General features: G+C 39.1%; 5 protein-coding genes, 1 long non-coding RNA gene and 1 pseudogene across 7 annotated transcripts; 2 read left to right on the top strand and 5 right to left on the bottom strand.

Annotated features, from left to right (window-relative positions):
• Positions 1-33,385: 33,385 nt before the first annotated feature.
• LOC106398722 (F-box protein At4g00893-like) lies at positions 33,386-44,928 on the top strand. The gene is made up of 4 exons (XM_048749015.1): positions 33,386-33,619; positions 33,909-33,995; positions 34,083-34,156; positions 44,102-44,928. Exons 1-4 carry the CDS (start codon positions 33,386-33,388, stop codon positions 44,691-44,693), a joined length of 987 nt encoding a protein of 328 aa, XP_048604972.1. The 3' UTR covers positions 44,694-44,928.
• Positions 44,929-45,251: 323 nt separating this feature from the next.
• Positions 45,252-46,924, bottom strand: LOC125581885. Of its 2 annotated transcripts, none has more exons than XR_007319655.1 (2): positions 46,047-46,924; positions 45,252-45,925 (listed from the first exon to the last, which is right to left on the bottom strand). It is a non-coding gene; the product is annotated as an uncharacterized LOC125581885 (long non-coding RNA). The 2 variants fall into 2 exon arrangements; XR_007319656.1 differs by having other exon boundaries at positions 46,370-46,924.
• Positions 46,925-57,094: 10,170 nt separating this feature from the next.
• Positions 57,095-58,203, top strand: LOC106399303 (pectinesterase inhibitor 9-like). The gene has a single exon (XM_022696874.2). The coding sequence runs from the start codon at positions 57,369-57,371 to the stop codon at positions 57,987-57,989; it is 621 nt and encodes a 206-aa protein (XP_022552595.1). The 5' UTR covers positions 57,095-57,368; the 3' UTR covers positions 57,990-58,203.
• Positions 58,204-62,025: 3,822 nt separating this feature from the next.
• On the bottom strand, positions 62,026-62,925 carry LOC111203169. Its single transcript, XM_022696652.1, has one exon. The coding sequence runs from the start codon at positions 62,923-62,925 to the stop codon at positions 62,026-62,028; it is 900 nt and encodes a 299-aa protein (XP_022552373.1).
• A 35-nt stretch (positions 62,926-62,960) lies between these two features.
• LOC111203170 lies at positions 62,961-64,403 on the bottom strand. Its single transcript, XM_022696653.1, has 4 exons — positions 64,399-64,403; positions 63,562-64,314; positions 63,143-63,482; positions 62,961-63,011 (listed from the first exon to the last, which is right to left on the bottom strand). The coding sequence occupies exons 1-4, from the start codon at positions 64,401-64,403 to the stop codon at positions 62,961-62,963; spliced, it is 1,149 nt and encodes a 382-aa protein (XP_022552374.1).
• Positions 64,404-64,924: 521 nt separating this feature from the next.
• LOC106402021 (hsp70-Hsp90 organizing protein 3) lies at positions 64,925-67,727 on the bottom strand. Its single transcript, XM_013842653.3, has 6 exons — positions 66,755-67,727; positions 66,137-66,425; positions 65,972-66,057; positions 65,660-65,883; positions 65,448-65,574; positions 64,925-65,362 (listed from the first exon to the last, which is right to left on the bottom strand). The coding sequence occupies exons 1-6, from the start codon at positions 67,598-67,600 to the stop codon at positions 65,249-65,251; spliced, it is 1,686 nt and encodes a 561-aa protein (XP_013698107.1). The 5' UTR covers positions 67,601-67,727; the 3' UTR covers positions 64,925-65,248.
• Positions 67,728-68,592: 865 nt separating this feature from the next.
• Positions 68,593-69,335, bottom strand: LOC106400705 (annotated as a pseudogene).
• Positions 69,336-72,089: the final 2,754 nt, after the last annotated feature.

Below are 72,089 nucleotides of genomic sequence, written 5' to 3'. Positions count from 1 at the left end.
CGAGTGTCGATCGACAGACATCTCTTGTCGTCGATCGACAACGACGCGGAGTACACGTGCCAACTTGTTCAGGGCCGACTTGTTCAAGCCCGACTTAAGCCCAAAGATCCACATAATTACAAGACTGCCAGTGGCCGACTTTTACCTAATATTTATGTGCTCTGCAATTACATTAGGCAACACACGCTTTCTTATTTTCTACTATTTACAACAAACAGTTTTAGGGTTTTCAGTAGATTTGGAATGAAGATCCAAGACTCTTTTAGAGCTTGTATTAGAACTCTATTGATTTCTTAATCTTATTATATTCTATGCATTCTATTGAGATGTTTTCTATGTTCTGATTTGCTATGTATGAGTAGTTTCCTTTGTTAGATTTATGGTTACTTAGGGTTATGAAAGATTAGCTAAAACTATAGAATTGCTAAGGTGATAATGATATCAATCAATTGAATTGTTATTAATGCTTGTGTCTGGAGTAGCTAACTAGAACCTTGATCTTAGGATTGTAAACAACTACAACGGTAGGTTCTTCGTCTGAATTGATTATTTTGATCTAGGTTGCTAGATACATGCGACAACTGGCCTAGGAAGTTTAGTGAACCCATCAATAGTACTATAAAACTGATTTAAGGTATATTGATCGACGTTCATACCACAGGATCGATCGACACTTATTATGTGTTCACATGCGAAAGCTGGAACATTGGCCTTAGATCATTTATTAGACTTGCATGTGAAAACTGGACATTGTTATACATTATAATTCGAGTTCTAGAATATCACATACATATCTGATGCATTCTATATCTCTGTAATAATTCTGATTGCCTGAACCCTAGATCTAGCCATTTTTCGTATTGTTTACAAACCAACAAATCAATTTGCTTCGTTCTGATTTATTTACTGTTTTATAATTTATTGCCTAGCTCAATATTTAAATGCTTTAAATCTACTGTGTGCCCTCGCTCCTTGTAGATTCGATCCTTAAGTATTACAACTGAACCTCTTATTTGAGAGAGTAAAGTTGCTCTAGAGTAATTTGATCAAGTATCAATTTTCCACATACTCTTAAATGGTTTCACTTCAAACACAGAGTTTTAAAAAGCCATCTCGAAAAAGCTTAACAAAGTTATTGATGCAGCGCATCTATGCCTTCCCAATGGACACTAGCCGTTGGTTTTGCCTTGCGTAGCAAGCTTTTCGTATTTATCTTTTGTTTTGGGATTTATTAATGTAAAGGATAATGATAACCTTTTTAGATATCGTTTAGGAAGATTCTCTTTAGGATTATATAAACACAATCTAGGACATGTATATTTTTTACGTTGGATTTTAATAAACTGCTTTGGCAATTGAGCTTATCGCTTGAAGAGGAGAACTCTTAACCCTTTGATTTCGACGACTGCTTCATTGAACTCAAGATCCGAGTTTGAATTCGAATTCTCCTGGAGGATTTGAGTTTGATCTTGTTACTTTGCTTCCGCATCTCTATCAGTTGGTATCAGACTTGGAACGTTCTGGGTTTGTCTTCTATTGCAATCATGCCTCCAAAGAAAGTCGATTTACCCAAGGATGCAGCACCTGCTGATTGGACGGAGTTTCGTCAAGCTTTGTTAGCAATGCATGAAGACCTACAGCGAACACTCCAGCAATCTATAATGGAATTAGGCGAAACACTGGTGAATCGTTTACCTAATCATAATCCTCGATTGGCAGAACGCGCAGCAGATGGGGAACACAACCCTTTTGCAAATCGCAATCTTGGAGATCATGAAAACATGGACCACCGTGTTCATCGTTTTCCTCGTGGAGAGAACGTAGAATCTCGCTGGGAGTTTTCTTTTAAAGTGGAGATTCCGGAATTTCATGGAGGAGGTTGAGGCGATGAACTCTTCGACTGGATGGTCTCTGTCGAGGAGATCCTGGACTTTAAACAAGTACCTGAGGATCGAAGAGTACCATTGGTGGCTATGAGATTCAGAGGACATGCAGCTTCTTGGTAGAAACAACTCAAAACCACTAGGGCTCGCACAGGTCGCCAACCTATCCAGACATGGGAGAAACTAAAAAAACATCTGCGAGCAACCTTCCTGCCCCACAACTATGATCGCTTGACCTACAACAAGCTTCAGAATCTAAAACAGGGATCACGCTCTGTGGATGAATATGCTGAAGAGTTTGCTCTTTTACTGACACGAACAGAGATATTCGACAGTGAGGATCAACTTGTCTCACGGTTTATTGGTGGTCTGAGAACCCACCTTCAAAACTCCTTGGCTCAGTTCGATCCTACCACCATCGCTGAAGCTCACCGTCGTGCTGCTTCTTTTGAACAACAGACTCGATCTGCGGCGTCAAATTGGAATTCGCAGTCATCACGATCCCGTGTTTCAGAGTCTAGTTCGTCGGCCCCTACAACACAACAAAAAGACACTGACATTGGTACTGTGACTACGAAACCACATACAGCACCAGATGATCAACAGCTGCGACGTTCGAATCGTATCCCAGCAGTGAAGTGTTTCTCGTGTGGCGAGCAAGGTCATCGTCAAGCGGCGTGCCCTCACCAACAACGTCGTGGTTTGATCGCCGATGGAATTAAGGATGACGACGCCCCTGTGTACGATTCTTACGATGAAAACGACAAGGATGAAGATGATGCAGTCTTGCCACTTACTGGAGCTACCCACAAGCTGCTTGTCGTCAGACGTTCTTGTACGGCTCCTCGTCGTCAAGATACTATGTGGCTGCGCACGAATATCTTCTGGTCTACATGTATGATCAAGGGTCGGATTTGCACGTACGCCATTGACTCGGGTAGTTGCAGAAACGTGAGTGCTGATGATGCAGTGGAGAAGCTAGGTTTGGTGCGCGAACCACATCCAGCTCCTTATACACTTGGGTGGCTCGACGAGAGAGTTAACGTGCGCATCACTCATCGTGCATTGGTTCCCTTCTCCATCGGTGACCTTTATCGTGATCGCACCTACTGTGATATTGCTCCTATGGACATCAGCCACCTTTTGTTGGGACGTCCGTGGGAATTTGATAGAAGGATCATTCATGATGGGTTTCTAAACACATACACCTTCTTGTGGGAGACACATAAGATTGTTCTCGTTCCATCTCGTGATGAGGCTTTACAAGCGCCTCCGTCTCCTCCGCACCAACTCCCACAACAGGGCCAGCCCTCGACACTGCTTTGCTCTTACGCAACCTTTGTCTCGGAGCTTCAACAAGAGGGCGTCGCTTACGCCATTTTCCCGGCGTCTACGCCCCGACTCCTCTCCAGCAGCACGTCAACAACATTCAACCCTCTCCTGAATGAGTTCGCTGATGTGTTTCCGACTGAGTTGCCAACCGGGTTACCACCCCTGCGTGATATACAGCACCACATCGACCTCGTTCCAGGTGCCTCGCTTCCTAATCGACTCGACCGCATTACCGAATGAGTCCGAGCGAACATGAAGAACTGCGTCGACAAGTGGAGGAGCTACTACAGAAAGGATATGTGCGCGAAAGTCTTAGCCCTTGTGCTGTTCCTGCCCTTCTCATTCCAAAAAAAGATGGGACATGGCGCATGTGCGTCGACAGTCGCGCCATCAACAAAATCACCGTCAGGTATCGATTTCCCATTCCACGGCTGGATGATTTACTGGATCAGATTCGCACGGCGACGGTCTTCTCCAAAATCGATTTGAAAAGTGGTTATCACCAGATCAGGATACGTCCAGGTGATGAGTGGAAGACAGCGTTCAAAACCAGAGAAGGGTTGTTTGAATGGCTCGTCATGCCTTTTGGGTTATCGAACGCTCCGAGCACTTTTATGCGTATAATGAATCAGTCACTGCGACCATTCATTGGAAAATTTTTCGTCGTCTACTTCGATGACATTCTTATCTTTAGTGCCTCGATACAGGATCACATAGCGCATCTGCGCCAGGTCTTGCTTGTCCTGCGTCGCGAGAAGTTCTTCGCAGCACGCCAGAAGTGTGAATTCGGGGTCAGTGAAGTGCTCTTCTTGGGCTATGTAGTCTCTTCTCAGGGTCTGTCAGTTGATCCTTCGAAAGTTGAAGCAGTAAAATCTTGGCCAATCCCTAAGACTGTTTCTGAGGTACGTAGCTTCCATGGACTAGCTTCGTTCTATCGGCGCTTCGTGAGTCACTTCAGTACGATCATGACACCGATTACCAATTGTATGTGCGAGGGACAATTTCAATGGACATCTGAAGCGACTGCAGCCTTCGAGTTGATCAAAGAAAAATTAACCATGGCGCCAATCTTGATCTTACCAGATTTTGACACGACTTTTGAGCTACATTGTGATGCTTCTAAACTCGGAATTGGAGCAGTCTTGAGCCAAAAGGGGCGTCCAATTGCGTACTATAGCGAGAAGTTAGCTGGGGCTCGCGGACGTTATAGTACATATGATGTCGAGTTCTACGCCATAGTCCAATCTATTAAGCATTGGAGGCACTATTTGGTTCACAAAGAGTTTGTATTGTATACCGACCACGATGCATTGCGGCATTTGGACAGTCAGACAAAGGTTTCTTCGCGGCACGCCTCCTGGATTGCATACCTCCAGCAATTCACCTTTTCTATTTGCCATCAGCCACGGAAATTTAACCGTGTGGCTGATGCACTCAGTCGTCGTCACACACTCGTCACGACAATGCATACTACAGTTGCAGGATTTGAGACGTTTGCTGATCTATATGAGACTGACGCCTTCTTTGGCCGTATCCTCGCTGACGTTAAGTCCGGTATCTCGTCAACTTACTCCCTCGACGATGGGTTTCTTTTTAAGGACCTACGCATTTGCATCCCTGAGTGTAGCCTGCGTCTCCAGATCATTAGCGAACTGCATAATGAGGGTCATGTGGGCAGGGACCGGACGTTGCAGTTGGTCGTTCAGACATATTTTTGGCCGACTCTTAGGAGAGATGTTGAGCGCTTTGTTGCGCGTTGTCGCACTTGCCAGCAGGCTAAGGGGAAAGCAACGAATGCCGGGCTGTATCTCCCTTTACCGATCCCCACCCAGCCTTGGACGGACGTCAGTATGGACTTCGTTCTTGGATTACCGCGGACTCAACGAGGGTTTGATTCTATTTTGTGGTGGTCGATCGCTTTTCGAAGATGGCACATTTTATTCCATGTAAGAAGACTACGGATGCTGTCAACGTCGCCACCTTGTTCTTTCGCGAAGTATATCGGATTCACGGTCTGCCATCGTCTATTGTTTCTGATCGCGATACTCGTTTTCTAAGTCACTTTTGGCGTTCTCTTTGGAAGCTTCTGGGCACGAGCTTGGACATGAGTACTGCCTATCATCCTCAGACTGATGGCCAGACGGAAGTGACTAATCGAGCGTTGGGTGATCTTCTCAGGTGCCTCGTGGGCGACAATATCAAGAGTTGGGACACCAAGTTGTGTAAGGCAGAATTTGCTCATAATCATGCTGTTAACAGGACTTCTGGTTACTCGCCTTTTCAGATCGTATATGGTCTGCTTCCTCGCTGTCCCCTTGACTTGGCGATCGTCCCAGACAAAACACGCCTTCATGGAGAGGCAGTGGACTTTGTTGCTGAGCTTGAGACAGTACATCTTCGCGCTAGGGAGAAGCTTGAACAGTCTGTGGCCAAGTATAAAGCGGCGGCGGATGTTAAGCGACGTGAGGTACTTTTCAAAGTGGGTGATCAGGTGTGGGTCTATTTGACTAAAGAGCGGCTGCCATTACATGAGTACAATAAGTTGCGTTCCAGGAAGATTGGACCAGTCGAAGTTGTTGAAACTATCAACGCAAATGCTTATCGGGTGCGCCTTCCATCTCATATTCGCACCTCCGACGTCTTCAACGTGAAGCATTTGTCGAAGTTTCATGGAGACAATGACCCCTTAGCTTCAGGGACGAAGCTTTCCGCACCGGGGGGGGGGACCTGATGCAGCGCATCTATGCCTTCCCAATGGACACTAGCCGTTGGTTTTGCCTTGCGTAGCAAGCTTTTCGTATTTATCTTTTGTTTTGGGATTTATTAATGTAAAGGATAATGATAACCTTTTTAGATATCGTTTAGGAAGATTCTCTTTAGGATTATATAAACACAATCTAGGACATGTATATTTTTTACGTTGGATTTTAATAAACTGCTTTGGCAATTGAGCTTATCGCTTGAAGAGGAGAACTCTTAACCCTTTGATTTCGACGACTGATTCGTTGAACTCAAGATCCGAGTTTGAATTCGAATTCTCCTGGAGGATTTGAGTTTGATCTTGTTACTTTGCTTCCGCATCTCTATTAGTTATAGAAGAGTTTATGGTCAATGATGTTTGGTGATGATGGAATACCTAGGGTGACTACTTTATACATAGGCGGACGTTAGGGTCGTGCCTCTCTAAGTTATATATACTAATTGGTTTTCCGCGATTTCGCGGGTATAAACATTATATATTACATTTATAATCTTACAATTTTGAATAGGTCATAACTATTAAAAAAACATTTTAACTTTAAATAGTTTGAAAATCAAAAGTGTTGACATTGTATAATCTTAGAAATTTTTTGAGATATAGTGATAATTCTATAAGTTTTAGTATAAATTTCCATAAGTCTTCTAATGACGTAATTTGTGATTAATAAAAAAACCGAAAACTAATGAACAAAAAAAATATTTTAATGCACTTTCTATTTTTGCATTATTTTGTCTACTACTTTATTTCATTTTAAATTAAAATAGTTACAAAGTTTTCATAATTTTTGTCAAATCACAAATCATACTTTTTCACAAATTTTTGATTTAGCGTTTAATATAGCACTCACAATTTGTTAACCAAACAAATTCATCATTAAATTATGTCCAATCATCACACTATCTTATCAAACATTGAGTCATTTAAAAGTATTATTTCCATTAAAATATCATTTAAAATATTATTTTCATTTTAAAAATTACTTTAATACATACCTGTTTTAATTAAATATGATTAACTAGTTATATATCATAAAATAATATCTAGATTCTCAAAAACGTGATATCATTTAACCACGTGTTAGTGGTCCAGTGATTAAACTCAACCTGGGAAGTCATGGGTTCGAGTGCCGCTGGGAGGTGATTATCTTGAGGGACTTTCGGGCCCAATACGGAGAAGCCTGCTAACGTGTGGCTACTGGTGGGATTTACATGGGGTGATCATCAGCCCTCCTGGATGCCTCGGCGGGCTCCCCAGCTAAGCTCCAGTGGACGGTCATTGGCGCTAGTCGTATCCTCTCGAGGCTCCGGATACCAGGATCATCAAAAAAAAAACGTGATATCATTTATATATACTTAATATTAATTAATGGGAGATATAAACAATTTTATTACATCAAAATAACTTGATTCTATTTGTATTAATTTTTTAGAAACTTGCAGAACAAGAAACAAGAGCTATGATGAAGACGTTTCGGACGGATAGAGGTGATTAGTTTGTGTTGCATGAATTTAAAATCTACTGTGATGTAAATGGTATCAGTGGACACTTGACGGCTACATAGTCTCCTCAACATAATGGGGTCGTTTAACGACGTAATTAGACACTACGAGAGATGACTAGAAGTATCTTGAAGCACATGAGTGTGCCAAACTTCTTGTGGGTAGAAGCAGTAAGACATGCCACCTACTTGATTAATAGGATTGCAAGAAGATCACTACTCGGCAAAACACCATACGAAGATCTACGGAATAGAAAACTGAATCTGGAGCATCTTAGAGTATTCACATGTATTTCTTATGCGAGAACATAAGAAGAAGGTAGGAAGAAAATTGATGATCGTCAAGTGTGTTGGTGCACCTAGGAACAAAGCCTGGCTCGAAGGCTTATTGTTTACTTGAGCCTTCGAGTAAGAGAATCATAGTAAACCGCAATGTGATATTCAGTGAAGACAAAGGTTGGAGCTGGAACATGGTTAGTTTGGAAAAAGAAAAAGACTCCGGTGAAGAAGAGAATGATGATGACAATGAGGTCGAGGAAGAATAGTCACAGTTAAGAAGATCAACTAGAGTAAGCACAAAGCATGTGTACCTAGATAACTATATCCTTCTTGAAGAACCAGAGTGTGAACGACTGTTGATGATTATAAACGACGAACCATGGGACTTTAACGAAGAATTTGAAATTTTGGGTTGATGCGTGTAAAATAAAGAAGAATGCCGATGGGAGTATCAGAAAATACAAGGCGCGACTGGTAGCAAAAGGACATGTTCAAAGACAAGGTACTAATTATGAAGAAGTCTTTGCTCCTCTTGAAACAATCAGACTGGTTATCGCGCTAGCAGCTTCGAATGGGTGAGAGATACACCATCTCGATGTAAAGACAGTGTTCCTCCACAGAGAGTTAAAAAGAAAAAGTCTATGTTACCCAACCCGAAGGGTTTATAATCTCAGGAAAAGAAGACAAAGTTTATAAGTTAAGAAGGCTCTTTATGGCTCAAGACAAGCACCTAGAGCATGGAATGCAAAACTTAATTAGATTCTTAGAGAATTTGGTTTTAAAAGATGCTCACAGAAACAAGAGATAATTGCTTTTTCATCGTGTGAGGCCGAGTTCATGGCAGCTAAGCAAGCGATTTGGCTTTAGAAGCTTCTTAGTGAGGTCGCCAGGCAAGCCTGCAAGAAAGTGACCATACTAGTTGATAATAAGTCTGCGATTGCACTTGATAAAAACCATGTCTTTCACGGTCGGAGTAAACATATACATAGGAGATTCCATTTCACACGTGAATGCGTTGAGAATGAACAAGTAGAAGTCGACATTGTTCCGGGAAATGAACAGAGAGCTGATATACTAACAAAGTCACTTGGAAGAATCAAATTCAAGGAGATGAGAAGTCTTATTGGAGTCCAAGTAGTGGAAGAAGATGAATTCAAGCTGGGGGGGGGGGATGTTGGACTAAGCTTGAAGGAAACTTGAAGTGCAAGTTAAATACCTAATCCTACCGAGATATGGAAATTAAGAATTAGAATATATTTAGGAATTATCTAAATATGTTACCTAATAGGATTAGAAGTTTTAGGTCTCTATATAAGAAGGTGTCAAAGTGTTCACTAAACTCAATCTTCTATTCTATAATATATTGGCTAAATATATTAAGTTAAAGCTGAAAGGCAAATTAAAGATATAAGATCCTCACAAATATTTTATTGACTATGTAATTGGTTGAGGTAATTGGTAGGGAAAACTTGGGCAGAAAGCAATTGGTAAACACTTCTATTTCGGATATTGGTTGAGGTAAGTTTACAATATATATCAAGTTTACAATGTATATCAATAAAATAAAAACAATCGTATATGACATACTAGGGGATGTCCGCGCTACGCGCGGTATTTAATGGATCGGGTTTTAAAAAAGATAAAATTATGTGTAAATTTTTTTTTATGTTAAGTTGGGTGTGACTATGATTATGTTGCCTACACCAATTTTAACTATGTAACTAAAAATAATTGAATTCTTAGTATTTTTGCTGCATTAATTCTGATTTGTAAGCTTTTATAGTGTTTTCAGTTTTATAATATCATAAAATACATAAATCAATCGGATTCAATCAAAAGAGAATGAGATCAAGTTTTCTAATACCATTTTTCTGTGCGTGTTAATAAAATAGTGGAGAATAAAATTTTAATTTAGAAGAACCCTTTGTCAAAATTATTATAATTCTTTTGGAAAATATTAGTACTTGCTATTATAAACAATTATTGTTGTTTGTTTTGGTATTTACGTTATAATAAGGTCTTAAAAGGTTAGTTGAATTCTAGATGTGTGTCCGCACTACTTAGGTTTTTATTTAAATATAATAACTAGATCTCGATCCGCGCAACCGCGCGGGTTTTTGTTTTCATCTATTTTTATATAAATATTTTGTTTCAATTCTAAATTGGTATATATTATAATATATATGTGTCTATCAATTTTTAAAACATAATAAGTTTAAGATATAATTTTTTTCATTGAATAGATTGTTTCAAACTTCACATGTATTTGTATCTTCTTCAATATATATATTTTCGAATTATTATTTCATTATTAAAATCGTAACTATATATAAAGATTAGTAAAATATTGTTTTATTGTCATATTCAAAAATATTGTAACATTTTACAAATTTAGAAAGTTTTTAGAATATTAAACTTTTCGCTTTATAGATTTATATTATCGAGTAAATAATAAAATATTTAGTTTTTGTTTAATTTTTAAAATAAACTATATAGTATAAAATTTGTTTTCATTGATTTAAAGTAGTAAAGATTAATCATTGTTAGATAATATGATTTTTGTTATTTAAAAAAAAATTCTTTATAATTTTAAAAGTTAACATCGACAAATATTTAAATAATTAACATATAGCGGTATAGTATTACAACATTAAATTATATCTATTTAATTTATATTATCTATAAATCCAATTGATCATCTTTTGTTTAAATCCAATTATTGATAGCCCAATAAAAATTTTTCGTAGGCCCAAAATTTAAATGATAAGATTAGAGATTAAATGTAACATAGACTTTTTAGGAATATGTCCATTAGATCTATTTAAAAAAAAATATGAATCAAGGTTGTGGCTTCTATTTTAATATATAAAGATACGATATACATGAGATTTAGCTTATTTAGAACCATATTTCACAATATCTAATATACTAAGTTGGTGGTGGTTAAATGCATCATTTACTTACATGTTAGATGTCATGGTCATATGTTTTTGTTGTGTCTTTCCACATTGTTGAAGATTTATAACTTAAAATTGTGATAAAATTTTGTAACGAATACATCTCTGAGTGACCTATACATAAAATTATGAGTTATTCTTGGGTTCACCCCCTAGGGTGAACCTTTAGGTTCACCAACCAATAGAAAATTGTCATTTTAAATCTAGTATCTTTTAATTAAGGAAACCAAATAACTTGTAAATTATATTATTTTTTCAAAATAAAATTTAAAAATAAATAAAAATAATATATAAAAAACGAATTCAAAAAAAAAAATGTTGTCAACAAAACACTAAACCCTAAACTCTAATACTAAACCCTAAACTCAAATCCTAAACCCTAAATCCTTGGGTAAACCCTAAATCCTTGGGTAAACCCCTAAACCCTTGGAAAAAAACTAAACATATTGTCAACAAAACACTAAACCCTAAACTCTAATCCTAAACCCTAAACCCTTGGGAAAACCTTAAACCCTTGGGTAAACCCTAAACCCTTGGGTAAACCCTAAACCCTTAGGTAAACCATAAACCCTTGGAAAAACACTAAACATTTGGATAAATTCTAAATTATAAATCTTAAACACTAAACTCTAAATCTTAAAAATAAATATTTTTTTTAAATAATGTTTTTTTAGAACTATTGTTATTTTTATTTATTTAATTTTTTATTTTTTATTTTAAAAGCATAATATAATTTGGCAAGTTATTTTGTTTCCTTAATTAAAAGATACTAGATCTAAAATAACAACTTTCTATTGGTTGGTGAACCTAAAGGTTCACCCTAGGGGGTGAACCCAAGAAAAAGTCTAAAATTATTATAACTTTTATTTTAAGAAGTTTAAAAGTTTTGTGTTTATGAATTTTAAAGAGTTTCGCTTCTTCTATTATTTTATTGTTTTATCCCGCATAGTTACATCTCATTGTAGTTCTTTGGGCATGTTACGTTCGAACCAATATGATGGAAAATGCATATATAAGAATAATATGGATATTTCCCATTTCAAAATTATGCAAGCTATGCATTTGTTTTAGTACGTAGCCTTTTCAATACTACTTGATTAAGTAAAAGAAAATGACCAAAGCTATAATTCAGGTAACCTTTAAAGTCTATGTCTATCGGTCCATGCCTACTGAAATGCTGCAACTCTGCTTTCTATCCATTTTCCAATATTCATAACTCTTTCTGTTTGGAACTTTTTCAAGAAAAATTAAAACATTTTATCAACCCCAATACCATCCTATCCAACCTAACCCATTTATCAAAACCACCAAACAGTGAACAACCACCATATTTGTTCTTCTCAATCTATGAAATAACATTGATATTTCTTGTTGAATCTCAAACTATCAAGGCGTATACATGATGGTATAAAGATGAGGAAGCATGAATCTTAGTCCACGACTGCTAGTTTTCTTGGATGCATCAATTAAATAACATGCAAAACAGATGAATTAGCTCGATTTGCAGGCCATGGTCTCATTTTATATATTACATACAGCTGTTTAGTATTCGATAAAATTACAATATAATGTTTGACAAAGATTTCAAATCTTATATACAAACTGCAACAACATAACTTCTAATTACCATTTGAAAAATCAGTAATGAAATGGTTTCCTCACCAGTATAATTGTCTTCGGCCAAGTTGTTCACAGATGTTAGCTGCTCAGGATGGAAAAGCTGACGGTAAATTCCCCTACACTCTTCATTGATAACAGTGGGCTTGAGATCAATAAATAGAGCTCTAGGAACATGTTTCCGGCACCATTTTCTCAGACGAAGGTGTTTAAAGAATCAACCATTGTATCACTGCCAAGGAACCAAAACAAAGCTACGATCAAGTTCTTCGCTAAACCAAAAAAAGAACTTTCAAATCCACAGAAAATAGAGAAATTCTGTACGAAAGTGAATTAAACCAATGGATCCCATTGTGTATTTTTTTTCTTTTTCTTCACAAAAGGAAAACTCTTCAGGGGAAAGTGTATTCTCACCGAGTGTAGTTGGTGCAATGGGAGGCAGATGTTTCTACCCCAGCGTTCTTTCTACAAATTGAAGCTAGCTTTCAGCCTCAGTGTACTGTCAAGGTCTTCCATGTTCCGGGCAGAATTCCTATAAATCTGAAAAAATGCCAAAATAAGGTTTTACCTCAAGAAAATGCAGAGGTTGAAAGAAAACCAATAGGTTGGTTCAAGGAATCACAAAGGACCAAATTACACGTCATGTTTTCAATACCTTATACAAAGCTGTTCATGAAAACATAAACTTAAATATAAGATGCTCATGGAAAAACTCAATTCAGAATCATAAACCTTGTCTAGAGATTCCACTGCAAAAATCAAATTTATTGTTTTGTGTTAGACTTTAAGCTTCTTCACTAACCGGTCGGTTCTCTAATTTCTCAGGTACACCTAAAAAGGAGACTAACCCTCAATTCGTGATGCTGTTGTGTAGAGGAGTACTTGCAGAAAACCCATGGCCTAAAAATACAAAGCACATATCTTGACGGTCGAAGCGCTGCATGAGCTTTTGCTGCAGAAAGCATATGAATAAAAAGTGTAGAGACTCTCTTGACCTTGAAAGCAGTAACTAACTTAAAGATAAACTATTCAAACTAAAACAAATTTATTTACCGAGTGTCTCAATCATCAATCTGAAACAGAACTTATAAGATTAAAGTCACCAAAAGGAGATAATAAATAGAGTACACGTCTCTTGGAATGGAATAAATGATGCATATGCTTGTATTATGAACATAGATATGGGGTGAGATGACTTTTTTTCAAAAAAAAACTCTCGAATTTTAGAGGGAAAGATTGGCTTACGAACGTAGATATGGGGTGAGATGATTTTTTCAAAAAAAAAAAAAAACACTTTGAGAAATGCAAAACATCCGTTCTCCATCTGCTGTCTCCGATATAACTCGAGTCAAAACGCAAATACATGTTTTCTTGCTCCTTTCTACTAAGATGCAGAGGGATCAAATATCTTAGGCATACTACTTAGAGCTTCAGGGATATTTACCTTTGTTCCACCAAGTCAAACTCATGACTGATATCTAGAATGGCGTCTTCTGCTGCAGAACGCTGCCGGTACTGTAGAGAAACCAATCTAGTTATGAACTCCAGTGGAGTGTTTGTACGAGGTTCAGTTGATCGGAATGATGAACTTCGGGATGGGTGACTAAAGACGTTTTTATTAGAATCCGACAAAGGGTTACAAGATTGATGGGAAATAAGGAGACAAGATGTGAGGTCTAAGCAACAAGATCAGAATGATCGTTTAGAAACCCTAGATCTAGCCGCTTAGTGTGTAGGTTGTCCAAAAGTCCACTACTCGTTGCCTCCTCCTCCACTCTTATAGCGCCTCTGTTTGTGATGCCCTAATCGCACTTATCCTATGGGCCCTGTCACTAAAGGCCGAGTATGCGGGCCTTGGTATTATTTCGTCTAAGCCGAGTACGACTGATCATCGTCTTAGCCGATTGGCTTAAAGTACTCTAGGGTCGAGCCGACGTCTTTAGCCGCTAAGCCGACTAAACTCAACCGAAATTGTCGGGCTACGGCCTGTTATTTGATGGGCCTTGTGGAGGGATGCAATCCATCTCCTACAATAAGTCCCCCCCCAGTTCACTTGTGAGCGGCTTGTCGGTCTCAGTGAATTTGTGGGTCAGGTTCGTTCATATAACAGGACGTAATGCCAGCGACAACTCGCTTTGCCAGTGTATGATTTTAGTCGCCTGTTGCATCTAGTCGCTCCGAGCTGCGTCTTTTGATGATGCGTTGTGTTTTACTCGGGGGGTAAAATTCTCCGGTTTTAGAGCCCGGGCGGTCTTTGGATGGTTAGTTCTGTTGAGTCGGTTTAGACCAGAACCGGAGATTAATTTCAGCTCGAATTCCTGATTGAAAACCGGTTTGAGCGAGAAGCCGAACCGTCGCGAGTAAGTTTTTGGGCATTTAGGCGGCCTTCGAAGCCCATTTAGGCCTTTGTAGACCTAATGATGATGCTTCGAAGAATGCGCCTCGTTTTTGCTATAAATAGGCTTCTCCTCTTCACTTTCGTCATTCTTCTCTGCAGACTCAGGTATCCTACTTTCTCTCCCTTCTCTCTACTTTTGTTTTCTCTCTCTAGATAAGTCTCCCGTAGAATACGCTTAGAACTTTATCGGTTTAGTCGTTCCCCCCGAGTAGAAAGATGGCTTCGAAGGGTCGATTGTCGCGTGAAGAGAAGGGGAAAAGCACTGCTGCCCCATCAAGCCCCGCTAGGGACGCGGACGGCGGTCCGCCGGATGAGTTTGACGTAATTCATCGCGATGCCCTGAGAGACACGGAGAATATGAGCCTCTCTCAACGCCTTCTAGTCGCTGATGCTCATAGGCAATTTCGTGAAGAGGCCGAGGAGAACGTTGAGGATGAGGGTAGAGAAACAAGTGGCTCAGAAGCACCTAGTCAAGTCGCGAGATCTCGGAGGCGGACTCAGCGGAGAGGTCAGTTTGATCAGTCAGCTTCTTGTCCATCGCCGAGGAGTGTTCCTTTTGACGAGTTAGACTGCCGCCCCATAGTATATCATCCTGGTGGAATCTTTGAGGAGCTTCCTCCGCTTCCTCGAGAGGTGTTACGCGACCCGCAGGTTCAATCGTGGGGGAACGTATTCAGTTCTTGTTCCTCTAGCGAGACCGTGAAGAGGTTATTAAGGGAGAGCGGCGGCGCCGGTGTCACTTTTCTTATTCCATCTGCCGAGCAGCGCCCGTGGTCGCCTCCGGTCGGATATCAATGTGTATATGAATCCTATTTCCAGGACCAGACCAAGCTCTGGTTCCCAATCCCTCGGCTGATCACGTCGTACGCGTTTCGTCGGGATATTGCTATTTCTCAGTTGCTGAACGGGTCACTGCGTATTGCGGTCATGCTGATGGTCATGGCTGCGGAGATGGATATCTCGATGAGTGTGAGGGTGTTCGAAGAGTTGACTTTCACGAAGGCGGAGCCAAACGGGATCTTTTCGGTAAAGATGCGGGCAAATTACAACGTCTTGACGGGCCATCCTAACAAGACGCAGGATTGGCAGCGAGCTTATTTCTATGTTAAGTCTGACGAGCATGCCTTCGAAGAGCCTCCGGGGGACGACTATCGCGTTTTATGGAATCCGTTACTCGGTAGAGTTTTGACTGTTTTACTCGCGTTATGATTAGGAGTTCTAACACCCTTCTTTCTTTCGCAGTTCGTCACCCTAACACGATCGCCTATCCTGAAAAGTTCTTTGAGAACGCTCAACTTATCGCAGCGCACAGTCATCTTCGTTGGCCGGACCTTAGCCGAGAGTGGATTCGTCGCCAGCAAGCTAGGATCGCTAGAGGTAAGGACGCTGTTTTCGTCTAGAGAAGTTATGAACCGTTGGAGTTCTTATATTGGGTTTTCTTTTCCTTCTGCAGTTGATTGGGAGTCGAGGCTTCCTTGTGTACTAGGCACTCGCAAATCACGTCTCTCGTTATTTACCCGGGAGCAGCAAAAACTTCTCGACAAAGCCAGAGAGATGGAGGGAATCCCGGATTTGAGCGCGCTGCTTAGAGGGAAGCTCCAAATGATTTCGTCTTCTGCTGGTACTTCGGAGGTCAGACCTACTCGCGCAGATGGGGACGCGGACTCGGAGCCTCCAGCCCGTAGCCCTCCGAAGGAAAGGGCTACCAAAAGCAAGAAACAGAGCCCAGAGGAACAGCCTTCTACTCTTGAAAGGAATGTTCCTTTAGAGATGGCCCCGTCTTCCGCTGATGCCTCTGAAGTCGCGGCGAAAAAAAGAAGAAGAAGAAAGACGGCAAGAAGAGGTCTCGCGAGGAGACTTTTATGGAACCAGCGGGGACCTCAGCGGCTATGGGGAGTGATGATATGGGAAGACTTGACCCGATCGATTCTACTCGGGGGTCATCTGAAGGGTGTCCCAAGAAGAAGACTAGGAGGACAGCCGTGGGGGATGAAGGTCGATGTGATGGGACCCCCGTTCCCGAGGGCCCTTCTAAAAGCGGAGGCGGCTCTCAGGATGGATCTCCATCGAGTAAAAGAGCCCCTTCTTCTGCCGCGAGGGGGAAAGATGGTGAGAGTGGAGGTTCTCTTCCGCAGATGTCGGGAAGAGGATTCCCGGATCGCGTAGAATTCTTGTACGACGAGAGGACTCCGCTGGTGCTGAACCCGCTTCGATGCGCGGAGTTAACCCGTCAGATCCGTGGTGGGACGAAGGAGTTGCCGCCGCTCGATGACTTGTATTTCAAGAAGGAGTATATTGATGCAGCTGTGGCGAGCAAAAGGGTAACCTCGTTTTCCCTTGCTTTTTCTTTCTTGCAAATTTTTTAAGTGTTTATTGCTTTATGCAGAGTGACGGGAGCATGAATTATCTCGTGGAGAAGTACGATAGCACCTTGAAGCAGACGATGACCCAGCTGGGCGCCTCGGAGAAGCTCGCACGAACCAGGTTGGGCGTGATCGAGAGGTTACGTGCCGAAAACAAAAAGGCCGGCGACCAAGCGGTCAAAGAGAAAGAGGTCCTCCGGGTTAAGTTTGAGGAGTTGAAAGAGAAGCTGAAGTCTGACCGTCTTGCGAAGAAGGAAGCTTTACGCGAGAAAGCTCGCTTAGAGCGGTTGGTCGCTTCCCTTGAGGGAGAGAAGGCCGAGCTCGAGGAAGAGAGGGGGGCTGTCGTTGAAACGCTGATCAAGGAGAGGAAACGTCTGAGGAACTCTAGGGTGCAGGAGGTCACCCGCGAGAGGATCAAGGTTCAAACGGCTATGGCGGACAAGTCTACTCGCTGCGTTGATAAGATGAAGGGTTATCTGGATCGCCTTAACGCGCTAGAGAAGGCCAAGAGTCTGTACGGGCAGGCTTCAGGGACGAAAAAGTGCCTTGAGATGATAAGAGATAGCGGGACTGAGATCCCGCAAAGTATGATCGACATCTTTTCGGAACAGGAGAAGGTGCATGAGGCTGAGGTCGCTAAGCTCCGTCTTGAGCCATTCTCCGAGGATGACTTTGCTCTCTCTCCTCTCAACCTCCCTTCTCGATTTGTAAGTGAAGATCTCATGGGGGTACTCGACCCGTACGGATCGAACGTTGGTTTGATTGGCCACGAATCGGCTTCCCAGCTGATCACTTCCCGCGAGGCGACCGAAGATCCAGTCGATGAGCCGATGATAGACATCACTTCCGCTCCGCCGGAGCGTATGGTCGTTCCCGAAGGAACTCCCACCGAGGAGCGTCCTGACGGGAACGATCTCAAGGCGACCGGGGACGCGATTCAAGCAGACACAGGGAATGTAGCCGCCGAAGATCCGGTCCTGGTTTCTTCGTCCGAGGAGCGAGAAGAGGACGAGGTGGGTGAGGAAGAGAACAGGTCGTCGCCGGCACTTATCAAAGAGACGGTCCGGGATTTGTCAGCTTCAGACCCTCCTGCTCAGGTTGAAGACCTTGACGCTCAAGCCGTTGAAGAAGAAACGGCTGAACCGCTTGCCCCGAGCAGGGACGACCAAGACATTGTCGTTTGATCTCGTTGTATGTAATAATAGGATGTTTTCTTCTGTGGTCTTGACAGACCTTGTTGTTGTGTTTTTAGACTCTCTTTTTTCTTCGTGCTTTCGGCCTATCTGTAGTGTTTGGAAACATCAGATTTTTATCATTAACCTTTTGCAAATGGACAAGTGATGAACCGGTAATTGGTTTTACTCGGCTGTTATCATGTTTCGATTTGGAGTTAAATCCAAGGCATCTACTCGGTCGAGTAGAAGTGACCACGGGGGTGCATCTACTCATAACAAGTTGTCCAATTTTGCTAACAAAGAGTTGAGTATAAGAGTGGAAGGTTCTTCTGTCCGTTTCCTCAGTGACAATTAAGTAACCGGGTAGCTAAGCCGTTACATTTTAGTCGAGAAAAGGCAAGGATTCACTCTGTTTAGTCGGTTCAATGCTTAGGCATAGGTGAATCGCGACTGTTTAAGGTCCTGGAGCCAAGTGTCTGATCAGGACATAGCTTGTAAGCAAAGGAGTGTGAGCGTCCGCGTATCCTCTGCTGGAGGTACGAGAGCCATTCGATATGAAAGCCATTATCTATTCGATTGAGATCTAGGTAAGGTTTTGACTTTGGTTTTGTTACAGCTGAACCTGTTTAAGGCTGCCTACGTACCTCGGTTGAGGATCAAGCCATTCGTAGTTCGTTTTTCCCGAGTAAAAGTGGCCGTGAGTGGCGCATTTACTCGGTCGAGTAGAAGTGACCATAGGGTGCATCTACTCGGTTTTTTTTTTGTTACAGCTGAACCTGTTTAAGGCTGCCTACGTACCTCGGTTGAGGATCAAGCCATTCGTAGTTCGTTTTTCCCGAGTAAAAGTGGCCGTGAGTGGCGCATTTACTCGGTCGAGTAGAAGTGACCATAGGGTGCATCTACTCGGTGTCTTTTTTTTTTTTTTTTTTTTTTTTTTTTTTTAAGACATACTCCTACGGGTAGAAGCGTCGTAGGTGCATTGAGTTCCATGAACGTGGGACTTCTTCGCCGCGCGACGTTTGGAGTCTGTATACGCCAGGTTTGACGACTTTAATGATTTTGTAAGGTCCTTCCCACCTGGCGCCGAGTTTGCCGGCGTTTAACTCCTTAGTGTTTTCGAACACTTTGCGCATGACGAGGTCGCCGAGTTCCAGAGGTCGGGCTCGAACCTTTTTGTTATAGTAGCTTTCGATCTGGTGTTGGTAATTCTGGATGCGCAGCAGAGCCTGGTCTCGTCGTTCCTCTATCTCATCGAGGGCATCGAGTAGCATCTCCTTGTTGAGCTCGACGTATTGAGGCATCTTGGAACGTCGAAGGCTTGAAACGTTAACTTCAGCAGGAGCCATTGCTTCGACTCCGTAGGCGAGGGAGAAAGGTGTCGCTTTAGTCGATCCTCGCGGGGTTGTGCGGTGGCTCCATAGGACTCCGTCGAGTTCGTCGGCCCAGTGACCCTTTTTCAGGTCCAGACGCTTCTTAATGCCATCGATGATGAGTTTGTTTGAGGATTCTGCCTGTCCGTTACCTTGCGGGTAGCGAGGGGTGGAGGGGCTTAATCGAATGTTCCACTTGCTACAGAACTCCTTGAAATTACCTGACATGAACTGCGATCCGTTGTCGGTGACAATTTCATAAGGTAGACCATGGCGGCAAATAATGTTTTTCCAGACGAAACCGCGGACTTCTTTGTCTGTGACTTGAGCGTATGCTTCAGCTTCGATCCATTTAGTGAAGTAGTCGGTGAGGACCAGGATGAAGCGTCTTTGGCGGGAACAAGGAAGCGGTCCTATGATATCCATCGCCCATCGCATGAACGGGTAAGGGGCGGTGGTTGTGCGCAACATCTCGGTTGGGCAATGGATGCTGGGGGCGTGTCGTTGGCACTTGTCGCAGCTTCTCGCGTATGACTCGCAATCAGCGTTCATTGTCGGCCAAAAGAACCCTAAGCTCCTTACTTTGATTGCTAGCGCGCGTCCGCCCGAATGATTTCCGCCAGCGCCTTCATGCGTCTCTGCCATAACCCTTGCTGTCTCATCGCCATGGATGCATTTGAGGAGGACTTTACTCGCCGTCCATCTGTGCAGTTCATCGTCGAGAACGACGTAATGGGCGCTGCGGGTTTTTAGCCGGCGGGCTGCCCATTTTTCTGCTGGGAGTTCCCCCTTCGAGAGGTAGTCGATGAACTCAGTTCTCCAATCTGGGCCAAATCCGTCGTCGTCTGGAGCAATGGGCTCGACAACCTGGGCGATGAGGGTTTTGTCGGTCAGAATATCGATGCTTGGTTTCTCGATACGATGTATCGGGATTGTTCGTTTAACTTGGTCATGAAGCTTGCTACCAAGGGCTGCGAGGGCGTCGGCGCAGATGTTTTCGCCTCTGGGAACTTTGATGAGTTCGAAGGACTCAAACTCTGCTGCTAGGCTTTGCACTATTTTGAGATAGGCGTCCATTCGATCGTTGCGGGCATCGTAGTCGCCACTGAACTGATTGGCGACTAACTGGGAGTCGCAATAGGCGCTTAGTCGTTTAGCTTTTACGGCTTTTGCTAAGCGGAGTCCGGCGATCAAAGATTCGTATTCTGCCTCGTTGTTTGAAGCGGGAAAGCCAAAGCTAAAAGACTGTCTGATTAGCTCTCCGGTCGGAGACTGTAATTGGACTCCGGCGCCTGCTCCTTTGTTGGTCGACGATCCATCGACGTGCAGCGTCCAGTTCAAACTTGGGAGTGCGAGATCTTGTTCCAACTCTGGGGCCAGTTCGACCAAGAAGTCCGCAAGAACCTGTGACTTTGCTGCAGTGCGGTTCTTGTAGATGATATCGAGCTCGCCAAGTTCAATGGCCCACTTTGTGAGTCTTCCAGACCTGTTGGTGTTTTGGAGTATCGTTCGGAGAGGCTGATCAGTCAACAGTCCTTTATCAGGACGCTGCTGATGGCAGCTTGTGATACTGCGACATAGAGAGACAGGACGTCACCGACGTCCGGCTTAGCGAGTACAGGAGGTGTTGTCAGGTATTGCTTGAGTTGAGTAAATGCCTCCTCGCACTTCTCGTCCCAAATGAACTTCTTGTTTCCTCTCAGGAGATCGTAGAAAGGCAAGCACTTGTCAGTGGATCTGGCAATGAACCGGTTTAGAGCGGCTATTCTCCCCGTGAGTCGTTGTACTTCTCTACTGTTTTTTGGACTCGGGAGGTTCAGGACCGCGGATATCTGTTTCGGGTTCGCCTAAATTCCTCGCTGCGTGACAATGTAGCCGAGGAACTCGCCAGAGGAGACTCCGAACGTGCACTTTGCCGGGTTCAGCTTCATGCCGTACTTGTTGAGAGTTTCGAAGCATTCTTGCAGGTGACTGAGGTGATCAGTGGCGTGGAGAGACTTAACCAGCATGTCGTCGATGTATACTTCCATGGTGATACCCAATTTATCTGCGAACATCTTGTTTACGAGCCGTTGGTAGGTTGCTCCAGCGTTCTTTAAGCCGAACGGCATGACCTTATAGCAGTAGGTTCCCCTATCTGTGATGAAGGCTGTCTTCTCGCGATCGTCCGGGTGCATCATTATTTGGTTGTATCCAGAGAAAGCGTCCATAAAGGTTAGCATCTCGTTTCCAGCCGTAGACTCGACTAAACGGTCGATGTTGGGAAGAGGGTAGCTGTCCTTTGGGCAGGCTTTATTTAAGTCGGTAAAGTCGACGCAGACGCGCCACTTGCCATTTTTCTTTTTGACGACTACTGGGTTCGCCAACCATTCGGGGTAGCGGACTTCGGCAATCGAACCTGCACCGAGTAACCGGTCGACTTCTTCATTTACAGCCTTAGACCTATCGGGACCGAGTTTGCGTCTCTTCTGGCGGATGGGCTTGAAAGTTGGATCGACATTTAGTTCATGAGTCGTTATAGTCGGATCAATGCCTTTCATGTCTGCCATAGACCATGCGAACGTGGAAATGTTCTTTCTGAGAAAATCCAGAATTGACTGCTGCATTTCCTCAGAAAGGTACGCGCCAACCCTCACAATTCGACTCTGGTCGACGTCGTCAATAGGTAACTCTAGGACTTCGCTTTCTTGAGAGCAGACTTTTGAGGTTGGAGTAGATACTGAGTTTACGGATAATGACGACCGCTGAAGTTTGACTGTGGCGACTAGGAGATCTCTGGCGGCTCTCTGGTCCCCGCGCAACGTTTTAATCTTCCCGTCCGTGCCAGGGAACTTGACGCACTGGTGGTAAGTGGAAGGAATGGCTTGCATTGAGTGTAACCAAGGGGTACCGAGTATAGCGTGATACGGAGCTTTCGTGCTTACGACGGCAAACTTGACTGTTCGAGTAACGCCGCATGCACGCACCGGGAGGCGGATCGTTCCCAAGATAGTTTCTGAAGACCCGTTGAATCCGGTTAACGTTCTGGAGGACGCTTTTATGTCATCGAGGTCGACTCCCATCTTCTGCAGGGTTTCTCGGAAGATGAGATCGACGGAACTTCCGGTGTCGATAAGGATTTTGGTGACATCGTACTCTCCAATTCCAAGGACGACGAGGAGTGGATCATTATGGGGCGTGTGGACACCCACAGCGTCATCTGGTGAGAAGGTTATCGGAGGATGACTTGTCGGTTTAGTCGGCCATTTCTGGGACGTCGCGACTTGTCGACGATAATCTTTCACGGAACGGACTGAGTCCCCGTTAGGGGGGGAGCCTCCCATGATAACGTTCAAAGACTGCCCCGCTTGTACTCGCTTAGAGTCCAGTAGGGCGCGGAGGTCTTTGGATATGCTGGTCTCGGGTGGTGAAGATTGAGACTGACCTTTAACTCGCTCCAACTGTCGTCGTAAGTCTGTTGGTTTTGAACGGTTGAGCTTTACGCGAAGATCGCATGCGCCGGAATTGAGTTTATCTCGGAGATCGCTAACTGGTCTTTCGTTGTCGTTAGCGTCGCTTGCCGAGATGCGTCGAGACTTCCGTGCATCCAGCATTGTTCGGAGATCTCTGTGCTTGGAAGTGCTTTCGTTTTCTGATTCGAACTTCCGTTTAAGGACGTCTCTCAGATCTCCGAATACAAGAGCATCGTCGTTCTCTTCATCGGACGACAAGGATTGCTGAGAGAGTATCACCTCGATGCGTCTGCGGTTAGCCGGGTGCTCTTCGTCGGCTGAGGAATCTCCCTCGCCGTTATCCTTCGGGGCTTGTTCCTCGTCATCTCGTCGCGAAGCATCGTTTTGCTGTCCTTTTCCTGTGGCTTTGCGTTGGGCTCTTCTTTCCTTATTCTTGCTCCAGCTTTTACCGTTCTTTGGTTTAGTTTTCAAGGGCTCGAACTTAAACCCGCCGCTCGCGAGAGAAGAGAGATAATGTGCGTAGAGAGATTTGCATTCCGTTGTATCGTGTCCCTTGACGTCGTGATATTTGCAGTGCTTGGTGAGATCGATGGTCCTGGAAGGCCCCGCTGCTGATCCGGCTCCCGCCGTAGGTTGGGTGGTGCAAACAGTGTCGACTTGTTTGTCGGATGTTTCGAGTTCTCTTACCCACTTGTTCCACCCCTCTCCGCGAACCACGAGAGTAGAGATCGGTTCGTTATTCTCGTTGACGACATACATGTATCCGTCTTTGCGGCCGTTTTTGTCGTTTGGAGCGTGCTGGCGCGGCTCTTGTCGCGTGTTGGCGTTTTTAGCCGCTGGCGCTTTGGGTGCGTTCATCTTGCTGAGAATGGCGTTGGTATCTTCTTCCATTCGGATGAAGTTGTCGGATCGCGCGATAGCGTCCTGAAGCGACGTAGTTGGATTTTGGTATAAATCCTCCCGGAATTTAGAACGAACCCACAAAGTGTTTCGCAAGGCGTCAATGGCAATACCGTCTGGAATGTCAATCCTGGAGACTACGGCTTTGAACTTCTCCATGTAGTCGCGAAGACTCTGGTCTTTAGTTTGGTTGAGGTTCCACAAGCTAGAGGCAGTGGCGCTGCGCTTGGTGAACATAATGTAAGTCTTGAGAAAAGCTGCTGATAAGTCGCGGAAACATCCGATCGAGTTCTCCTCCAACTGGGAGAACCAAGTCAGGGCTTGCTCGTGAAGAGTCTCAACGAACATCTGGCAGTAACCTGCGTCCCTTTCGTCGTTAGGGAGTCGAGCTCGCGCCATCGCGATGTTAAAAGCTGTCATATGCTCCACCGGGTCTCCGCCGGGCTTATACTCGGGTAGGCGCAGCTTCTCTATCTTCCCGAGTTGCACGCTAGTCAGCGCGCGAGTAAAAGGAGTACGTGAGGTTGCGGCGAGTAAACTCTCTATTTGGGGAGCTGCGCTGGTTACTTGGTGGATCTTTTCGCCCATTTGTTGAAGGCTGAGTTTGAGCTCAGCGAGCTCGCGTATTGTAGTGAGATCTGGACCTAGACCATCTGCGAGAAGGGCTTCGTTGGGCTCCGAGTCGTCGGAGACATGGTCGGCTCCGGTGGCCGTAGGGTTTGTGTTGAAGAGGCGGCGTCGTATCTGCTGGGAACGGCTCGTCTGTCCGTCAGGAGCTGTGAGCGTCGTGACCAACGCAGCGAGTTGGTCGTTGGTTGTCTTTTGGACTTCGTCTTGGCGAGCGAGTCGAGCCATGACGGAGCTCATGAAATCTGAGGTAATGGGTGGCGCGGCTGCAGGAGTAGGGGTCGGTTCCTCGCCCGGAGCGCCGAAGGCGGCGTCGTCTTGAGCCATGTAGATCTAGAACGTTACTTTAGTCGCCCCACGGTGGGCGCCAATTGTTTGTACGAGATTCAGTTGATCGGAATGATGAACTTCAGGATGGGTGACTAAAGACGTTTTTATTAGAATCCGACAAAGGGTTACAAGATTGATGGGAAATAAGGAGACAAGATGTGAGGTCTAAGCAACAAGATCAGAATGATCGTTTAGAAACCCTAGATCTAGCCGCTTAGTGTGTAGGTTGTCCAAAAGTCCACTACTCGTTGCCTCCTCCTCCACTCTTATAGCGCATCTGTTCGTGATGCCCTAATCGCACTTATCCTATGGGCCCTGTCACTAAAGGCCGAGTATGCGGGCCTTGGTATTATTTCGTCTAAGCCGAGTACGACTTATCATCTTAGCCGATTGGCTTAAAGTACTCTAGGGTCGAGCCGACGTCTTTAGCCGCTAAGCCGACTAAACTCAACCGAAATTGTCGGGCTACGGCCTGTTATTTGATGGGCCTTGTGGAGGGATGCAATCCATCTCCTACATGGAGGAACAGAACAAACTACAGCGGAGGAACAGAACATACCTGGGAATCAAGCAGCAATATATCGACTCCCATGAGTTCGCCGCCGCGCCTGACGTTCCTGGCCTCCCAGAATCGGAGCAACCGGACTTGAACGGTGGAGGAGCATCGTCCGGTCTTCAGATCGGAAAGGAAGATCGCTACGTTAGCCATTTTCTGGATATAATTTTACTGTCTTGTTTAGAGAGAATGAGAGATGGTTGTGATAATAGGAAAGCTTACCTTTTATATTCAAAGTTCCACCACCTCGCATGAAGAAGCTCGCATTCAAGATAGATAGTAGGTGCTGATTTAAGAATGACTTTAAGATGGGGAATCTGTAAATGGTATAAATCGTTAGCAAGAAGCCGAAACAACTCTCTATAACTCTGGTTCTGTCTCGCACCGAATGGGGTTGATAAAAGCTAATCGAAAACCCTGATACGAAAACGACATCCAGAGCCGCGTTTATAATTGTAGACACTCATTGCTGGCTCGCTGAATTGAACATATGTAAGGCCCAGAACAAATAAAAGTCCATGTAACACGTAGTTTAATGAAACGCTGCCATTTCTTTTTCTGGACACGTGTCCCAACGCCAGAGCTCGACTTTTTTAGGTGAAAATGAAAATTTCAGTTAAATAAAATATGAACAATTTCAGTACAATGTATATATGTCCAACTGAATAAATTATTAGTGTTATATTTAGGTGTTGTGCCTAGTTTTAGATCAACCATCAGATGTTCGATCCACTAAATTGAATATGGTTAATATGTTTCAGTTGGTGGTGTTTTGGGCGTGGGCATATTAATCGAAACTCGAACCCGAACCCAAACCGACCCAAAAAACCCGAACCGAAAATCGAACCGAAGTTAAAAAACCCGAACCGAAAAGCGAACCGAAGTTAAAAAAACCCGAACGGGTTTAGGATTCAATCAGTCCGGATACCCGTATCCGATTGGCTATATCCGATACACGAACCAATTACCCAAAATACCTGACTATATATATATATATATATATATATTACTAACCCTAAACTTACATTTTACATTCTCATTCATCTTTTCGTCTTCTCCTTCTTCAACGTATATGTTCAGTACATACTTAAACTCATTTTATGACCGATTACATGTGTGAATCGCTATACTTTGCGATTTTGATTTATGTTTGATTACAAGTAGGATTTGCGATTTGTTTTCTCTTTGCTCTTTACACAGGCATGAGCTCAAACATTCATGATTATCCAGGTTTGATTTCTGTTTGATTTTGATGTCTCTTTGATTTAGATTTATGAATAGATGGATTTTTTACCATTTTCTATTCAAGATAATACAAATAAAAATTACACGAAGAAAAAGAATACAAACTCGTGTTCCTTAACGTAATAACAAATCTGAAAGATCATAAATCTTATATTAAGTTGTTCAATCTTCTAATTCAACAATATTGTTTCTGGTCTCATAAAGTCAAATCAATGATACATAGAATTTTTATTTATTTGTTACACAGTTCGGTTATACCCGAAATAACCCGAACTTTAAAAATCCGAACCCAATCCGAAGTATAAAATAACCCAAACGGGCTCTGTACCTCTCCATCCGAAAATCCGACCCGAACCCGAACGCATATGCCTAGTGGTGTTTATGTTTTTTTTTCTTTTGTCAACTTCGTGTTTCATTAAAATCCCAAGAGTCACGTGATACAACTTTGGATAAACATTACAAGTACAAACCATTATACGTGTACACATCCCGCAGAAGGTAATGACACGTGTAAGGTAAGAAACATGCATCTCGAATTTTCAGCTTCGCCGGCAATCTTGACGGTCATCTCCGGTGACTACGCCTTTGAACCACCGACACATCATGTTCTTCCCTTTTTCATGCTTCATTGATTTCAAGAACTGTATCTGAAGACTCTTCCTTTCGCCATCAACCGAAGGTTTAGTTTAGACTTCTAGCCTTCACCGACTATTAAAACTGGGAAAGTTTAACCGATTTAGAGCAAATCCTATGTTGGACCATCAAAAGATGCCAACTTTACTGAATTTCTCATCCATCGATTAAATTAAATCCAACTTCTCTTCATCTTCTCCGCTTGAGAAATAGCTTATGAAACACAAGCTTAGTAGAAGTTTTAATTCTCAGCTAAGATAGGAGTCCGAGCATGATCAGAGAAAACAGAAATCCAAACCAAAGCTAACGGGATTAAAATGCTTTTGCGAAAGGGGGATATGATTCGGGTAAACCCGTATATTATCAATCCGATTTATCCAGAAAAAAAACATAAAACCATGAAGAACAGTTCTGGAATCGGATTGAAACCACAACAAAAAATCGCCAAGCGAAATTCTGAATCGCCTATGCGAAGATTTATTCAATACAACGATCTAAATATTTACAAACCAAAAAAGGAAAAGATGGTAACCGGCAGCGAAGGCCACCGGCCACCGACAATTATATCTTAGATTGGAAGCTTTTTTTAGAGAGAGGTTAGAGCGACTAGAGAGAGATGAGTTTGTATTTTTTTGTGGTGTTTATGTTTATTTATAGTGTTTCAGATGGTGACAGGGATAACTAAAATGGAGTCATTAGCATTATACTATTGTAAACAGGGCAGGGTACTATGATATTTTGTTCGTTAAATAACATCAAGAAATAAAATTTCCTTCAAGGTATAATGACAAATTTTATTTCACAAAATTGTTTGTTCATTCGTTCATTGTTCCTAGTTGGTATCTATCCAATGAGTATATAACAAGTGTACTAGGTTAAGACCTGCGCGGGATCAACATTATATATATAAATTATTTTATGTATTAAATATTTTTACATATTATGAAATAATTAATATATATTAAATAATTAAAGTTCAGTAACTATTAAATATATAATTAAATTGGTGCGAACATATAAATTAATTTTATTAATCCAAAAAATATTTTTTTTTTATATTTGATAGGATATGTTATTAAATTTAAATGATACTAACATATATAATATATTTTAGTATATTTTTAATATTAATATCTATTAAATGATGATTTCTACTCATATAATTTTTTCGATCATTTATATCTTTTATAGAAAAAAATTTAAATTACTGATAACAAAATTTTCATTGTGGGATTAATAGTTTTAGTAATTTATAATTTAAAAAAAATAAGTTGTCAATGATCGTTCAAAACTTTTATCAAAAAAGTTGTTCAAAGTAAATTTTGAAACTAAAATATTGTATTTTATATGGTTTATAGTTTAATTTAAAATGATATCTATATTAATCTTAATAATTAACTAAATTAGATTTTTTACTTATATAATTTTTGTAATCATTTGTATTTTGTCATAACAAAAATTTTAAACCATGGATCATAAAATTTGAATGTACGACTCTTAACAGTTTTAGTAATTTATAGCCGTTTGTAAAAATTCAAAATATAACGTATACATAAAAATCTAAATTTTTATTATATGGTTATTGTGGCTGTTTAATTTATTTAATAGTTTAAAATTAAACAAATATGATAGAAGATACACTATTTTTTCTATCAAATCTTTATTATTCAAAATCATTAATTGCCATATATACTTTAGCCACATTAGGCAATTCCGTAAATTTTATTTAAGAAAATAATAAAGTACATTAATGATGAATTTATTGTTAGTTTAATAAAAAGCTTATTATATAATTAGATGGACCAACATATTTTTCTAATGATTCTAAGAATCATCCTAATGATGACATGTGGCTACAAAACGAAGTCGTAATGCTTCTCAAATAATATATAGGAGATTTGTGCTTGCTCGAAATCAATAGATTTTTATAAACAGTTAATGTTGATCGATCTAGTGTTACCAACTCAACCTGTCATAAACTAATTGTTCATTCATTATTAGTGTTATCGTTATAAAGATAAACAAGAAGCATAATCTTAAATGCGGTAACCGGTTCAATGAACCCTGCTTCTATTACATTACAATAGCTAGGATAACACATGCACCTTGCGCAGGGTGAGTTTATTTGTATATATTATCGATAGTTTCTTTTATATATTTGATCATTTTATTTATATATATAAAATATTTTTTGTTGTTATTATATAATTTCTTTCCGATGGATCAGATCAATTTTTATTAAAAATAATGGAACAAAACTATAATTAATACATCATGGTTTGATCGGATTGGACATTAAACAAATTATGACATAAAAACCTTATTTTTTCTATCGAACACATTCTTTTAAAAAAATGAACAGTATTGTTTTCACAGTTGAATTATTTTGACTTTTATCTTCTATATGGTTTTGAAAGCTTTCAAATCAACCATCGAATTGATACATGTCATTTTCATGCTTTTAGTACTTAAGGAAAACTTACATTTTTGTAATTTAAAGTCGTTTTAAAAAATTCAAAATATAACATATAAGAAAAAATCTAACATATAAGAAAAATATAACTTATAAGGTGTCCTCATTTTTGTATTTTAAAGTCGTTTAAAAAAAATATAACATATAAGGGTTTCTCATTTTTGTAATTTAAAGTCATTTTAAAAAATTCAAAATATAACATATAAGAAAAAATCTAGTTTTTTAATTATATGGTTAATGTGATTGTTTATTTTTTAATAATATAAAATTAAAAAAATGAAGAAGGATGCAAAAGTTGTTATAAAATCTTTATTATTCATAATCATTAATTGTCATATATATGTAAATCATATTAAGTAATTTCGTAGCTTTTATTTAGGAAAAGAATACACAGTTCTTATATTTTAGGTTAATATAATGTTCTCTAGTGGACATTAAACAAATTATGACATAAAAACCTTATTTTTTCCCTCGAACACATTCTTGAAAAAGTGAACAGTATTGTTTTCACAGTTGAATTATTTTGACTTTTATCTTACATATAGTTTTAAAAACTTTCAAATCAACCATCGAACTGATACATGTCATTTTAATGTTTTTAATTGTATACTTAAGGAAAACTTACATTTTTGTAATTTAAAGTCGTTTTAAAAAATTCAAAATATAACATATAAGAAAAAATCTAACATATAAGAAGAATAAAACATATAAGGTGTCCTCATTTTTGTATTTTAAAGTCATTTTTTAAAAAAAAAATATATAACATATAAGGTTTCCTCATTTTTGTGATTTAAAGTCATTTTAAAAAATTCAAAATAAAACATATAAGAAAAAATCAAAATTTTTTATTATATGGTTAATGTGATTGTTTATTTTTTTAATAATATAAAATTAAACAAAAATGAAGAAGGATGCAAAATTTTTTATCAAATTATTATTCATAATCATTAATTGTCATATATATGTAAATCATATTAGGTAATTCTGTAGCTTTTATTTAAGGAAAGAATACACACTTCTTATATTTTAGGTTAATATAATGTTCTCTAGTGGACATTAAACAAATTATGACATAAAAACCTTATTTTTTCCATCGAACACATTCTTGAAAAAAGTGAACAGTATTATTTCCAGAGTTAAATTATTTTGACTTTTATATTCCATATGGTTTTGAAAGCTTTCAAATCAACCATCGAATTGATATATGTCATTTTAATGTTTTTAGTCATATATTTGAGGAAAACTTACATTTTTGTAATTTAAAGTCGTTTTAAAAAAATTCAAAATATAACATATAAGAAAATTCTAACATATAAGAAACATATAACATATAAGGTGTCATCATTTTTGTATTTTAAAGTCGTTTTAAAAAATATATATATAACATATAAGGTTTCCTCATTTTTGTAATTTAAAGTCATTTTAAGAAATTCAAAATATAACATATAATAAAAAATTTAATTTTTTATTATATGGTTAATGTGATTTTTTAATTTTTTTAATAATATAAATTTAAACAAAAATGAAGAAGGATGCAAAAATTGTTATCAAATCTTTATTATTCATAATCATTAATTTCCATATATATGTAAATCATATTAGGTAATTCCGTAGCTTTTATTTAAGGAAAGAATACACATTTCCTATAATTTAGGTTAATATAATGTTCTCTAGTGTTATATAATTATGGAATAATGTGACACCATTAGATTAAACTATACTTTATATTAGATGCTCTAGAATTCTTTGAAATGAAATTTAGAAGGCATTTAGAGTGCCACCTAGGATTTGAGGTTTTTTTTAATTAATACAAAATTAAGGTTCTAATTTTTCAAATGCTTCTCAATTAATATATATGGGATAAGTTCTCGATCTATACTATATAAAGTTGGTTCATATCTGGGGAAGGCACCGTCAGTTTTGTACTTTAAGTTAAGTTGTAATTTAAATAATTATCCCCCATTAATATCTCCTATATATTAATTATGGAGCATTACAACATATTTTCATTGTCACGTATCATTACTAGATAATTTTTAGAATCTTTAGAAAAATAAGTTGTTCCATATAAATATATATTATGTTTTTTATTAAACTAACTATCAAATTGATTACTAATGTACAAAAGAATATTCTAAATTATTTTCTTAAATAAAAGCTACGGAATTACCTAATATGATTAACATATATATGGTAATTAATGATTATGAATAATACATATTTGATAATAATTTTTGTATCCTTTCTCTTTTTTTTGTTTAATTTTATTATTAAAATAAATTAAAATCCCATTAAGCGTATAATAAAAAAAATTAGATTTTTTTTCTTATATGTTATATTTTGAATTTTTTAAACGAGTATAAAGTACTTAAATGGTAAAAGTCCCACTTTAAATTTTTTTAATCAATTTTTTAATTTTTTTTGTTCATGTAAGATACAAATGATCATAAATCGTATAAATATGAAGTTTCATTAATAGATATTGATATTATATATATACTCATATCACTTAATTTAAATTATATAATATATAAAAATATATAAGTATATTAATTTTGAAATTTGTATTCATAAATCTCACATTAAATTTTTTGTTATTAACGGTTTAAATTTTTGTTACAACGAATATACAAATATTAATAAAATCATATGAGTATGAAGTGTCAATAGTAAATATTTATATTAAAATATACTATATATATATATATATCTCTCAATATCACTAAAGTATAATTATATACCATATAAAGTAAATAAAATAATTGTTTTGATTTATTTACCAAAAATATGATTGTAAATAAAGAAAAGATATTAGTTTTGATTTATGTGTGTACTCTAATTTATATACTTTTATGTATACAAATTATTTTTTGAATAAGTGGTTTCTAATATGTTATTTGATTCTTACAATCCCAGAAATACACTTCTTCAAATGAAGTGATTTTTAATAATGGAATCACTATATGTATATATATATTATTTCATTCAGATTAAATATTTTAGTCTTGATTTTTATTCTCAAAAAGTATTTTAATGAAATATCATGTGATTTCTGCCAGCCGCAAAACTTAATAATTAAAAATAATTAAAATGAGATCTTCAAAATAATTAAAATGAGATGTAATACGTTAACTTTTCAAAAACGATGATACATTTAAGAGATCAACATTTGTATCCGTCATTTTACAATCGAAAAGATTATGGTGTTGCAAAATGTTAAAACCATCTAATATACAAAAATTAGTATAAAAAGTATTTAAGACGACATAGTACATATGGAACAACTAAAATTATCTTCTATCATCAATGTAACATCTAATGCTATAAAATAGACTTTTCTCTCTCCATGGGGCGTTTTTTGACACTTGTCGCGTTCTCATTCGTTGAAGGATGTTTTTTGATTTGGGGCTTTCTGAAACATTTATGGCCCAGTTATAGAAAGGTTTTGCGTTTTCTGTTTTCTGGGCGACTCAAAACGGCGTTGACGTCTTCTGCTTTTCTTGAAGCAAGCTCGAGACTTTCTTTTTTTTTTGTGAATGGAAAGCTCGAGACTTTTGAAACTGTCGGAGACAACTGTGGGCGGATCCGGCGTGGCGCTTCACTACGCAAATCTGATAGTCATAATGGAAAAGATGATAAAGCAACCCCAGTTGGTGGGTCTCAACGCGAGAGACGATCTCTGCTCGATGTTGCCGGCGACCGTGAGATTGTCACTCAGTTCGAGATTAAAAGGAGTTGGGTTCAGGGTGAATGCATTGCATTATGCAGCTGTAACATGTTTGTTTTTAATAAACATGTTGCTTATTTCATTTCGCTTTCTAAGATCATAAAGTGTTCTGTTTTGCGTATCATTAGGGTAAATCGAGTTCCTAAAGGAGTTGATGTCCAAAGGTGTTCCTGTTGATTCTCAAAGCGAGTCTGGCACGCCATTGATTTGGGATGCTGGCCATGACATATTAGATCACAATGTCGATGTCAACTTTTGTGTATAATGAATATCTTTTGTTGAATTTCCATTTAAACCGTAGTTTTAATGTTGATTTTTTCATGGTCTTGCAGCCTAACGCCGAGACCAAAGATAATGTCACGCCATTGTTATCAGCAGTGGCGGCTGGTTCTATGGCATGCTTAGAGCTGTTGGTCAAGGTTTGAGATGTTCCTAATTTGAGTGTTGTGCTGTTTCAGTTGCTATACATCTTAGATTAAGCTTGGTTCTTATTTTGTTAATTACAGACAGGTGCCAAAGCTAATGTTTTTGCTGGTGGTGCAACTCAGTTGCTAATGTTAGAGATTTGTGTTAAGCAACTGTTTACTTAAAGCTGGAGCTGATCCTAATAAGAAAGACGAAGTAGCTTCAACATAACAATCAGCTCTTTAAAAATAAACAAAAATCCTTACATGGCTGTGATTTTCAGGATGGCAATAGGCCATTAGAAGTTGCATCTCTAAGAGAGAACATAAAGATTGCTGAGACTCTCTTCATGTTGTGAACAAAACCTGAAACTGTTTTAGACTGTACATTTGTTGGAGTTCCCGCTCACATGGAATCAAATAAAAAAACACGAGGGGAACTCAAACAGGTCAAAATCTGGAGAGACTGGTTTAGAAAGACCGTTCTGAATCCTGAGGTACTTCATACTTTGAAGTTTGATCAAAATGCATCTCTTTTGCATGAAATTTTTAAAGCACACTGTTATATATTCCACAGCTCTCTCCCGAAGCAAAGGGGAAAGGCACAGAAGCAAAAGCAAGAGGACAAGACGCATTCCATATTCCCATCGACGCTTACACACAAGTATTCAACATTAAAACTACTTCTAAAACTTATGTCCATTTTGTGATTCTGTGGCATTTTCTTTGAACAACGGCCATTGGTTTGACCCCACAGATCATACCTTCTTCTTAAACGAAGCCTCTGTTGGTTGCGATTAGGACAAGTTGAACATGCCTTATCAGATGCTAAAGTCTGCAGAGAACTGAAACCTGATTGGCCTAAAGAATGTTTCCTCGAAGGTGCTGCTCTTCGTTTGCTACAGGTAAAAATCATCTCAATTCTATTACAAAAAGCCTTTGCCTTTGAACACTGAAACATTATAATTCACTGAGTTATCAATGAATCTCCAGCGATTTGATAAGGCAGCCAATGTAGAAACCCGCTAAAAAAAAAAAAGAATGGTCGAGTGTCTTTGTGGTGGTCGAGTCGCGGACAATAAGGATCGATCGAGAAGTTTTAAAGTACGAGGTGGGCGAAGAAGTGATCGTGGGTGAACTATGAGTCGAATAAGTTGATCGACCATAGTTAGAAGATGTCTTAGATTGATCAGACAGACGTTTTGGAAGCACAACATTTTAGGAAGCACGACGTTTCAGAAGCTCGACGTTTTTGAAGACCGACGTTTCTTCATCACGAAGTTTTCTCGGAAAATCTTCGTATCAGTAAATTATTATTTTTGAGACATAATAAGTTGGAAGCAGGACGGAAATTAAGCAGGACGGGAAGCAAGCACGACGGGATCGAAGTACGACGGGAAAACCCGAAATTGGGCGAAAACCCTAATTTCGGTATTATGGAATTCTTCGAGGAAGCCGGAGGCTCGGAAAAATATTTTTACAGGATATCAGAATTCATCTGAAGTCTATTAAAAATATTCAGAGCATCAGAACGGGAGCGGAAAAATATTCGGGATTGATCACGGGTTAGAAATTTGCCGGAAAGGTCAAAAATCGCGTAAACCGACCAAGAAGCTCGAGGTGTCTCTACGTATATGGCCAGGACGTGATAACTACCATCTAAGCACCTGAGTGTCTACAGAAGCTCGAGGTATCGCCGTGCATGGAAGCAGTACATGCAGCCTGACATGTAGAAGCACGAGGTGGATCGATCAAGCACGAGGTGTCTCCGCGCATGCAACCGAAGCATGCTGATCGACATGTGTGTACTGGTGTGGCTTCTTGCATGCACTCCAGGAATGCATCCTGACATGTGGGAGGAGTGGTGGCGTCCTGCATGTGTCCTGGACATGCAGCCTGACATGTGGAGCACGAGGTGCCGCCGCGCATGCGTCCGGAGCCATGCGAAGCGACACACGGGCTGCCACCAACCTGAAGCTGTTTGGCCATATAGGCCGATCTCCTGGTTGTGATGTTGATACTACAGGTCCTATGCCATATAGGCTGGACTACGAGTATTGGTTGATATTGTCGTAGACTCCTATATATTGTTTAGTTTTGGGTTGGAGTCTTGTCCCTTAGGTCTTTCCTAGGGATAATTGTGTCGAGTGTGTGTTATGCCGACAGCAGGTGCGAAACCCGCCCATGCTAGGCATGTTTTGGGGTGGACTAGTGTTTCCTCGCCATCCTACCCAGCGGGTTCAAGGAAACCCCTTATTCGCTGGATCGGAAAGACTCAGACGAACGGGGTCATGTCCTATGGCTGAGTATTACACGACGGTGTAATGTGGCAGTGATCCGAAGGACTGTGGGCTGTTGCGCGGTGACCCGAAGGACTGTGGTCCGCGGTCAGTTGAAAGTTCCTTCTTCTGGCCTCTGTGGTAGGAAGATAGGATATTGCCGATAGAGAGGATGAACACGAAGTCACCAGGGCCCAGGTTAGAGTGTTGTGTTAGTGTGTCGTAGAGGGTTATGGAACCCTCGAGTTAATGTAGCACCGATATACGGTGTTACGAGTAAGATCGAGTCATTGGTAGTTACTATCTTATTATTGTTGTGGTTGTGGTTGTTGATTGCTTTGTTTGCAGGTTCTGACATTAAGTCCTAAGTCTGGTTTAGGTACCGGATTAGGCTTGGTGTGTATTTTTTTAGTGTAGGCATGACGTTGGCATGTATGTGTTTAAGTGATTGCTTGTGAAGGGTGGTGGATATTAAAGCTATGCGGTATCATTGGTTGGCCGATCATGTTCTTGTTTGATTGTTGGTCGACCGGCTCATGATACTTGTATAGTCTAAGTGTCTAACACTACATGAGTACTGAACTCAGGCGTATATATGGTTAACTAGGGATTGGTTGTTGACTTGTTTTAATGCAGGTTCCCGTTACTTGGAAGTTGGATTATGGCAGGAGGCCAAGTCTAACTTAGTAACGGTTTGCTTAGCCTTAGCTTATATTGCATGCTAGGGCTAGATTGATTGTTATTTTGGGTTGTCTGGGTTAGAGTCTAGGTTGCGGGTAGATGCCGCCAGCTCACTGAGTAATACTAGATTACTCATCCAACTCCGTTGTCCTTTTTGCAGGTCGCTTTAGGTAAGGATGATCGGATAGCTTGGTGCTGGACGTTAGGACCGCCGGTGTAGATTTTCATGCCTTTTGTAAACGGTATTCTGAATTGTGTTATGTTGACTCGATTTGGCATTAGGCCGGGCCCAGTCTTGAATTATTCAATGTATGAATATTTCTTAAATCAATAAAAGTAATTGTTTTATATGCGCTTCATGAGTACTCTGATATTTGACTAGTCCGGTCTAACACAACATTAGGTCGTAGTACGGGTTGAAAAGCCTTAGGCCTCGATCTAACGGAAAACGCTAACTCTAGGTACGGGTTGCAAAGCCTTGTGCCTTGACGCAGCGGGACGAGTTAGTGGATGAACTGGTCGAGGTCATTGAGTAAATTTTGTGACTCTGACCGGATCCTCCATAACCCGTTACGTAGCACTTGCGGACCATGGTGTTGGGTTGGACGGTCAGTCATGTTCTTGTTTGATTGTTGGCTGGCCGGTTGGCCTTTCATCTCCAACCCTTGGTGTGGGTCGTCCGTCGGTCATGTTCTTGTTTGATTGTTGGCCGGTGGGTCGACCTATGCCTAGGATAGTTCGGGGGTGTTACAGAGGTGGTATTAGAGCATGGTTTCGTCCATGCTTCTGGAACTCATGATTTAATCGGTTTTCGAATATTTTCTCGAGTCAAAATGAGTCACAAAAGGCATTAGGGAAACTGGTCACGTCCAGCGATAGGATTTATTGTTTTAGGAATTAGGATTGAGATAGCGGAATCTAGAATTGCTAGGTTGCTTGGATAGAATTGTTAGGTTGCTGGTTAGCGTTGCTAGGTTGTTGTTAGTAGACTGTTGGGATTAGATGTCTACTAACTTGCGTGTGAGGTGTTCTTTTGAATTGCAGCGAGTAAGTGTGTTCGTTGATCGGAACTTTAAGGGATGAAAACCTTAAAGTGGAGGGAGTTCGAGGCCAAACCCAAACCCGAAGCGAAAGAGGAGAGACAGATTCAGAGAACTGGGCTGTGGTATGGACTGGACAGATGGGGGGAAACAAGACTTCGTTGGGAAAGGACTTCATCAAGAGTTGGGAAGACAAAGATCGATAAAATGGTTGGAGTAATCAGGAACGAGCATGGACCAGTTCGTATTATGGGTAATCAGTGTTATTGCAGAGCAACAGTAAGAGATGATCCAGCGATCATTCAACTGAAGCCGATTGTGGAGGCCTTGAGGAGGACACTTAAAGGAACAGTTGTGGACAGCGTAAAGAAATATGGAGAAAAATGGAGAATTTCGTGAAGATGAGCAATTGCGCAACTAAGAATTCGAGGAAGAATTCTATTAAGGGGGGGGGGGGGGGGGGGGGGAAATGTAGAAACCCGTTAAAAAAAAAAAAAAAAAAAAAAAAAAAAAAAAAAATGGTCGAGTGTCTTTGTGGTGGTCGAGTCGCGGGCAATAAGGATCGATCGAGAAGTTTTAAAGTACGAGGTGGGCGAAGAAGTGATCGTGGGTGAACTATGAGTCGAATAAGTTGATCGACCATAGTTAGAAGATCTCTTAGATTGATCAGACGAACGTTTTGGAAGCACAACATTTTTGGAAGCACAACGTTTCAGAAGCTCGACGCTTTTGAAGACCGACGTTTCTTCATCACGAAGTTTTCTCGGAAAATCTTCGTATCAGTAAAATATTATTTTGGAGACATAATAAGTTGGAAGCAGGACGGGAATTAAGCAGGACGGGAAGCAAGCACGACGGGATCGAAGTACGACGGGAAAACCCGAAATTGGGCGAAAACCCTAATTTCGGTATTATGGAATTCTTCGAGGAAGCCGGAGGCTCGGAAAAATATTTTTACAGGATATCAGAATTCATCTGAAGTCTATTAAAAATATTCAGAGCATCAGAACGGGAGCGGAAAAATATTCGGGATTGATCACGGGTTAGAAATTTGCCGGAAAGGTCAAAAATCGCGTAAACCGACCAAGAAGCTCGAGGTGTCTCTACGTATATGGCCAGGACGTGATAACTACCATCTAAGCACCTGAGTGTCTACAGAAGCTCGAGGTGTCGCCGTGCATGGAAGCAGTACATGCAGCCTGACATGTAGAAGCACGAGGTGGATCGATCAAGCACGAGGTGTCTCCGCGCATGCAACCGAAGCATGCTGATCGACATGTGTGTACTGGTGTGGCTTCTTGCATGCACTCCAGGCATGAATCTTGACACGTGGGAGGAGTGGTGGCGTCCTGCATGTGTCCTGGACATGCAGCCTGACATGTGGAGCACGAGGTGCCGCCGCGCATGCGTCCGGAGCCATGCGAAGCGACACACGGGCTGCCACCAACCTGAAGCTGATTGGCTGGTGTCTCATATAAATACCCCACGACCCCAGCTCATTTCTTCACATCCAGACCTGTCCAAACCAAGTTAAAAACGTGAGAGAGAAGTAGAAAAAGAAAGCAAGTGATTCCGAGCTATTTCGAGAGTTTTAGAGAGTTTTCGAGGTCAGTTCTCTACTGATTTCGAGTCAGCACCTAGGGACGGTTCTGTCCAACTGAATTCGTCCAGGCCACTCAGTTCTTTTGATGATCAAGTGGAGATGCTGTCCGGAGTTAGTTCAGTTCTACGGGTTCAGATCAGTCGAAGTTCTGCTCGATACTCCGCTGGGAAGTCCGAAGAACTGTCCAGAAGCTAAAGGAGGTTCTGTCCGAGTCCAGATCAGTTCTTCGAGGCCTGTCAGTTTCTTCATGGTGAGGCCGAGGTTGTGTCCATGACATGATCAGTCCATTCCACTCCATTCAAGTCGTCCCTTGGGTTTTGGCCAAGTCCTCTCCGATTAACCTGCTGCTTCTTGCCTAGAACAGTGTGAGTTGGTTTTGTTTGAGTTCCACTTGGAACTTAGGGAAGATCGAGTATTCATATAGAGTAGAATGTTCACATTCTTGCATGGTAGTCCTTAGGGTTATTTATTAAACCGGACTCAGTTTAGCACGAGCTAAGCTGAGATGAAATGGAATTAAGACTGAGATAATAACCTGACTAGGACTAGGATGATCGATTATAGTTGAATTGAGATTGAGATGAGATGCATGTCTTGATTATTTACAACTTGGTTGATTAGTTATGGATTAGACATGCCTTAGTGATGATTTCTTGGTAGTGATTATTGTTTGTGCAGGGATTGTGGTAATGTTGTTGTCTAGGGGATCTTTAGCCATATAGGCCGATCTCCTAGTTGTGATGTTGATACTACGGGTCCTATGCCATATAGGCTGGACTACGAGTATTGGTTGATATTGTCGTAGACTCCTATATATTGTTTAGTTTTGGGTTGGAGTCTTGTCCCTTAGGTCTTTCCTAGGGATAATTGTGTCGAGTGTGTGTTATGCCGATAACAGGTGCGAAACCCGCCCATGCTAGGCATGTTTTGGGGTGGACTAGTGTTTCCTCGCCCTCGTACCCAGCGGGTTCAAGGAAACCCCTTATTCGCTGGATCGGGAAGACTCAGACGAACGGGGTCATGTCCTATGGCTGAGTATTACACGACGGTGTAATGTGGCAGTGACCCGAAGGACTGTGGGCTGTCGCGTGGTGACCCGAAGGACTGTGGGCCGCGGTCGGTTGAAAGTTCCTTCTTCTGGCCTCTGTGGTAGGAAGATAGAATATTGCCGATAGAGAGGATGAACACGAAGTCACCAGGGCCCAGGTTAGAGTGTTGTGTTAGTGTGTCGTAGAGGGTTATGGAACCCTCGAGTTAATGTAGCACCGATATACGGTGTTACGAGTAAGATCGAGTCATTGGTAGTTACTATCTTATTATTGTTGTGGTTGTGGTTGTTGATTGCTTTGTTTGCAGGTTCTGACATTAAGTCCTAAGTCTGGTTTAGGTACCGGATTAGGCTTGGTGTGTATTTTGTTAGTGTAGGCCTGATGTTGGCCTGTATGTGTTTGAGGGATTGCTTGTGAAGGGTGGTGGATATTAAAGCTATGCGGTATCATTGGTTGGCCGATCATGTTCTTGTTTGATTGTTGGTCGACCGGCTCATGATACTTGTATAGTCTAAGTGTCTAACACTACATGAGTACTGAACTCAGGCGTATATATGGTTAACTAGGGATTGGTTGTTGACTTGTTTTAATGCAGGTTCCCGTTACTTGGAAGTTAGATTATGGCAGGAGGCCAAGTCTAACTTAGTAACGGTTTGCTTAGCCTTAGCTTATATTGCATGCTAGGGCTAGATTGATTGTTATTTTGGGTTGTCTGGGTTAGAGTCTAGGTTGCGGGTAGAGGCCGCCAGCTCACTGAGTAATACTAGATTACTCATCCAACTCTGTTGTCCTTTTTGCAGGTCGCTTTAGGTAAGGATGATCTGATAGCTTGGTGCTGGACGTTAGGACCGCCGGTGTAGATTTTCATGCCTTTTGTAAACAGTATTGTGAATTGTGTTATGTTGACTCGATTTGGCATTAGGCCGGGCCCAGTCTTGAATTATTCAATGTATGAATATTTCTTAAATCAATAAAAGTAATTGTTTTATATGCACTTCATGAGTACTCTGATATTTGACTAGTCCGGTCTAATACAACGTTAGGTCGTAGTACGGGTTGAAAAGCCTTAGGCCTCGATCTAACGGAAAACGCTAACTCTAGGTACGGGTTGCAAAGCCTTGTGCCTTGACGCAGCGGGACGAGTTAGTGGATGAACTGGTCGAGGTTGTGGAGTAAATTTTGTGACTCTGACCGGATCGTCCCTAACCCGTCACGTAGCGCTTTCGGACCATGGTGTTGGGTTGGACGGTCAGTCATGTTCTTGTTTAATTGTTGGCTGGCCGGTTGGCCTTTCATCTCCAACCCTTGGTGTGGGTCGTCCGTCGGTCACGTTCTTGTTTGATTGCTGGCCGGTGGGTCGACCTATGCCTAGGACGGTTCGAGGGTGTTACGAGAGTAAATCAAGGAGATCATTGATGCTTTCAGGTTTGTTTGAAACCCTCGTGATGTTTTGTCTTTTTTTAAATCATTCTCTCAAGAGAGTTGAAGTGTCTTTTCTTTCTTCTACAGAGAAGCTGTAGATGCTCGAAGGAAGTTTCACGGCAACGATAAGATTAAGGCCAAACCATAAGTTCTTCTAAAGATGGCTCTGTTTAGTATATGTATGAAGTTTTGATTTTGCTTCTTACCTTGGTCTCTCCCCTATGCAGTTGTTGCCTATTTTACTTATATGTACTAAAAACTTCAGGTCTAGAGCTTTTTTGTGCTCTGATTTTGTCATTGTGTTTGGATTTACAGCTTTGATTTTTAAAAATTGTAAACAAATATTTTATTTGTTTTAGTTAACATTTTGTTTTATTTTGTCAGCAAAAATCTAATCTACTAAACCATTTTTATCTTTGGATATCTAATCTATTACTCAAATTTAAATGACTAATGAAATATAACTGTTTATGTTCGTATGATATTATCTAGACATTTTTTATAACAGTATTACATACAGTCCTCTAAGACTGTCTTTGTTACCACATAAGTTACCACTTTTCTCAATGATGATGCGTAACCGCTGTCAACTTCACTTCCCCTCCCATTTAGGAAGAAAGGAGGAGAGCTTATAAATGTAGACATGGTTTTGCTCGATCGGAAAGTTATCATACTCAAGCTTCTATCATTTAATCTGTTGTAGATTTACACAAAACCTCCCTAACTTTACGGCTCTCCAATCACATTTTAGATTTGCAGTACATAGACAACACTTTCAAGCCCCTCATTAAAGAAGGAGAATTCTATGAGCTTAGCAATTCCGATGAGGTTAGTGGCAGCAAAACCTTTAACAGTGGAAACCAAATCATTCACTACAATCTGAATTGACATGTATGTAAGTATGCATGAGAATTTAGGTACCCTTTCAGGTATGGATATTATCCATTTGAATATTGGTTTTTTGATGAGGTTAGTGGCAGCAAAACCTTTAACAATGGAAACCAAATCATTCACTACAATCTGAATTGACATGTATGTAAGTATGCATGGGCATTTGGGTACCCTTTCAGGTATGGATATTATCCATTTGAATATCGGTTTTTCGATTCTTGATTTTTTAGATTTTGAAAAATGGTCTCATTCGGATATTAAAAAAAGGGCCGGGTTCGAATCGAATCCTCCTGGATCTGGGTGGGTTCGGGTTTTAACCGAAATAATCAAATTATTAGATTCGACTCGGGTATTTTATATCCAAACTACTCAAACTTATTAAAAATAACTTAAAAACCAAAATACTCAATTTATATATTTCGAATTGGTTATTTTTTCGGAAAGTAACTATGGATACAATGTTATTTGAGTACTTTTTATCCAAAACATCCATTTTATCTATAAATATCCAAAAATTAATATATTTGATTTATAATTTTAATTTTAGGTATTAATGCTATTATGAAATTATATTACATATATATGTTTGGATATGTTCGGATACTCATTCGGTTTTCGGATTTTGAAAAAAAAACCCGTTCAGATATTTAAGCAACATATGATCGGTTTTCGGGTTGGTTCTGGGTAATATTAGGCCCATCTCTATATGTAAGGATTAATATTGTTACATGCTTATGAAAGACAACACACTTTAATAATAAATATCTTCTAATACTAAAAGTTGGACATCCTCAATGAAGAGGATGCTCGCGTCGACACAGAAAATCAGCCAACATAAAAGTTTCATATTGCCACGTCATTACCAATCCAAGTTTTTAAGTTACAGGAACTTTTCTATAGACTGATTCAAAATTTAAAGTCGCCTATATCAATTTTATCTCTCCAAACCCTAAAGACGCGACCATTACTCGACTCTTCCATTTTCTATTGTTTCATGTCTGTGTAAATCTATATTATCAAATTATACGTCGTATTAATTATGAAAACAAAATATATAAATGTTTTCCCTTATTTCCTAACATCTTTTACATAAACAAAGTATGCCAGGATTATTACTACTTTAAGAGGACGAAACTATTTATTATATTGGTTCAAGCACTTGCCATCCCGAAGCAACCGAGTGGGTTACTGAAGGTTTAGTTTGTTATCTTCGTTATAGAAGTGATTCACGTAAGCACAGCAATATTGTCTATGCAAACCGTCGCTTCTATTGCCTAGACGATAAAGGACGCTTATATTACTTTGAACCGTCTTCTCGAGAATGGTCTTTTAGTTACACGTATTCACCGCCGTGTCCTTATATCTCTGCTAGATATGAGCGAAAGAAGAAAAGAGTTTTCTTGGCGGTGCGTAAAGGAGTGTTCTTTACAATATATACATGCGGAGGTGAGAAACCTATGGTGTATAAACTGGATGAATCTTCGGACTGGGAGGAGATCAATAGTACTACGCTTGATGGCTTGACAATCTTCACGAGTCTTTATTCTTATGAGATGAGAGTTAATCTCCCATGGATGAGGCATAGTGTTTACTTCCCGAAGGTTCGTTTAAGCAACAAGTGTTGTGTATCGTATTCGTTTGATGAAGAGAGGTACTTCCCGCGTAAGCAGTGGCAGGAACAGGAGGACTTATGTCCTGTTGAGAATCTTTGGATTAGGCCACCTAAGAAAGCTATAGAGTACATGTGAAGCTAGCGCAATGGTGAGTGTCAAATCATCTCATTTATCTTAAGACGTTTCTCTCTTCTTTTTTATTGCTTTGGACCAGCTGAGATACTTGCTTTATTTATTATGCTTATCTACTTTTTTTAATCTAATTGTATTTCTTTCTAGTCTTTCGATGTCCATGGAAATAACAAAGATTTGATTTTTTTATTCTCTGAGTGATAAACTTGTCGGTAATGGTGAAAATATCCGTTTCTGTCCCTACCATTGATGGTAGACATAGAACCAGTGACGCTTCTGAAGTTTGGAAGTGATTTGAGCCTGTTGCTTTTCTTGAATTTCCAAGTTGACGTCATGACCAATATGTATTTCTACAAAGTTACGCAATATGCTATTTAATTCACCACTAATTTCTCAAGCCGTTGTAGTGGATCTGACAATGCAATAACATACAATATTTAAAGGTAGTCTCCGACAGCTGTTCCCGTGTGAAGAAGAGACCTTAGAGCATGTTTATCGGGGGGAACCCGGGTTCTTAGTAATTTTTAAAGTATTAAAGTGAAGTTAATTTTTTTGGTTAAGAGACCTTTAATTTTAGTGTTTTATTCGTAAGTTCTTAGAGGTTTTTACAAAAAAAATTATTACAAGTTATAAATTGAAACCTCACCAGCAACAACAGAGATCAAAAGATACTGACAGCTCAAATCCCAACAGAGATCAGATCATTACAAGTTAACAACTTCAGACCAAAACAAGAAAGAAAAGCTTGCACTTCAGATTATATTACAATCTTAGACCAAAAGAGAAGCAAAAAGCTAGCAACTCAGATCATTACAACAAGGAAAGCTATCTTAACACTCGGACACGACCCTAAAAAAAGCTTGCAACTGAGACCAAAAGAAGAGAACAGAAGAACTACAGAGGAAACAGATTATAATGTTTGTATTCATCAGTTCGTACCATATTACACACACAACAAGTAATTGGTTCCACATTATAATGTGTGATGATATCACTATGTGAAGCTATCAGGTTTCTAATATGGTTTTACAGATACACTGCATCTATTTTTATGAAATGTACATACCTGTAAACAGCAAGTCCACCGAGGAGCTTGTAACGGAGAGACTCAGCCTGAGCAATGGCATAGAGACCTCTGTTGGCATTCTCAACGTAAAGCTCAACACTGTCTTGAGGAAACATGAATCTCTTCTCCACGAGAGATGTCAACTCCCTGATTCTCCTTCCCTTCTCACCTATAACATCCAATGAAACAAATTTAACAAAAAGCCCCAAGCTTTTTATTCTAAAGGAAGTTTAGATTTTATAGAGAGTTGTTGCTCAGTGGAGACATGGCCAGACCAATCTGGCCCATACCGTGGCTTCAAACAGAGGATCACAATCTGGTCCATACCGTGGTTAAAAACCAATCAGATCATTTTTCTTCTACAAATTAACTGAACCAAAAAGATCACATGCCTACGGTTTTAGGACCACATCCTTTGGAGATAAGCTTCAACCTTTCAGCTTCTGTCACGGATGGTCGACTCACATCCAGCAATAATCATAAAAGAAAAATTTTGAAATCATCATCTCTCATAGTTTATAAGAATCTCAGTGAAAGATTCAAACACATAATTGAATGATTCAAACACATAATCAAAGGATTCAAACACAAAAACAAAACAATAAAGCTTTACCTTTCGATTCAGCATGCGATTTTCTTCGTCCGGGAGCACCAGCGAGAGGGAGACAGAGAAACCAAACACTACAAGAAAACACAAATTTAACGACGGCCAAAATCGTCGTTATTTCCTCGGAAAAGAAGGCTTACGAGGAAATGGCGATGAAAGGCGTTTCGTCGTTATATGATTGTCGTAAGAGAAGATTCGTCGCCATTTCCTCGTTAATTAGCGAGGTTATATTTTCCTCGTAAAGAAGAATTAAGTTTTCGTCGTAAAGACCACGTGGGGTTTCCACGTAACGCGGTCGTTGTGCTTCCTCGTAAGAAACTCGTAAATGATTCGTCATAAAAGACACGCAAAAACCTCTAAATAAATTCGTCGTAATAAAAACGTAAGAAACACGAAAACAATTCGTCGTAATAGAATCGTAACTAAATCCACGTAAAATCCTCGATAATTGTTCCTCGATATTTCGTCGTTAATTTTCCTCGTTAATACATCGGGAATTAGCGACGAAATTACTTTGTTTTCTATTTACTGAATTTATAAATAAAAATTATATTTATTTAATTTATTAATAAAATTTTAATTGAAATTAAATCGAATAGAAAAATTTTTTTGGCCGAATTAAAATGAAATTATATAATATATAAATAAGTTTTGAATTTTAAAATACAATAACAAAAAAAAAAACTAATGCTGCATTGCCGCGTCGTAGAATTCCTCGCTCCTTCTCGAGAGATCTTCCTCGTTGACTTGCACGGATGTCTCGCCTGGAATGGGGTTTTGTTGTCTCATGGTCCTGAACATGGCCTCCCATTCCGGATTTGTGGCCGCTATGACGTCCAAGAAGTTCTCGAGACCAGTCATACGAGCTGTGAACGACGATTTTGTCGAGGCCAACTCGTTTTGTGTCGACGACAGCTGATGTTGTGTCGTCTCCAACACGTCGCGCAGCTGAGAGACTTCATCATCCCGTCTCTGGCCATAAGAGGAAGTCGCTCTCGGAACATCGTTGACGGAACCAATCCCCAACACACGTCCCTTTTTCTTAGGAGCGACCTTAAAAAACAATAAAATATATATTAAAATTTAAATTTTAAAGTAAAATGGAATTAATAAAAAATTTATATAAAATTTACCTCCTCGTAAATTCTATCCACTTCTATTGTGGATAAGACGACGGGTAATCCGTCGGCGGACTCCTGCGCCAGCTGGGTCTCACGCTCGTCAATACGAGCTGCCACATCATTGTAGATCTTCTCAGACCTCTCATCTACAAATGCGCCCGCCTTGTTTTTGTGGGTCCGATCGAAAAGTTCCATAAGAGTCGGTAAACGTCCCAACTCCTTGGCCTAAAAATAGTTAAGAAAGTTTTTATTATATATATATATATATATATATATATATATATATATTAAAAATCAAAAAGTTAAATATTTAAATTACGTACCATTTCCAAACGGACGCGGGCGTGTGGTTTTTGGCCCGTACTATGTTGCATCGCCCTGTGGCCATGCTCATCTACCGAGTTACGGGAGGCGGAGCAAGACTGGGCGACTCTCATGGCATCAGGATCCCTCCAGTAACGGATGAGGCCATCCCACACGTCCGTGGTGATGGTTGAGGGTTTGCCCCGCTCATAGCCCTTCACGATCCAGTCACCCTTCCAGTTGGAGACCGTGTCCAACAAACGTTTCTTCGCCTTGTCGATAAACTCTTTCCGCACCTTCTCAGTGACCCCCATGGACCAATTAAATTTTTGCTGCAAAAAAAAAAACATTAATAATTAGTTTAGAAAAATAAAATTTAAAAAAATATAAATCAGGAATAAATTGTAAAAACTTACAGCGTAAATCTTGAACCACGTCCTTCTGATGTAGATCGGAGTGGATTTCCAGTTGGGATGTGCCATGGAGAAGTAACCTTTAATCGTCTCGGTTACTTCTGTTGCAAGGCAGTTATCAACCCCAAACCTGGAAAAAAAAAACAAATTCAAAGTTTTAAATATTTATTAAAGTCACAAATGAATTTTAAAAAATAAATGTAACATACATACCAAAGAGTTCCTTCAGGTCGGTCGGGGTCTATGATCGGTAAGCCTTCTCTGCCTGGCAAACCGAGAATGTCCTCAACAGTGTACTGAGAGTAAGGACAACTCGCTGGCACCATCAAATCAGCATGAACCTGATGGGCGGGCATCTGAGGAGGCACATGAGGAGCTGGCATCGGAGGAGGAGCTACCGGAGGAGGCACATGAGGAACTGATGGCGATGCCGTAGAAGAAGGCGAGACTCTCTGAGAAGATTGAGTCTCGGGGACGGTCTCCTGCTGACCCGAAGAACCAGGAGCTGAAGAAGAACCGGGAAGTGAAGACGGGTCTAACCGACTACCCGGTGGACCGAACATCTGCGAGTAGTGAGCACTACGCTGGTGCCTACGAATAGTCTGCAAAATTTAAATTTCTAAATTAAAGTCAAGAGTAAATAAAAAATTATGAACAGTATTAACTACGTAATTAATAAAATGAGGAAACCTAAATTTTGTAAACTAATTTCGTAAACTAAATTCCCTAAACTAACCACCTAATCTAAATTCCCTAAACTACTTAGAGAGGAAAGAGAGTTACCATGTTGAGAGGAAATGGAGAGGCTGTAGAGAGGAATTAGAGAGGAAATGAAGAGGGCTGCGGTTTCGCCTATATATAGGATTAGTGTTCGTCGACAATTCGTCGCAAAATAACGAGGAAAGACAGAGGCCCGTCTTTCGTTTTGTCGCAAGGCCCAAGCAAATTAACGAGGATATACAGAGGCCCGTCTTTTATTTAACGTCGTTCTTGCGACGATTTTTGTTTTATCATCGATTTTACGTGGGCCCGTCTTTTGTTTCGTCGCAAGGCCCAAGCAAATTAACGAGGATATACAGAGGCCCGTGTTTTATTTAACGTCGTTCTTGCGACGATTTTTGTTTTTATCATCGATTTTACGTGCAAATAGCGAGGCTTTTTTTGCTAACCCCTAAAATTTTAAACCCCAAACCTCAAACCCTATCTTTCTTATCTCCAAACCTCAAACCCTATCTTCCTTATATTTCTTATCTTATACTTCATATATTTCTAACCCTTTAACTTCAATATATATATTTTTTTGAATTTGAAAGGTTTAATACGTTGGAAAACAATTTTACAAATTTTGAATTTGACATATCACACAACAAATCAAACACACTCTACAAATCATATATGAAAGGTTTAAAAACATAAAAAAAAAGAGAAGAAGATATTTGAATACAAATGATGTAGATTTATGTGGGCTACACTTACGTATCTCGTCATATGTGTTTCCAATATCTTTCTTCTCTTTTTTTTTTAAGTTTATATAAAATTGAAAATTAATTTTTTTTAGTTTATATGAAGTAGGATGGGGAGTTTTAGGGTTTGCACATTTGGGGTTTAGGGATTTGGGTTTCATTTTAGTTTAGGGTTTATATTTACCGACGAATTAACGACGAAAAGTAAAATAAAAAAGCTAACCTCGCTCATTCCACGTAAGTTAACGAGGCTCTTACGACGTTTTAGTCTTACGTGGAATAAGCGAGGTCCGCTTTTTTAATTATAAATCGTCTCTTAGTCCACGTAAGTTAACGAGGCTCTTACGACGTTTACTGTTACCGTGGAATATGCGAGGTAATGTATTATAAATCGTCGTAAAATTCCCGTGAGATAACGTGGAAAGTACGACGACTGTCTCTAAACCCCTAAAACGAAACCCCAAATCCCAAACCACATCTTCTTTATCTTCTACTTCATATATCAAACACTTCTATCCTTTAACCTCAAGCAATTCATTCTAATCCAAACCGAAAATTATAAAAACACAATTCCTTTACTTATAATTAATGTCGATATCTTATTTATAAATAAACTCCCATTATCTTTAATTATATATAATAAATCAAACTCATACAAATATGAAATACATTAATCGGATTCATCGACATTCTCGTCATCACTTGAAACATCATCATTTACATGAAACTCGTCTTCAACAGCTTCCTCCGTGGGATCTTCGGTAAGATCTTCATACTCGTGATTATGCGGATCAATGAGAAGGATGTCATCAATTTCTTGTTCAGGTTCATGAACTTCATTTATTTGTTCTTCTTGCAATGGTGGTTCTTCTCCTACGATGATTCGTCCTCGAGGTGTAACTTTGATCACGGCTAACCAATTTATACCCGACTCTCTCATCCGTGGGTATGGAAGGAAGCTAACTTGGTCTGCTTGTGAAGCTAAGATGAAGGGCTCGAATTTGTTGTACCTCCGGCCACCGTTGACATCTACTACACCGAATTTGTTCAACCGAACACCTCTATTGACGACGGGGTCGAACCATTCACACTTGAAGAGGACGCATTTTAGCTTCAATATCCCTGGGAATTCGACTTCAATAATCTCCGTCAAGATTCCGTAGAAATCTGTTTCTCCTTTCACACAAATTCCATAGTTACTGGTTGCCCGCTGTTTACCATACTCATATGTGTGAAAAGTATAGCCTCGTGTGAAATACATCTGTGATGTGGTGACCTTTACAAGTGGAGATTGAATTACTTCGTGTAACCACTTAGGATAATCTGCATCGTCGTCATAATCAACCTATTTAAAAATAAAAAGAACGTTGAAATACAAATCATTCATGTATGAAAATTTTAAAAGTATTTGATTAATACCTGATTCTTCAACCACTTAACAAAGTGTTGATCTTTTCTTTTGTCTACGTCACTTGTGGATATACCAGGAAATGTTTCTTCGACTTGTGAAACAAACATGCTGTAAATTCACATTTTACATGAATTAATCTCTCTCAATTATATAATGTATACTCAATTTAAGTTACCTTTCAAAATAACGCATCAATGGATCCTCGCAATTGAGTAGAATATAGGTGTGTGCACTATGAGCGTCTTCTTCACTCGACCACCAAACCTGTTTTGATTTCCCACCAAGTCGTCCAATCTGGCTAAAGATTTCTGGAACACCAACAACTGCATATGTGGGCGCAACGCCACCATCATCATATCTTCTTGGAGCTCTTCTTCGTGTACGTACTTTTGACGCAAAGTAGTACGATGTGAAGTGAGAAACTTCTTCTGTCAAACTTCCAGCAATTATAGAACCTTCAACTTTGGCGAGGTTCTTTGCTTTTCCCTTCAAATATTTCATGGCTCGCTCGTACTGATACATCCATCCGTAATGTACCGGTCCACGAAGCAATGCCTCATATGGGAGGTGGATAGCTAGATGCTCCATCACGTCAAAAAAGCCTGGAGGAAATATCTTCTCCAAGTTGCACAATAAGATAGGAATGTTCTCCTGAAGCTGTTCTACGACTTCTTCTTTAAGAGTGCGTGTGCTCAAATCCCTGAAAAATGCTCCAATGCCTATTCCAAAAACAATTAAACACATTGTTAGTCAAATACTATTATTGTAAACTAAACCAATTTAATATTATTGTCCTATTGTAAACTACCTGCAAGTGCTTCATGTACGTTTGTTGGAAGTAGCTCCGCAAATGCAAATGGCAGAAGTCGTTGCATAAAGACATGACAATCATGACTCTTCATCCCGGAGAACTTTTGACCCTTTTCAACACATCTTGAAAGATTTGAAACATACCCATCAGGGAACTTCACTTCTGATGCCACCCAATTGAACAAAACCGACTTTTTTTCTGAAGACAATCTAAAAATTGGAACGGGAACTTGGCCATTGCTTTTTATATGTAACTCACTTCTTGAGCAAATATCCGGCAAGTCCAACCTCGATTTTATGTTGTCTTTTGTCTTCCCTGGGACATTCAATATTGTATTCATGATGTTCTCAAAGAAATTCTTCTCTATATGCATCACATCAAGGTTGTGGCGCAGAAGGAGATCCTTCCAATATGGTAACTCCCAAAATATACTCTTCTTGTGCCAGTTGTGATGAACACCGTAAGAATCAGGCATATTACGAGGGACATGCCAATTACCACCCCAGCGAACTGTTTCGTTAGCTCCGTAGTAGTCGATTTGCGCTTCAATTTGTTCTCCAGTTAGATATGGAGGAGGAGTGTCTCTCACAACCTTTTTGTGCCTAAACAAATTCTTGTTTCTTCGGTACGGATGGCCAACTGGAAGAAATCGACGGTGACAATCGAACCAACTTGTCTTTCTACCATTCTTCAGTTGAAATGCATCTGTCGTTCCATTACAATATGGACAAGCTAATCTCCCATGTGTAGTCCATCCAGACAACATCCCATAGGCAGGAAAGTCACTTATGGTCCACAAAAGCATAGCTCGCATCGTAAAATTCTTCTTCGTTGAGCAGTCATACGTCCTCACCCCTGTTGACCACAAATCCTTCAACTCTTTTATCAGTGGTTGTAGGAAAACATCAAGTGACCTTTTTGGATGCTTCGGACCGGGTATTAATATGGTCAAGAATAAAAACTCCCGTTGCATGCACATCTCCGGTGGCAGGTTGTATGGCGTAAGAAAGACAGGCCACAATGAATATTGTCTCCCTGACATTCCAAATGGACTAAATCCATCTGTGCATAATCCGAGGTACACATTCCGGCTATTGCTAGCGAAATTCGGATGTACTTTGTTAAAATGTTTCCAGGCTCTTGCATCTGATGGATGAGTCATCTCACCATCCGTCTGAGTATGCTCGGCATGCCACCTCATCTTTCCAGCAGTCTGCTCCGATTGGTACAATCTTTTCAATCTATCTGTAATTGGTAGGTACCACATCCTTTGGTACGGTACCCTATTACGTCCCCTTCCTTGCGGCTTGAATCGTGGTTTCTTGCAGAATCGACATTCTTCCAACTTCTCATCATCTCCCCAGTAGATCATGCAGTTGTCGATGCAAACATCTATCATCTCCGAAGGCAACCCAAGACTATAAACCAGTTTCTGAATCTCATAATAAGAATCAGCAGACTCATTGTCTTCCGGCAAATACTCTTTAAATAAATCTGCCCATTCGTTCATGCAACTTTCAGGTAGATTGTGATCAGTTTTAATATTCATCATTCTAGCAGCCAATGACAATTTAGAGAGACCTTCTCTACAACCACTGTAAAGTGGTTGATTTGCCGCATCTAACATTTCATAAAACTTTTTTGAATCTATGTTAGGTTCTTCATCTTCATCATCATGAGCTACGAATGCATCAGTTACCATATCATGAACCCTATCATAATCTACCATCGGCTGATCCTCCTGATGGTAACTATGTGCATTATGCAATTGATGATCAACCGGTTCTTCTTGAAAGTTGTTATTACTACTACTAGCTTCATTCTGATCATAACTATAACCTTCTCCATGTTGAAACCAGATATAATAATTTGGCGTGAAACCTCTATTTACTAAATGCTTCCAAACATTTTCACGATTTGCCAACTTTGAATTGTTACATTTCCTACAAGGACAGAATATTTTACCGCTTTCTTGGGCGAGCGGTGTAGAATCTGCTTGATGCATAAAACGCTCCAACCCAGCAAGATATTCTTTCGTCACTCTCCCGTTAGCATCTCTATGCATATACATCCACCTCCGCAACTCGAAAATATTTCCCAAGCCCGACATTTTTTTCACTTTTTTTTTTCTTGTTGGTGTGCTTAAAATTATGTTCAAACCTCCATATATATAGAAAATTTTCGAATCTGGTAGTTGAATTTTGCTAGGAATTTACGACGAAAAATTAGGTTGGTGGCAAAAAAAACGTGTTAAGTTGGTGGATTTCTCGTTCTTTCCTCGTAAGTTATTTCCTCGTAAAAATCATGCTAAAATTACGACGAATTTGCGACGAAACACATTTTTCTCGGAAAAACCACGTTAACTTACGACGATTTTACGAGGAAAAGCTTTACTCGGTATTTTACAAGGCCATTACGACGAAACTTTATTTCCTCGCAATTTCATCGTTAAGTCATCGTAATTTCATCGTTAAGTCATCGTAATTTCATGAGGAATAGTTTTCCTCGTTAAATTTCCTTGCTAAAACTGTGTTTTCTTGTAGTGAAAGGGTCTCGACTTTTCTTTCTGCGTAGGGAACTGTTTTTTTGTTTCCTTCTCAAAATCTCTGGCCAATACAATTAGAACAGGTGTTTCTAAGACACGGTTGTTCTCGCCCTTATTTAAACAACGTCCCTTCTCTTAATTACTATTTTTCTTTTTTTTTAAATCCTAATTTTACTAAGACACCCACCTAAGATCTCCCTATAAACATGCTCTTAGCTTATACCTACTACACACCCAATAACTCGTTTGTATGACTTCCAAATACAAACCACCTCTTCGTTTTTACTTTTTAAAACTTAATATTTAGACTATAAATTGTGGTTCTGTCAAATATGAATCGTTTGTTCTTATAAATTTACGATGAGAAAAATCTTACCGGTATATATCACAATTTGTAAACTTGGAAAAGTTTGACACTACATCACTAACGGAACTATGAAAGTGTTTACTCAAAAAGCAGATCTCGGGTAGCATCAGAGTTCTTGTCTGAAATATAAAGCTGATATTAGAAGCACTTAAATAAGATATGAAAAGATGATAAAACATTCAAAAGCTATTAAAGGACCAAAAAGAAGACATGTGACCAACATATCCCCTATTACATATTTTGTGGTAGAGAGATAGACATAATTATTCTATACTGTATTATATTTTTTAACTTCAGAGATGAGTTTTAGTTTGCTCTGAAATAGATTAGTAATGTATCCCTCAGTTATTCCTCATCGTTTGATTTTTAGAGTATATTGATGATACATATTGTAAATGATCTTACTCCGGCCTGGATACTAACAGGATGGTGTTATTCTCATTGAAGTATTGCAGTTGATAAGATGAAGAGGAAAAGAATTTATTGTTGCTATCTCAACTAGAAAAACATTACATGCGGAGCTTAAAGGTCACATAGTAAAGTGATGTTTGAGACAAAACTAATACAATTATACTAGGTTAAGATGGGAATGAACATTGTATAGTTAAATTATTTTTATGTATTATATTTTTTTGTATTGTAAAATAATATATATATATTGGATATATAAAAAGTTAGTAACTATTACGTATATAATTAAATTAGTGCGAATACATAAATAAATTTTATTAATCCAAGCAATTACTTTTCTATTTTATATTGTATATAATTAAATTTAAAAAATATATACATAGATATATAGTATACTTTTAATATTGATATATGTTAAATGATGCGTTATACTCATTTGTTTTTTGATGATTTGTATCTTTTTATAACAAAAACTTTAAGTAACTGATAACACAATTTTCATTGTGTGATGTTTTAAAAGTTTTAGTAATTTATAATTTTTAAAAACATTCAATACAAATTTTTAAATTTAAATATTAAGTTGTCAGTATTTATTCAAAACTTTTATCAAAAAAAAATTGTTCAAAGCAAATTTCAAAATTAAAATGTTTATGTATTTTCTATGGTATATAATTTAATTAAAAAGATATATATATATATATATATATATATATATATATATTAATCTCGATATTTATTAAATGACACTTCCTACTTATACGATTTTGTAATCATTTTTATTTCATAAAAAACTTAAACCATGGATCAAACAAATTTTTATGTGAGACTTTAAAAAAAATATAATATATACCGAAAAATTTAAATTTTAATTATATGGTTAATTTGATTTTTTAATTTATATTTTAATAATTTAAAGTTAAACATAAATGATAGAGGATGCACTAATTTGTATCAAATTTTTATTATTTTAAAGCATTAATTGTCATATATATTTTAACCACATTAGAAAATTTCGTAGTTTTTATTTAAGAAAATAATTGAAAACATTAATAATTAATTTATGGTTAGTTTAATTAAAATCTTATTATATATTTAGATGGACCAATCTATTTTTCTAAAGATTCTAAGAATGATTGTGGAGATGACACGTGGCTACTTAAAAAGTTTCAATGCTCCTCTTTTAATATATAGGGGATTACATGATGCGGTTTTGATTAGGACGATCACAGGCTTTACTACATGACTAGGCATAGGCATACGGGTTGGATTCGGGTCTTCGGGCTGGGTTTTTGTCTTTCTGGTCTTAAACATTTAGATCTAGATAGGTACCTACAACTTTTGGGTCGGGTTCGGATCGATTCAGATCTACAATTAAAATAACTGTAAAATAATTGTAATTTTCGGGTATATTTCAGGTTTGGGTCGGTTCGGGTATATAAAATCCTAAAAAGACCCAAATTACCCAAACTAGAATCCAAGATCCCAAAAATACTCGAAACCTATAAAAAAATACCCAAAACCCCTAAAATATTCATATACCCGAAAATACCCAAATTTTCGAAATCTGATCCAAAAACCTGAAAATACCTAAATTTTTTACTTGAACACCAGAATTAGATTTCTGAAAATCAAAAAATTTACCCGAAAGTGTATAAAAATATACCGAAATACTCAAATATATCTAATATATATACAATAAGTTTTGAGCAGTTCGTATATCCGATCGGATCTTGGATAAAGCCTGAACCCAAACCGAGATATGCAGGTGTAAAGAAAGATGACCCAACATGTACTTTAGCATAATCCAAACCCCTATTTGTATTTTCGAGTTGGTTCCGGTTTGGATTTTCAGATTCAGATAAAATATTCAGGCCTATGCATAACCTTATGGTACTACAAATTCAACAATAAATTGTATTACACTCAGTTTATGTCGAGATCGATTGATATTTTAGAATAAAAGTAATTTTCTATATTAAGAAAAAAAAATTAAAATCCTGATTAATACATTTTAATGGATCGTTTTTGTAAACACTATCTATAGAGAAAAACAATAGATGAAGCTCTCCTATAAATAAGAGTAGTCTATAAATAATACCACACACATGCCTTTAAAGTCTTAATCACTCCACACATTGAACGAACAGCCCCACACACACAATGGAACCAAAGCTGACACATCTTTGCTATTGCTTTCTACTTTTTCTTCCACTACTCTCTCAATCCGCCATAGCCAATCCTTCATCATCGCCAAACCATAGCAACAGTATCAACTTCATCGTATCCTCATGCCGCACCACGCGTTACCCTACTCTCTGCGTCAAATGCCTCGCGGCTTTCGCCAGCAAAATCAGCCGTAACGAAAACCGGTTAGCTCAAACCGCTCTAGCCGTTACTCTAGTCCGGGTTCGGTCCACGACGGCCTACGTAGCTAAGCTGACTAAAGCAAGAAGTGTCAAACGCAGAGAGTACTTAGCCGTGAAAGATTGTGTGGAGAATCTTGGAGATGGCTTAACGATGTTGGCTCAGTCGATGAGGGAAATGAAACGAGTGGGTCGATCCGGTCGTGGTCAGCAAGAATTCTTGTGGCGGCTGAGTAACGTTGAGACTTGGGTTAGCGCTGCTTTAACGGATGAGACAACTTGTCTTGATGGCTTTGATGGGAAGTTTATGGATGGTGTGGTGAAAATGGCGATTAGAAGACGAGTGGTGCATGTGGCTCGAGTTACCAGTAATGCATTGGCTCTTGTAAACCGGTTCGCGTCTCGTCATAAATCATAGATTCGAGTAAAAAATCAAAAGAGTATTCGGTCCTTAATTAGTTTTTGTCATATCTTCCTTTTTCTTCTGTTTCGCTTTTGTTTCTTTATGATAGTTTGTATTTATTTGTAGTCTTGCGATATGTTTATGCTTTTGTCATGGTTTGCGTAGAGATAACGGTTATATATGTTGAGTTTATGGAAAAATGGCCACAAATTAAGAGTAGTTTTGTTTACTTCTGGCAGAAAATATTCGATATTTAAAATGCCGTTTGCTAAAACATTTTCGTTTCCAATGTTACGTAGTGGCAAAAATGTCATTTTATATCTAATATATCGCAATATGTTCAATTAATATTTGATTTATATCACTGTACGAAAACCTACCTGAATTCGAAAATTTCAAATAACATACCTGTTATTAATGTTCCTGTTATTAATGTTTTTTGGTGAAATCATACACAATTCGACACATCATATGCTACCTCATCTTATTTTTCCAACGAGAATACCACACGTGTACAATTTTTTTATTAAAAAAAAAGACAAAACAGTCATTTTATAAAAAACAATTTATTAGAAAATGTAAAATTTTATAAATTTATATTATTTAGTTAAATTAACAAAAACTAATTAAACAATAAAATATTAATCTTATGCAAGCGGTATATTTGTAAATTTTATGATCCTATCACAATATTGTCCTTATAAAAGTTATATATGTGTTTTAATGATTCAAATGCAATGCTATTGGTTCTTCATAAGTATATATTTTTATGATTTTGTTAAAAAATTTAGATTTTACTTCGGGTGATCCAAACTGATCCTATAACCCGATGTGGAAGAAAACCGATCCAAACCGATGTTTATCGATCCATACTTACAAAAATATATGTATGGGTCGTAGGACGGGTTACAAAATATAACCAAAATCCGAAAACCCGATATGAACCTAACGGGTACCTGAACGCTATATTTAAAGAATTTATGATGTAAATTGACTATATAAGATTTACAAATATATCTCTCATATAAGATTAAAATTTATTATTTAATTATTTTTTGTTATTTTTACTAAATATACAAATTTATAAATTTTACATTTTCTAAAAAATATTTTGGTTATTTTTTTGGAAAACAATTGTACACGTGGCATCCTCATTAGTAAAATTAGATGACTTAGCATCCACGTCAGCAAACTTAGATGACGTGGCGGCTAAAGTGAAGACCGATGTATAATTTTGCCAAAAAAATAAACAGTAGGTATGTTATTTTAAATTTTTTGAAAATTTATGTATGTTTTTGCACGGTGATATAAGTCGAATATGAATTGAACATATTGCGATATGTTGGATATGAATTGGCTGTTTTCCCGTTATGTAATACAAGAAGTTACTTTTCACTAAGTCTTACTCACTACCTTGGCATTGAGGTCTTTATACACAAAAAGGAAACATAAGAGGATTACTCAACAATCCTACAAACTAGGACACGTAATCGCACAACTAGGAAACATAATTGCACAATTTTCTTTCGGATCAAATACATATTCATATTTGAGTTAACTATTGGAATAGGAATTGTAACCTCAGTAATCAAATACATATACTTTCAGATCTATGCAGAATGCAGATATTTTTTGGGGATATGCCTAAAACTAACCTAAAACTCTCCGGGTGCTGAGTCGTTGAGATAAAGCCTGAACTCTATTGGCTCGTCCTCCCGAGGATATATACTTTCAAATGAACATATATGCCGGGAATTGTATATTGTTGAATCGTTCAAATTAACTATTTTTACCTTTTTGACCACCTCGAATGGAGCTAATTCTTACAACCGAAAGAGTTTCGTTATGTTCACACGTTGCGCATGAGCATTTTATAAAATCTAAATAGTCTTATCTATGATGAGAAGGCATTACTTCTTTCTAGATAGGTACGTAATTTTTAGCATATCGGGAGCAGGTGGGAAACTTTATCAATTGACTAAACATTGAGTGCTCTTTTAGTTAATATAAACAAAATTTCAAATTACTAGTTTTCTGGAAAGGCATAATAATTTGTAGAAGGTGAGTAGGTGACGATTAGGTTATCGCCACATTTGCAAAACATGCAGTTATTTAAAATAATGTTTAGCAATACTGCTTTCCTTGTCAGAAAAGCATTTTAGTTCAATAAACGAGGGCTAGGCATAAATATTCATTACTTGTTTTATACATGTTACTTTGACCTATATTGTTGAATTTTGCTACTTATAAATACAAGATAAATAACAAACATAAAAAAAAAGTTAATGATTCACTTTAATTTTACTCGTTACTTATTTTACGATTAAAAAATTGATAAATAAACCATAAAAATAAAAATCCTAAACATATATTTATTTGTCGTAAAAAGTAAGCAATACTTCATATCAAAATATATGTATTTTGTCTTTCCTCTTGCAAATATTTTATTTGAAATAATTTTCATGTTTTAATTAAGTTGAGTAAAAAAAAATTTCATAACCTTCTCAATATTATCCTCCAAACAATTTTTAGAAACGTGGAAATATATCTAAATAATTCATAAGTATTAGTAAATAGAAAATAATCGAACGAAACAAATAATTTATAAATAACATATTTTTGGACAAGTATCGGAAAGAGTAACATCTTTAGACAAAGTATTTGAAAACGGCTACATATTTTCGAATAGTTAAATATAAATATAAAAATTCATTACTCGGCGAAAGTAAATCTAAGTATTAAATATACGGAAAAAACAAGTCCTCGACAATAAACAACACAACTTTTGCTAACCATCAAGTAGTCTCGAAGAATATTTAAATCTGGTGAGTGTTAAAAATCGGGAAAATGGTCAATTCTTCTATAAACTAACAACTCCCGGTTTTTTAACACACGAACTTTGATGCCAAGCCGAAACCCACACGAACAAATTTATTTTTTGAATTACATACACGAACTTTTGATTTTAACCTAATTGCCACAAACCGTAAACAGTGTTATGTTAGCCGTCAACAGCTTTAATCTCTCATTTAAATCTGGTTAAATAAAGAGGAAAACAACTTTGTATTGCTTTTCTTCTTCACTTAGGGATTAATTCAATATTAGGATTTACGACAACATAGCTTTCACGATGACAGAGCAAAAAAGAATTATCATTGTGAGATGAGACTTCCATATTTCAATTTACTTTTAGGAGATAATAGTCATAGAAAATATAAAAAAAAGTCATAGACTTCAGTGCAGAGAAGGCTTACAGTATATGCATCATTGGTTCCTTGTGGAATATATAAAGACATTATTCAAGTGCTCGGGAGTGTCGGGATTTTCGTGTGTTAATCTCTTGCTTTCCGGTCCAGTGCGTGCAGAAAAGGGGTCTCTTGGTGTATGTTACGTCTATGTAATGGTTGCTTCGAGGCTTTGATTCTGCTCATCCTTTCGTTTGCTCCGTTGCTCCTCCCTCGTCCTTTTCGTGCTTCTAGGCTCTGAGGCTTTCCTCGCCGCCAATTCAGTCTGAGCTCTTCTCATGCCGCTGCGATAGCCAGTTCCTGAAAAGTATGGTTTTGCAATGGTTATTGGCTTCTCTGTTGGCTCCTATTCTCATTGTTGATGACTGTTTTCTTGTGACTGTTTTCTTGTAGAATATGGCCATTAGTGATGAGAAGCACTTAGGCTTTGGATTGGTAAACTCCATGGGATGGGATCGGGTCTCAGTTTTTGCCTCTGTTCTTTAGCTTCTCTGTTTCTGTTTTTCTTTTGTATAGTTTGGTTACCTTATTAATGAAAACCTTTTCTTCAAAAAAAAATATATTCAACTTCCACGAAAGCTTTCTCTCTCACAGATTTCTCTGTTTCTACAACAAGAGAGCTTGAGAATGGTTTATCTTCAAATTTTCCATTCATAGACAAACAACAACACATAATTGCCGCAAAACAAAATAGATCATACCAGAAAAACATTAAAATCCAAAAGACAGCACATAAAAAGCCTTAAAACAATCCAAAATAATAAGTCAATTTGAAATACATCCTAATTCTGAAACAATAAAGTATGTTAGTCGACCACTTGACTTTGTGTTGGTTGACTTGATCCTTCTACTTGTGCGACATTCTTCTTCTTTGGTGGTCTTTGAACTGGGACTCCAATATTTTTGCACTTCCTTGCATTATGTCCACCTTCTCCACATCGGCCACAATGAATGATCCTTTTCTCCCTTGAAACCTTTGAAGGAGATTGATTCCTAACCTTAGTCTTTTTCTTACTTGGAGACTCGTTCCTTTCTTTTATCCGCTTAGGAATTTTCTTTCTTCCTCTTGATGATTCTGGTTCTGTTGGTGGTGGAATAATCTCTGAATCTCCTGTTTTTTTCCAAAAGTTTATCCCATGGACAGCCTTAATTGGTGTTTCATACTGCTTTCTCCACGTCGAGGTGAGGTAACAAGCAGCCATATAATCCTCTTGTTTGCGCTTCTTTGCAGAAATGAATTTCAGGGCATGACGACAAGGCAATCCCGGCATCTCCCACTTTCGACAAGTGCAAGTACGATCAACCATTTTCGTTTTGTATGAACTGTTTTTCTCTTTCACTTCAAATACCTCATATCCGCAAGGATATATAGTGCAATGACGTATTTTACGTTGCTCCTCGCTGACCTTTTCCATTGCTTTTAGACTGAATTTCCCTCTGTGATTCATTGCTTTCATCTTCCTTGCCTCAATGCGCAACATAGCTCTTCTGCGTATTGTTTCCAACATTTCCACGAGTGGCATTGATCTAGCAGGGTCAACCGCATGATTAAAAGACTCAGATATGTTGTTGCTTACATCATCACAAGTCGAGGATGGAGTAAAGAAGGCAAGGCTGCAATTTTTGGAATTCTTCATCATCATCGAATCATATACACTCATGTCATATGCCTTCACCTCATCCACCCTCTTGTTGTACTGCGCCATGTTGTAGCTCTTGGAATTTGCCTTTCATGTCAGCTCTATGCGGATGTTTCTTCTTTAAGTTTGCGTAAATATGTCTTGCACACATCCTGTGCTCAACCATTGGCAAGATATTTGATACTGCATTAAGTAACCCCTGAAAATAAATAAAAACTTCATTTTTATCCTCATACTAACATAAATAAGCTCTAAAAATAAAGAAAAACTTTGATATTATTACCTTTTGTCTATCTGATATGATAGTGAAGCCTTCACCATCATGGAGATTCAGGTCCGTCTGCAATTTCTCAATAAACCAAACCCAATTGTCTTCACTCTCGACGTCAACAACAGCCCACGCTATAGGAAACATTTGGTTATTTGCATCTCTGCCAACAGCTGCTAACAACTGACCCTTTGTTGTGCACTTGAGGAAGCATGCTTCAAGACCAAAGATCGGTCGACAGTGAGCACACCAAGTCTTCTTCAATGCAGAAAAGCAAACGTAAAATCTATTGAAAACATCTGAACCATCATCTCCGTTGAATGTCTCGAGCTCTACCGTTGAATCCTCATTGGACCTAGTTTAAAACAAATAAATATTAAGTTCAAATAAAGACAAAACCTGACATTTATAAATACAAAACATGAAACACTTACTCTAACAACTCTAGCCGGTAATCTTTAAGCCTTGAGAACTGCTGATCATTCTCCTCTTTGATCATTTCTAAAGCCCTTGTCTTTGCATTTCTACACTGATCTATGGTCACCGTCAATTCCCAACGCTTCTGAATATCAACCAATATCTCCTTTGGCATAATCTTGGGGTCGTCTCTAAGATCATCTTTGAACAACTTGGCAATGACTTCTTGTATAATCAGCCTTGAGTACCCACTTTTACTGCAACTATGATCCTTCACATACACTTTAACCATCCATTTTTGCAATGGTGCTTCATAGGAGCAGTATATCCTCCACATACAAGCTTCTTCTCCTTCTTCTGTTTCACTAGCACATTTGAGTTCAGATTTGTCTTTATCCCAACGGACATACTTCACATTCCAACCATATTTTAACACATAATCTACCATCGCTTGCTTGAAAGCCTGTAAACTATCAAAGGCTTGTTTTAACTGAAGCTCACCACTGCCTTTCTTGTATGTGAAGTAACCATTTCCTTCATTAGCATCTTGATCATCATCTGAGCCGACAGGTGTAGCAAACAAATCAACATCTTCATCTACAAAATCCCTCACATTTCTCTCAACTCTTGCTTCTTCATAACATGGAGACCTATCTCTCTCAGTATCTCTCTCAGTATCTCTTTCATACTCATATCTCTCTGCATCTCTTTCATTTTCTTCCATCCCTGCCTCGTCTCTCTCTGTTTCACACTCCAAAAATATGTTGCTACTGCAAAAATAAACAGCAGGCCATCAAAAGGAGAGTAAAATGACCTGATTTTGAGAATTTCAGAGATAAACAAAGTTCACTTACCTCATTCTCGAGCTTTGTTTGGTGCCAATCCACCAATTGCATAAAACACGTCTCTAGCTAATGAGAATACCGATTAGAATCACCCTCATTCTACAGAAAGTCTTTTCACTCTCTCTTTTCTGTTTTTGTCGTGAAACCTAATTCTGATTTTATTCCCCAAGAAGAAGAAGACTAAAACGACGTGATTTTTTTTTTGTTTGGCTTAACCAGAATTAAATGAGAAACTAAACCAAATCAGACATGTCATTAAGCCGTTGACGGCTAACATAACACCGTTTACGGTTTGTGGTAATTAGGTTAAAATCATGTAACTCAAAGAATAAAGTTGTTCGTGTGGGTTTCGGCTTGGCGTTAAAGTTCGTGCGTTAAAAAACCGGGAGTCGTTAGTTCATGGAGGAATTGGCCATTTTCCAGTTAAAAATCAAGATTACTAAGAAAATGCATCAAAAAACTGCCGTATAATGGATAAACAAATCGTACAGAGTTCAGATCACCATAACGTGGAACGCAAGTGAAGGATTAAAAGTGTTGAAACAATTAGAGCGGAACATAATTAAAAGCCTCTATGCAAAGTTCAACAGGATACAATACTATAGGAGGAACAGCTTTATGGACTTAAAACCTTGAACACATACTCTGTAGAAAATATTCGAAGGAAGTAAACACAAATAAGATAAAGAGAACAAATTTTGACCAAAAAAAAAAAGAAAAGAGAAAAAATAAGAGAACACAACTCAATAATAACTCACAAAACATGACCCAAAGCAGATCAGAAACCAAGTTATCCGATACAACACCGTAGGAACTTGGATATAAATTTGACTTTGAATCCGGTTTCAGAATAACCAATCTACCGAACCTGAACAATACCAGCACTAACCAGCTTCTGTATCTTGTTCATCACCATTGGGTTCTTCATATGCTCTTGTGCCGCTTTTGGGTTCTCTTGGAAATCAACCAGTACCTGCGATATTCATTCCACAGAACTCTCAAACTCAGCCTGTGAGCTATGAATCGATTTCAGATACAATTTTCACTTCTGTTTATACCTGTCTCATCACCGGATCAGACAATATGTTCTGAACTTCTGGATCTTGCATCGCCTTTGCTTGTCTCTCCTTCAATTCTTCTGGTGTCAGGTCACCGCGGTTCGCTTTGTTGATCTGCTCCACACATCTGAGTGATAACATAGCAAACAATTTCAATACACCGACTCAGATTACATGAATTTAACAGTAGCAGACAAGCAACAGTTGCAAACCTTCTAACACCATCGAGCAACTCCTGGTTCTTAGGATCATGCTTCAGCCCTTCTTGATACGTCTCCATGGCTTTGTCGTACTCCTTCATGAAAAACTGAATAGCTCCTTTCCGACTGTATCCTTTGGTGAAGCTAGAGTCAAGCTCAATGCATTTCTCCGCATCTTTCAATCCCTCTGGTAAAGCTCCTAGCTTGGTGTAACAAGCAGCTCTGTTGCTGTACGCCTGCAGACCAGGAAAGAAAACACCCACTCAGATTCAATGTTTCCTTATACAAGGTGCTTAGCTCAAGACGAAACTGAAATGCTCTCACCCTCACGTCCTTTGGGTTTCTTTTGATTGCTTCTGAATAGTGCCTCACCGCCTCTGGATACTTTTGCTCTTTAAAAAATCCATTACCTTCATCCAAGGAGTGATGTCCAATGCTTTATCCTTTATATCAAATAACGACGTTGGTTGTTAATCAAAGGTCAGTTACCTTTGTCACGCTCCTCCTCGGCTACCTTAGGATCAAAGTACTCCTGTTGCTCCAGCTCTTTCTCAGCTTTCTCAGCATCGTTTAGTTTCTTCAACGTATCAGGATTCCGATGTTCTGTAAGCGCTTTTTGAAAAGTCTCGATCGCAGGTTCAAAGTCCTTTGAGCATTTCGCCATCTTCACCAGCGCAGAACCTTTCCTAGTCAAAGCTTTTGCTATCATCTTGAAGTCAAAACGAAGCTCTCTGCCTCTCTCAACAGCCTTGTCACAGTCTTGAATGCACTCCTCATACTGACATTCGATTCGAAGAAATTAGCCCTCAAAACGCCAAACACAAACACATAAAACACGTCTACATCCAGATGAACTATAACAGAACAATTAAAAACTTCAATCCAAAACATCTTAATCTCCAGCAAGAAGCAGATCCAAGTTATTAAAACTCATCAAAATGACAAAAATGCACAACAACTATCTAGTTCATGAAAATTAGATTCCTTTCTTCCTCTAAAGATACGAGCGTAAAGCCAATTCCTCAGAAAAGAACACTTAACAGAGTAACACAAGGACAACAGCAGCAACAAACAAAACTGAACGTGTAAGGAAGTTAAAGCAAGTACCTTTCCCATCTCAAGATAAACGGCAGCACGGTTCGTGAGATAGGAAATGTCCTCATCGTCAAGCTCCATCGCCTTACTATAATGTTCAATAGCCTTCTCAAACTCCTTCTTCTTGTAGGCAGCGTTTCCTTGCTCTTTCTCCTTCTTCGCCTCCTCCTTCCTCTCTTTCTTCTCCCTCTCCTCCTCCGTCAACTCCATAGGCTCCGGCTCCGGCTCAGGCTCCGGTTCAACCTTCTTCACCGGCTCAGCCTCTTTCATCTCCGTGTCTTCACCCTTCGCACCACCAAACTTAACACTCAACAAAACACCCAACGCCTGCATCACTCTCTTATCCTTCATGTACAAATTAAGATTATTAGGGTTCTTCTGAATCTCCTGCATCGTCTTCACGAAATCAGGCTGCTGCAAATAAACCCTAGTCCCCGGATCCGCCGTCAGCTTCGCCCACATCTCCTCCCCTTGGAACGCCTCAACGAACGGATTCGACGATGGCCCGCGAGGTCTCGACGCGTCGGCTAACCCCGACTTCAACGTCTCGTTACTCGGATCAACCTCTAAGCCTTTCTTATACGCATCGGCTGCTTCTTTGTACTGAGATAGGCCCATGTATGCCGCGCCTAATCGGCTGTACCCTTTGGCCCAGTCCGGTTTGAGCTCTATGGTTTTCTTGGCGTCGGATAGTGCTTCGGCGTAGCGGTGGAGGGATGCGTAGGCGGCGGATCGGTTCGAGTAGAGGATGTGGTTGGTTGGGGAGAGGTTGATTGCTTCGGTGAAGTGGGTGATTGCGGCGGCGTAATCGCCGGAGGAGAAGGCGGCGTTTCCTTTTGATTTTGCTTCTTCTGCCATTGACGATGGAATCGAATGCTATTAGTGTTGTGTGGCATCTTCGATGTTGGCGAAAGCTTAAAAAGAGAGAGGAGAACTGAGTATGGTGAGCGACCGGGAGAGACGACGAGAGGGTTCTCGAAATTTCGATTTGTTTTTCTCCCTGTTCCGGAACACGGTAGGCGCTACTCGGGCGGTCGGGTTGGGCCTAGCGCCTAAAAAGAAAATCGGGGATTAATCGGAAATTATGCGGGACAGAATTTTTAGATGGTTTACTATGTTATAAAACATGTTAATCTTCAACTGTGTATAACATTAATACATTTTCATGTTTAAGATTGTATAAAACACACAAATAGAATATATAAACTTAATATAGTGTAATTTTCATCAAAATTATGAATATAAATGATATTTATAAAATTTTAGATCAAATAAACAAATAAAAATATTATTTAAACCTATTTGGCATAAACCGGAGCGGAAAAATGACGCGTAGCGCCTAAACGGCCGATTTTTAGAATCGGGGTTTTTCTGACCTGACCTTGGAACGCATAGCTCCAGGGAGAGGTCAAACCTCTGACCTTGGGGTTAACAGCCACATGCTCTAACCAACTGAGCTACTGAAGCTTTTAAAATATTGTAAATCTTTCACGTATATTACTCAATAATATGCGTTAGGGAGGTGTTGAGGCGCGCAACATTGTTCTGAAGCGTCTTGAGGTAGGAAAGAGCGCATAGTAAACACACTTGTTAGTTTGATATGGCCTATAAAATTATAGTTTTGATTCGTTTAACTCGTTACCTTATATATTTTACTATTTTAATAATTATCATAGTAGCATACATGTTTATTTTATTGTATAGTTTGAATCTTTTGGCTGAGAATACCACATCTATACATCTAATTTCATACCGTTTTTATGGTTGATATTGTGATATTGTGATATTGGATTACCAATCAAACTTTTCATATGTTTCAGTAAATGAAATAGCATTCACACTGATTTTGTATTAAGTATAGCTGAACGACTAGTAATATTCACACACACACACACACACAAAACTGGAAAGAATGTCAAATTATAGAATCTTGCAAGTCCTTTTCCTGCGACAATGATCCCATGCGGCGGCGATCCTCATTTGAACTTTCTCAAAATCATAAACCCGACACGGAATCGTGATTCGACCCGGGTAATCGAACCCATGAACCAGCTCTGCTTGCTCCAACAACTCTCCGAACAATGGGTAATTAAAGTAGATCAACGGCACCACAACCCGCCGCGTGTCAGCGTCTGATTCGCCGACGTGAACCACCAGATGTCCTTTCGGAACAACCTTCATCAACGGAGACGCGTTCGGATCCTTACCCAGTCGGATCTTGCTATTACCCGAAATCTTCTCGCCACCGCATAATCTCTTGGCTCCACGGCTTAGACACCGTGCTAATCAGCGGATTCCGGCGATCGGGTTTGTGATTCGGGTCCTGCATTGACGTTTATTCGTTTGAGTTCTTCTGCATCGAATCCATTTGAAGATCTTGACAAATCTGTGTCCCATTTTGAAACCTATGACTCTCTCCATGCCTGTTCTGTCAGATACCGATTAAACGAATGTGAAGAAAGTAGAGGCTTTTAGACAAAACAATGAGATGGGTTTATCTTAAATCGTATTTCAAGAAATGGGTTTGATTAAGTTTTTGTTCTCTCTGTTTTTTTAAAAAAAGTTGGAGAAGACTGTTTGGGTACGAGAAGGAAGGGAAACCTCTTATATGGCTTTGAGAGCTGCGGCCTATGCGATGGTGGTAGAATAAGTGTGCGTGCACTTTTTAATGTACACTTCTGCACATCAAGTCATTGATAGCTTATAGCTTAGTTCTCCAAGTCTTTTGTTTTGGTTAAATTTTTATTTTTATTTTAAACAAGTTCTTAAGAATTGGTAGTACTGTATTTCCGTATTTTTTTTCTCAGGTAGATATTTAGAAATGTCAAATTTCTTCCATTTTATTCTTCTAATTGTGCAACCATTTGCATTCGTAGATCCGTAGTTTTCATTTTTTCAAGTAAAGTTACAAAAAGTTGAAATCTTGTAACAAAAAATTACGAAATTTTCATTTTATCATTTTCAGAACAAAAAAAATGAATATCTTGTCTTTTCTAATTGCTTTTCCATATAAGACGATAGTTTAAGGATCCGAAACCAGAAGAGAAATTACATGAATCTTGCCTATCACAATGGAGATCTACTATATCGTTTAACTTGACAATTTGTAAAGATATTTTACCACTTAATTATCCCAAAGAAAATTAGTTATTTAAATTTATTTTTCTGATAACTTAGTGATTGTGGCATATGTAACAACTAATTGGAACTTGGAAGCATCTGCGATGATTCGATTTGATTTTGTTAGTGTTTATGATCTAAGGAAGAAGATGAAGTTGTAACAAAATTTTCTCATTTCCGTTAATCGTAAAAGTGTACAACATTAAGCTTATATAGTGAGTTTGTCACCAGTTTACAAGAAATAATAAACCTGAGACTAAACCATATTAAACTGATATTGTTTACACTAATATTCTCCCTCAAGATGGCAAATAGATAGACTTTAAAGCCATCTTTCCCACCAATGAGTAAAACTGAGGAGAGAACAAATGTTTAGTGAAAATGTCAGCCACTTGATTGTTGGTGCGAACATGAAGAAGCTTGATGAAGCCTCAGATAACATGTTCTCTAACTTGATGACAGTCTAGCTCAATATGCTTCGTGCGCTCGTGAAAAACCGGGTTGCTAGCAATGTGTATAGCAGCCGTTGAATCACAGTAGAACGCCACCGGACCATGTTGAGGAGATTGAAGTTCAGCCAACAATTTACGCAACCAAATGACTTTGCGTGAACCATACTCCATTGCTCTATACTCAGACTCAGCCGAAGAATGAGATACAGTCTGTTGTTTCTTAGACTTCCAAGATATCAAGGCATTACCAAGAAACATGCAGTATCCAGAGGTGGAGCGACAAGAGTCTAAGCAAGAAGCCCAGTCTGCATCTGAAAATGCCTTGAGAACTACGTCAGACTCAACACAATAAAAAGACCAAGTCCACTAGTGCCTTTCAAGTAATGAAGAACTCTCAGAGCCGCTTGATGATGAGACTTCTTCGGAGCCGATGTGAATTGACAGGGTTTGTTCACAGCGAAAGTGATGTCCGGTCTTGTAATTGCCAAATACATCAGGCGTCCAACCAGACTTCTATATGCAGAAGGATCCTCAAGCAAGGGTTTGGAATCCATACAAAGTTTAGCATTCGGATCCATTGGAACAAGAGATGGTTTACATGACAAAAGCTCGTGTCTTCCAATAATCCCAATGTATATTTGCGTTGACAAACAGAGATGCCTCTGTCAGAGTGTGCGACTTTAAGACCAAGAAAATACTTCAAAGCACCAAGGTCACGAAGTTTAAATGCAGCACTCAGATCAAGTTTCAACTGATCAACATCTTTATCATCATTGCTCGCGATGATTATGTCATCAACATAAACCAAAGCAGCTGTATACACGCCTTGAAGATTACGAATTAACAAGGTGTGATCAACATTAGATTGCTTGAAGCCAAGATCAAGGAGTGTGCCACTAAACTTTAGGAACCGCTGTCTTGAAGCTTGCTTCAACCCATAGAGACTTTTGTAATCTATGACTGCATTAGGTGGCAAATGTTCCCCCTTCTTTGGTGTATAACCTGGAGGTAATGTCATGTAGATCTCTTCATCTAAGTCTCCATTCAAGAAGGCGTTAGAAATATCCAATTGTGTAAGACTCCACTTCTTTGCAGCAGATACAGAAAGGAGAGTCTTAACAGTGGTCATTTTCGCAACTGGTGAAAAGGTTTCAGCAAAATCTATACCTTCTTCTTGCGTGTAGCCTTTGGCCACTAGACGAGCCTTGTACCTCTCTATTATTCCATCAGGATTGATCTTGATTTTGTAAACCCATTTGCATCTAATGGCATGCTTTCCTGGTGGTAGAGAACAAACCGTCCAAGTGTTTGTGCTTTCCAGCGCTAGAAGTTCCTCATTCATAGCTTTCAAACACTCATCAAAGTGTTTAGCTTGAGTAAAACTTGTAGGTTCTAGATATAGAGCAACATCACATATATATGTTTTGTATTCGTCAGACAAACTTTCATAGGACATGTAGGATGAGAGTGGATATGGAATCTCAGTATCACTCTCAGCTACATTGCAATAGTTGTCCTGAAGATGTGGTGGAAGCTTAGAGATCCTCTTGCCTTCAGCAACACGTTTGCCTTTAGCCTTATCAGAATGAGAAGATCCTATTTCAGCAACACGTTTTCCCTTAGCTTTATCAGAGTTAGAAGATCCCTCTGGTACTAACTGTTCAACATTCTCTGTTAGTGGAGCAGGAATAGCTCCCGGGGTTGGAGAAGAATCAGAAGTATGGTCTGAGACATTCTTTGTTTCCGGAACAGAGGAGAAAATATCTTCATATGTG

Source organism: Brassica napus, chromosome C2 (assembly GCF_020379485.1).
Source record: "Brassica napus cultivar Da-Ae chromosome C2, Da-Ae, whole genome shotgun sequence".
Taxonomy (NCBI): Eukaryota; Viridiplantae; Streptophyta; class Magnoliopsida; order Brassicales; family Brassicaceae; genus Brassica; species Brassica napus.
This window is presented reverse-complemented; position numbering and strand designations above follow the sequence as displayed.

Bases quoted from the DNA above. Each gene is read 5' to 3' on its own strand.
- LOC106399303 (XM_022696874.2), top strand. From the start codon at position 57,369: ATGGAACCAAAGCTGACACATCTTTGCTATTGCTTTCTACTTTTTCTT.
- LOC106402021 (XM_013842653.3), bottom strand. From the start codon at position 67,600: ATGGCAGAAGAAGCAAAATCAAAAGGAAACGCCGCCTTCTCCTCCGGC. The intron at 66,058-66,136 runs GTAACTGACCTT...CCTTGGATGAAG, and splicing joins CGAGGAGGAGCGTGACAAAG to GTAATGGATTTTTTAAAGAG. The intron at 65,575-65,659 runs GTTTGCAACTGT...GTTATCACTCAG, and splicing joins TTGCTCGATGGTGTTAGAAG to ATGTGTGGAGCAGATCAACA.
- LOC106398722 (XM_048749015.1), top strand. From the start codon at position 33,386: ATGGAAAGCTCGAGACTTTTGAAACTGTCGGAGACAACTGTGGGCGGA. The intron at 33,996-34,082 runs GTTTGAGATGTT...TGTTAATTACAG, and splicing joins GCTTAGAGCTGTTGGTCAAG to ACAGGTGCCAAAGCTAATGT. The intron at 34,157-44,101 runs GTTTACTTAAAG...TATTGGTTCAAG, and splicing joins GAGATTTGTGTTAAGCAACT to CACTTGCCATCCCGAAGCAA.
- LOC111203169 (XM_022696652.1), bottom strand. From the start codon at position 62,925: ATGGCGCAGTACAACAAGAGGGTGGATGAGGTGAAGGCATATGACATG.
- LOC111203170 (XM_022696653.1), bottom strand. The intron at 63,483-63,561 runs GTAAGTGTTTCA...GTTTTAAACTAG, and splicing joins TACCGGCTAGAGTTGTTAGA to GTCCAATGAGGATTCAACGG. The intron at 63,012-63,142 runs GTAATAATATCA...GGTTGAGCACAG, and splicing joins TCATATCAGATAGACAAAAG to GATGTGTGCAAGACATATTT.